General features: G+C 42.7%; 5 protein-coding genes across 7 annotated transcripts in view; 3 read left to right on the top strand and 2 right to left on the bottom strand.

Annotated features, from left to right (window-relative positions):
* The window catches only part of trmt112 (tRNA methyltransferase activator subunit 11-2), a 5355-nt gene extending 4871 nt beyond the window's left edge, over nt 1–484 (top strand). The window contains exon 4 of the mRNA XM_085789612.1: nt 38–484. Within this exon, the coding sequence (XP_085645738.1) occupies nt 38–139 (102 nt within the window). The 3' untranslated portion in view covers nt 140–484. The remainder of the gene's footprint in view (nt 1–37) is intronic.
* Nucleotides 485–2413: 1929 nt separating this feature from the next.
* Nucleotides 2414–11200, top strand: tgfb5 (transforming growth factor, beta 5). The gene is made up of 7 exons (XM_085789611.1): nt 2414–3926; nt 5452–5615; nt 6206–6338; nt 6461–6571; nt 7869–8049; nt 8461–8614; nt 10640–11200. The coding sequence occupies exons 1-7, from the start codon at nt 3569–3571 to the stop codon at nt 10796–10798; spliced, it is 1260 nt and encodes a 419-aa protein (XP_085645737.1). The 5' UTR covers nt 2414–3568; the 3' UTR covers nt 10799–11200.
* Nucleotides 11201–20727: 9527 nt separating this feature from the next.
* On the bottom strand, nt 20728–33190 carry kcnk4a (potassium channel, subfamily K, member 4a). 3 transcript variants are annotated; one of them, XM_085789607.1, is made up of 8 exons: nt 33050–33175; nt 29941–30096; nt 28154–28466; nt 26617–26734; nt 25359–25528; nt 23440–23626; nt 22842–22978; nt 20728–22411 (listed from the first exon to the last, which is right to left on the bottom strand). In XM_085789607.1, exons 3-8 carry the CDS (start codon nt 28340–28342, stop codon nt 21320–21322), a joined length of 1893 nt encoding a protein of 630 aa, XP_085645733.1. In that variant the 5' UTR covers nt 28343–28466; nt 29941–30096; nt 33050–33175; the 3' UTR covers nt 20728–21319. The 3 variants fall into 3 exon arrangements, with proteins under 3 accessions (XP_085645733.1, XP_085645736.1, XP_085645734.1); XM_085789610.1 differs by having other exon boundaries at nt 25368–25528; XM_085789608.1 differs by having other exon boundaries at nt 21209–22411; nt 29941–30088; nt 33043–33190.
* A 728-nt stretch (nt 33191–33918) lies between these two features.
* Nucleotides 33919–62462, bottom strand: LOC146979636 (uncharacterized). The gene is made up of 18 exons (XM_085789625.1): nt 62313–62462; nt 59519–59690; nt 59192–59388; nt 58610–58713; nt 58228–58292; nt 55182–55452; nt 52180–52373; nt 51328–51453; nt 51055–51183; nt 48958–49080; nt 47842–47977; nt 45849–47329; nt 43552–44361; nt 42022–42287; nt 41772–41871; nt 40591–41221; nt 37884–38018; nt 33919–36601 (listed from the first exon to the last, which is right to left on the bottom strand). Exons 2-17 carry the CDS (start codon nt 59678–59680, stop codon nt 37900–37902), a joined length of 4914 nt encoding a protein of 1637 aa, XP_085645751.1. The 5' UTR covers nt 59681–59690; nt 62313–62462; the 3' UTR covers nt 33919–36601; nt 37884–37899.
* A 5151-nt stretch (nt 62463–67613) lies between these two features.
* LOC146979635 (protein RD3) lies at nt 67614–69674 on the top strand. Its single transcript, XM_085789606.1, has 3 exons — nt 67614–67884; nt 68364–68671; nt 69277–69674. Exons 1-3 carry the CDS (start codon nt 67879–67881, stop codon nt 69644–69646), a joined length of 684 nt encoding a protein of 227 aa, XP_085645732.1. The 5' UTR covers nt 67614–67878; the 3' UTR covers nt 69647–69674.
* Nucleotides 69675–70619: the final 945 nt, after the last annotated feature.

Genomic DNA, 70619 nt, shown 5'->3' with positions numbered 1-70619 from the left:
GTCTGATAGGATCTAGTGACGTCTCTCTGTGTTTCAGGTGGAGGTGGTGGAGGGCTGCCTGAAGTGTCCCGAGTCGGGACGAGAGTTCCCCATCTCCAGAGGAATCCCCAACATGCTGCTGAACGAAGACGAGGTGTAAACAGCAGCTCAACGCTTCCCGCTACACGGCCTCTCCCCAAACTGTCACTCAGATGGGACTGTGGGTATTCAGAGAGAGAGAGAGAGAGAGAGAGAGAGAGAGAGAGGCAGGACTCTGGTTTGAGTCGGTGCCATGAGAAAATAGGCCACACTGTTTGGTTGATTGTAGTTATGACATTTTAAGTGGCTGATTCTGCCAATGGAGAGAAAAGATGTAAAGAGTTCAGGATGGAAACGTTTCCCTGTGACCAACCCCCGTCGTTTTATCTGTATTTATTTTTGTAACAGTTTAGGCTCTTTTCTTTTTTTTTTCAATAAAACTGTCCTGATTTCCGTGACGGCCAAATCTGTCTCAGGTTTTTGTGGAAAATATGGATCCAGTTTTATTACAGACGTGCTCAAATATAACCCCACTCGTGTGTGTGTGTGTGTGTGTGTGTGTGTGTGTGTGTGTGTGTGTGTGTGCGCTGAGGCTCTGAACCCCAGCTCGCCCTCTGTCAGGGTTGAAGAAAGTGCTGAGGGCCAGATGACGTGGCAGTGGCTTGTCTATATTTGGCCTTGAGGAAAGGAGGAATAAAAAGCAGACAGGCTAGAAGTTGTTTTTGAGGAAGTCTTTTTTTTTCATCTTTACAGCAGACACACACACACACACACACACACACCGCTGCACCTGGGCGGGCTCCTCTGATCTGAGAAGCCTCACGTTGTGCCGGCTCTTTTTTTAAAAATCGCTGTTGAGAGACAGAGTTTAGTCCACAGAGACAAACTAAGTGTCTTTCCAGCCGTGTCGTTTGTTTGCAGGCTGCGTTATCATTTTTAGAAACGCTGCCAGGACCGACGCTGAAGGCGGAGGGTGTTTGCTCCGACCAGAATCCTTGAGGCAGCCCGAGTCTCTCCTACCTTTCCCTTCTACTTACAGCAATTACAGGCCTGCGCCCGCAACTATAATAACGGTATAATGGGATGGCAGCAGAGCAGCAATAAAAGCCGCCCCTGACAGATTAACAGTCCTCTCCAAGTTCTGAACTGTAATTAACAATGAGACCAAAGAGGAACAGAGAGGAAAGAAAGGAGCTGGATTGAAAGCTTGAAGAGATAAAGATAAAAAGGGGGATGGTCGATTTAATAAAATCAGGATGATCCTTTAACCGTCTCACTGAAATTCTGCCTGAAGCTGCGTTTTGAAATCACTGGGTTGGACTAATGCATCTTCATGTTTAAACATTTTGATGCTCAAAGATTTAATTTGACATTTGGGGGAAAGTTCTGGCCCAGATCTAAACCGCACTCGTCTGCACTTGAATATGAAGCTATAAGTGGCGCTCGTGTTGTGGTCGGTGGAGATGGGAAAGATTTTCGTGTTAATGGCATGCGAGCGCCACCAACAACTCGAGACCCATCGCTGTGATCACGGAGGAGGGTGAGGAGGGTTAAAAATACGATGCAGCAGCAGCAGTTGCACAATGTTCACCGAGCAGCTTCAGACTAAAGCTCTGGCTCTTTGACAATCAGCTGAATTCACTGTATTGGTGTTAACTTTTACACTTCTGGGATGAAACTTCAATAGTTTTTGTTCATTCATCAGGTCAACATATTGGAGCTTTTCCAGTTTTCCAGTGTCTGCTACAACTTTAAAGTTGATGTGTTTGCTGAAAATTACAATTGCTGTTCTTCTTTCTACCTGGACATTTAATAAGAGAAGGAAACTCTGCAGTGACGTGACGTGCTTGTCCAGCCACAGTGAAGCTGTTCTGTACCTAGATGTGCAACAAATAGACACAACATACTTGACCTTGAACCCTTTTAAAGCCAAACTGATTGTAACATTGCACATTTGTTCTTTGTATCACTGGTTTTACATTAATTTAAAGAGCTTTAACAGGAACAACCAACCACGAGCTGCCGACTCGCTGCACAGACATCAAGAGTGGGGAAGTTAACGATCTTGTTGTCATTGTCCGTAATAAATTCATTAACTGTCCTGCAAAGATGCAGATTTGGTGCTTTAGGCCTGGTTGGCCCTCAGGAGATGTTTACCTGCAGACAGAGGGCGGTGCAGGCGTTTCTGTGAGGAAAAGAAACTGCCAAGTGTGTGTGTGTGTGTGTGAGAGAGAGAGAGAGAGGAAGATGGCTCTTTCCTACATAATCACACACTCCCTTCACTTTGGTGGCCACCCGCCCCACCTCCTCCTCCTCCTCCTCCTCCTCCTCCTCCTCCCTCCATCCAGTCCCTCCCTCTCAGACTCCTTCTGTCTGGAGCTCTGTGCATTTCTCCCACAGAGGAGCTGCAGAATAATGGAGTCGCATCATGCAGCAGCAGGTCTCAGTGTTTTCAGCAGCTCCTCCAGCTCAGCAGACATCAGGCTGCAGCTCGTTTAAACCCAGGATCTGTAATTTACTCTAAAGTTTTTTTTCCTTTCTTTTTTTTTTTTTTTTTAATTCCCAGCACAAGGACTTCTTTCATATATTTTTCTGCGTCATGTCTTTTTACGTCGTCTGACTTTTTCCGTGTTTTGATGTTTATGTGAGGGGGATTAACAGGCCCACCATGGTTTTTCCAACATAAATCAACAGTTGCTTTCCTACGTTTTGGTGCAGGCTGCTTTCTGTTTACCTATTACAGGGAATGGGAGGATCTCATTAGCTTTTTTTTTTAAAGGGCTGTAAGTACATTTTTTTGGAAGCGGGTATGTGCCATTTTTTTGCAGCACAGATGGGTCTTTCGGAGGTGAGCGCACAGCAACCCTGCTGCTTCAGATGAAGTGAGAGGCTCTTGGTTTTTCTCTGGAGGGTTTGCGACATGGGCTGAGCTCCTGCCATGACTCTTTTCTCCTGAAAGCTTTTGAATCACCAGAGGATGGACGACGGAGACGGATAAGAAGAAACCCCAAACTTCAGCAGACATACACTGTAGTTTTAATATTGCTAAGACGCACCGGCACGGAACCGGAGCGGGACTGAAGAAGAAGAGGCGGAGGCCAAATTTCCAGTCACTAAATTTGAGGTTTTTCCCAGAGGAGTCTGGTCGTTGAGTGATACCATTTACAGAGTCCTGATCCCACCGCAGCAGCCCATGTTAGATTTATTAACTTCAATGTTGACTGTAACGAACAGATGACGATGCGTCTTTATTTGTCCGGTGTGGGAATAAGCAGGCGCGTGTATGTTATAAAATTACCTTAGCAGAATAAATGTGAAGTCAGCAGATGTGGGTTTCCTCTCACACATTAGGCGGTTTTGACTAAAATACCCTGTTTGAAGTGGATATTGGATTCGTTTTTTTGTGTTTTCTTGGTTTCGGGCATCGGTTCAACCCTCAGGTTAAACTTTAAATCTCTTCACTCTGTATTTCGGCTGTGGGACTCGGCTGCAGCTGTAGTTACAGTCCACTGGTTCAGCTGGAGTCGCCTCCTCGTCTCCTCACCGGACCATGTGGCTCCCCCGCCTCGCGCTGCTGCTGCTGCTCCGGTTCTCCGGTGTGCTGCACGCGGACGCGCTCAACACGTGCCAGTCCATCAACCTGGACGCGCAGAAGTCGCGGCGCATCGAGGCGGTGCGCGGCCAGATCCTCAGCAAGCTGCGCATCCGCAGCCCGCCCGACGAGGCCGTGGCGCCGACCCCCGCCCCGGTGCCGCCGGAGGTCATGCTGCTCTACAACAGCACGCGGGAGCTGCTCAAGGAGCGCGCGCGTCTGGCCGAGTCCGCGTGCGAGCGCGAGAGCAGCGAGGAGGACTATTACGCCAAAGAGGTGCAGAGGATCGACATGATGCCGCCGCGCACCGACACAAGTGAGTCCGTGTGTGGGATGTGGCGGAGGGTCTGGGGGCGCGCGGCCCCCGGGGGCCCAACACCACCACCACCCTGCAAATTACTCAAAGTGCATAATTGGCCCCCAACCTCGCAGCTTCTGGTCCCTTAAAATTAAACACAGGTTTCTCTTCTTAGACGCAAGCACTGGGGGGAAGGTTGGAAAGACTCAGAACTATATTTTCTCCTTCTTGTCCCTTTAATCATCTTGTGGCCCCTCAGATAAAACCTTGAGGACCCGCTGTTGAGCTCAGGTTGGGAACCGCCGACATGTAGCGGTGATCTATTTATACAGACACAGGCTGTTTAAACACTGGTATCTTCTTACCTCAGGTGATAAATGAGCTGAGTTAGTCACAGACTTCACTAACACTGGTAGCTACGACCTCTCATGGTGCGTTCAAGTGCCCAGATCAAACTGAAGTAAGAGTAGCAATTTATTAAACACACACACACAAATTTAAAAACTCTATCAGTAGCAAAACTGGTCTGTTGAAAAAACAAACTTGGCTTAATTCTGCAGGTTAAACACTGATTTTGAATTTAATGTATCTGGTGCAGGTTGTTCAGTTTACTTGTTCAGTCTGTCACAATCTAACACATTTTATGAGGTTACCTTGGTCATTGCATTTGGGTCACACTGAACCTGTTGTCCCCTGTCAGCAGTGGTTTATAACATTATAATACAGGCTATGCAGCTATATAGAGATTGTTTGTGTTTATATCAACTTATGGCAACAATTACACTTTCTAAGTAGACATACTTTATATTATTTCAATATTTTACTATAACATTGTTATGTTTTTTGAGTAGCCTCCAGTGTCCACAAGAGGAGATTAAATAGTTGATGAATACATGATTGATTGATTGATTGATTTTATTGAATCTTTATGCACTGATTTTGGATGCTAAATAGTAGAACTTAAAATAAAGTTTTACCGTACATTTGATAAAATACTTTATCAGTAAGTGAACTCATATCTGAAGCTCTCAGAGCCAGAATATGGAGTAAAAAGCACAGTATCGTGGAGAACAGCCTCACAAGGTGGAAACTCTAAAATAACGAACCGGTACTTTAGAATTTAACTTAATTACAATATTTGCACTCAGACTGTACATCAACAGAAATGCTGCCTGTCATTGGGTGAGTGCTGCCGGGAGCTGCAGCAGCTACTGGCCATGAAAACAGAAGCAGCGCTGTTTGGGGGTAAAATGAGGGAGGGAGGGTGGAGAAATGAAGTTATCCTGCTTCCCCCGTCCTCCGACAGCCGCTGTAGGTTCAGTCTGAGTGAGGCAGGCGATGTTTCATACAGTAAAAACACATTAATGCAACAAGACGTACCCAGACCTATCATTCAGACAGTCATCAGCAGTAATTACGTCCGAGACAATGCATCATGTGTCAGTGTTTTAGCCAACAGTATAAATACAGCGCTGTCCAAAAGAGCCACGATGTTGCTGGATTAGTCACCCTGTGTTTTGTTTTTTTCTTTCCGTCCAACCAGACGCAGTGCAGCCGGTCGCTCCCAACCCCCACTACAGAGTGGTCCACTTTGACGTCAGCGGAGTCGACCTGACCAACAGCACCCTGGTCAAGGCCGAGTTCAGGATCTTCAGAGCTCCCAACCCGCAGGCCCGGGCCTCGGAGCAGAGAGTGGAGATCTACCAGGTAGAAAACACACAGTGTTTGAGCCCTGAAAGCGCCAGAGTAGTAACTATGTAATCAGCAACATCAGTGGGATGCTGCTTTACTTTGTCCCTTTTAAGCTTTAACGTCAGAATAAAACGTACAATTATGAAGCAGACAGTAAATCCATGCTTCTTCAAAGTCACAGCTCCATTTCTACTGTTTTATTACAACAAAGACCCAGAGGTTGTGTCCTGTCTTGTCAAAACCACAGGTAAATATTATGTTCAGGGCGTGATCATCAGGAACATCTTTTAAACTTAAAGTCGTTTCTCCATTCAGGGTTTTAGGCATCAGGCCACTGAGACTATTGCGACACTAAATCTTCACCAGTTTCAAATTGGATTTATAGTTCGGCTGGAGGGAGACACTTTATACTGCCTACATAAAAATGTGAACCCCAGGAAAGTGAGCTAACGTAATTTACACGGCTGATTAAAGTAATTATTGGTTTTTACAGTGACATGCTCAGCCCCGGCCTCCACGGTAGAAACCATAACATTATAATGGTGAGGACAATATGTTGTTTACGTTGTTCCATCACTGCTTTTCTGTGTTTTATTCTGTGTCAGCTGCTGAAGCAGGATGAAGAGAGCACCTCCACTCAGCGGTACATCGACTCCCGCACCGTTCAGCCGAGGGCGAAGGGATCCTGGATCTCTGTGGACGTCACAGAGACCGTGAAGGACTGGGTGTCAGACCCAGGTTGGCTCCAGCAGCAGCAGCAGCACCACACAGACATCTCCCATTAGGATATACATTATATACATGTCTATGAATATATTAGTTCCTCCTCACAAGTGTCTGTTTTCTTTTTCCGACTTCAGAGAATAACCTGGGCCTGAAGCTGGGCGTCCACTGTCCCTGCTGCACCTTCGTCCCGTCCACCAACAACATCGTTCCCAACAAGAGTGAAGAACTGGAGGCACTGTTTGCAGGTTTGTTTGTTTTTTTTTCGCAGTTTCCTTCACGTCCACTGCATATCATGTGGTCGTATCACTCATTTAGTATCTGTGTGTGTGTGTTGGGTGATTAGAGCAGCTTTTCATACACCTCAGAGTGAAGTGGAGTCGAACGGTTTCATCCAGTGGCCGTACAGATGAAAAATCCATCTTCATTAGTCTGGTTGTAAACTCCTATGTAATGGCATTAAAAGCTTTTTAAAAGATTTATCGGCACAGCAGTAATCCTGCGGGTCACTAAGTGTGAAGCTGAAGTGGAGCCTCTTTTGTACGGCGCCTCTGAAATGATTCATGAATCCCTCACAGACTATGATACAGAAACAATGGAGAAACTGTTCCTCCACGCACACTGCGATACTGCTGAATACCAGACAGTCTGTGCTGCTTCATTTAGGCCCTAAATTATGGCACCTTCCTTAGGATTTACACTCAGCTGAGCCAAGGCAGAGTTTTTTTTTCCAGACCTGGAAAAAAAATCAACTTTTCTGATACTGCTGGGAGACAAGCAGGGGCTTGTTGTGAACACTTGTGCTCCTGTAGCTCAGAAATCAAACACAATAACATCATTCGTAGCTTTGGAAACAACTGTATCACATCTAGAGTTCATCGATGAAGCCAGAAAACCCAATCTGAAGTGTAAAAACCATGGACAGAAGAAATAAAAGAACAGAATTTGTGGGTTTGTGGTTTTTATTAACATGGACCACCAAATTTTTCTGACACTCAGTTATTAAATCAGTGGTTCCCAACAGTTTTGTTGCCTCTACTGACATGGTTTTTAAAATTATCTTTACAAGGTGACAACGATCAGTGTTTCAATTGTTTTTGTTAATCAGTGTGTGAACTCTCAGTTGGGGGTCACGAACTTCACATTGAAAGCTACTGTATTAATTGTATTGTATTATTAGTGGTGAAAAAAGTTATCTGATCTTTGCTTTAGTAAAAGTAACAATATCACAAAGTAGAAAAACTGTAGTTCTACATTTAAAATGATACTTATCTAAATAAAAGAATAAATATACAAAATATGCCGGTACTATGATAGTAAATTAGTAATATGATAATAATTTGATAATAGTCATTATGCAGAGAGGCTGAATTCAGAATGAAACACCACATTTCATATCACTGGATAACGAATATTGGCCATATGAACCTAAATGTTGCAGCTGGTGAAGTGAAGAGTTAATATTAATGAGTTTCTTCTTTGTCGCTACTTGAACACAAACGCTTACTGTCCTGTCGTAACTTTCCACCTCTGCTCTCTCCGCAGGTCTGGACGACGAGCAGCTTCGTCGCATGAGAAAACCTGGTCAGGTCAAGGGCCAGGCGGACTTCAGCACCAAGACGCCACACCTCATCCTCACCCTGCTGCCCAGCGACAGAGTCGACAACCCGGCCAAGAAGAACCGCAAGAAGAGGGCAGCCGCCACAGACGCCACAACCTGCTCCCGGTAGGCCGCGAACCAGCCACATGTGTGTAGTTATGTGCGACTGAGTGACAGAACTCACACTGTTCCAGGATTTGTAGTTATATAACTCTGAAATGTAGTTGTGGTGGGCGTTGGATTTCAGTACCTTTTTATTTTTTTGACCCCAAAAACTCACTTTGCAGACTATTGTGTGGCAAAACAAACAATACTGAGTCTGTGTTTAGACTGCAGGCCAACTAGGCATGCAGTGTTTTATTTAGACTACCTCACGCTGCAGGGGAAAACGCTGGCAGCCTCGCATGGTCATTACCTTTTTGATGGCTGGTTTTTCAATGGTGATCCACGGCCATTTTCCCATGACCCAACTCTGGTTCAGGATGGGGAGCTGAAATGTGTTTGGTGTGTGTGTGTGTGTGTGTGTGTGTGTCTCAGTGGCTCGGACCAGGGCTGCTGCCTGCGCTCGCTCTACATCGACTTCAGGCGTGACCTCAACTGGAAGTGGATCCATGAGCCCAAAGGCTACAAGGCGAACTTCTGCGCCGGCAACTGTCCGTACATCTGGAGCGCCAACAACCACTACAACATGGTGAGGGGGTGTTTTTTATTACAGAAGATTATAGGGACGGAAATTACACCTGAACGTTTTATCGGTAGCAACATGTTAATGGTTTGTTTATTTTCTGATGTAAGTCCTTTTTTATTATCAGTTTATTAAGTCTCCATATGGCTGATTGTCTAGACATCTCTTAACATTTTTGTCTTCTTTTGTTTTGGAAAAATGGGTTTGTACAAAAGATTTTAAAAAATAAATTTAAAAAAAGGTTTGACATTTTGGAAAGGCACTTTGGTTTCTTGCCAGCAGCATTTGATTTTGTGTCTGTCTGGCCACTGCTACTGCACACGCCACCACAAAAATATTTGTTTTAACCGCTCAGACAGATAAATCAGATTACCCTTTTCTAATACGGTCAAACAAAAACAAATGTGCTCTGTTTTTCCTCAAGTTGTATTTTTGCTCCAACCTTGAGATTCATGACCTTTTTTTTTTGTCCCAGTAGTTTGAATGGAAACAGTGACAGACTTCTCAACATGAGACACCAGCAGCCAATTACATAACCAGAAATCATCTGTGTCTGATCAGCTACAAACAGCTGCTCAGCTCCAAACAAAAACAACTGCAGTCTCTGTAGTGAAAAGCTGTGGTCTGTGGTCCAAACTCCTGTCAACTTTAAGACTTCATTGTACAAAAACTCATTATTATGGATGATGTTCGCTCTTAATGGACCGCGGCTGATAAGGTCGATCCCAGTGTTATGAAGGTGCTCTCATATGTCACACAGGATCTTACGTAGGCTATCCATCTGGTTTTACTTTCTCATCCTTTATATCTTTCCTTGTAATATCGATCAATATGCATCTTTTTTTTTCAGTTTCTTTTTATAGAGAATGATTCTCACATGTCACAGTTTTACATCAACTACAAATTACATTTTCTATGTTCCTATTAATCTGGAGAGATATTCACATTAACTCACAACAACAAACAATAATTCAGCCATTTTCCCTCTTATATACAGTATGTACACATGCACTATATATATCCATATTTTTAGTCTGTCAGAGCATTAAAGGGATAGTTCAACATTTTGACAAATTGGCCCATTGCCATAATCCCGATAGTTTTAGGAGAAGGTTTGTTACATAACGTACCTAGGTTAATGGGATTTCTTGGTTTCCCTCATCAAACTCATCAAATACACAATTCAACAACTCCAACATGCTCTGGTGGACAAGTTGTGACCTGCACATTCACCACGCTATGAGATAATAACAGAACGTTACGAGACAGAGTTGTTTTCGAGTAAATTCATGCAAAACTACTGATGTGCGCGCCCGTTGGGGGCAGTTTTTCGGCAAGCAGTCGCTGCATTTCTGTTATTATCTCATAGCGTGGTGAATGTGCAGGTCACAACTTGTCCACCAGAGCGTTTTGGAGTTGTTGGATTGTGTATTTGATGAGTTTGATGAGGGAAACCAAGAAATCCCATTAGCCTCCGTAGCGTAGCTCTGAGCGGTTCACGGCTCTGCACCGCCGTTCTAAAAATAGCTTGCACCGACAATTAAAGGTAACGAACTATTAATTATGGCAATGAGCTAATTTGCCAAAATGTTGAACTATCCCTTTAAAATGAAAAGCTGTGATGCTGGAGCACCTCTACCACCTGGTAGAATGTGTATGATACGGTCCTCACCATAGCAGCCATGAGTTTGAGTTTGACCCATGGCCCTTTGCTGCATCTCATCCTCCGTCTCTGTCCATAACTCTCTCGTCTATTTCTCACTGTCACAAAAAAAATAATAGATCGACTGAAGATGTGTAGGATTTTCAGATTTATTCTGTGTTCTCACATCTGTACGGTCAAAATAAAGCTGAACCGCAGCTGGTTAGCTCAGTTTAGCACAAAGACAAAACACAAAAAGGGGAAAATCTGCCTCGACAATGACCCAAAACTGTAACTTTGGAAAATGTGCGTTCATTATTCAGAGCGAAGACGCTGAGTATCTGTTTTCAGAGTCGTCTAACTTCCCTTTGTTTCTGCTCCCTGCTCAGATCCTGCCCCTGTACAACAAGCTGAACCCTGAAGCCTCGGCCTCGCCCTGCTGCGTCCCTCAGGACCTGGAGCCCCTCACCATCATGTACTTCATCGGCCGCACGCCGCGCGTTGAGCAACTCTCCAACATGGTCGTCAAATCCTGCAAGTGCCGCTGAGGGAAGCGCGTTCAGAGGACGAGGTGAGGAGGAGGAGGAGGAGGAGGAGGAGGAGGAGGAGGAGGAGGAGGAGGAGGAGGAGGAGGATTACAGGACTGAGACTTCAAACTGCTTCGCTCAGGGTGAAAATAAAGGCGAGAGGACAGATGGATCCTTTGTTCATTAACCCTCCCTGTTCGATCGCCTGTAGCCGACCTTTGAGATGTTATTTTTTTACCGCTACCTGACCCAACAATATCAAGACTTCTCAAGCTGCCGTTCCTTTACAGCCACGAAACCTTGTCCATGTCGTTTACTCTCTGGAACTCTCCGTCTGATAAAGGACGCTGTAAATACGACAACATAGCTGAATTAAACCTGTACTTGGATATTAAATAAAAGGAGGGCGTGTTGTGTGATTTGGCCTCTGCTGCTTTAGAAACGATGACTTTCTATCAAGGGGGTTTTGATCCCCCCTCGGCAGGACGCGGGGCCTGTTTGCTTTAGGCCTGAAGGTGTTGATAGGAGCCGAGGCGGCGTGGAAAGTTTTGCAGACTCAGATCTTTAAGGGCGAGGGAGGCAGGGAGCAGATAGAAAAGAGAGAGTGAGAGAGAGAGAGAGAGGGAGGGAGAGAGGGAGAGAGGGGAGCTGTGTCCAGGCGGAGGCCCTGCCAGTTCTCTGCGGTCCGGGGCTGAAATCTGCCCGGCGTAAACAGGATGTGAAAGATTTCCAGACACCGACCCGACCACTCACGGAACGCTACATTTAAATGCTCCCCTCATCTCCTCTGTCTCTCTCTTTCTCTCCCTCTCCCTCTCTCCCTCTCTGCTGCTCGAGGTTCTGGGATTTGTGGTGGGAGGAGAGAGGGAGAAAAGAGAGGCTTTGAAAATGAGACGTGGGATGACAGGGCTGTATTTGGACCGGTTACAAGTTCGGAAGGTGGTATTTTGCAGCCTTAGCAAATTTGTAACTATTTGGGTCTGGCTCAAAAAAATTCAGTAATCACACTCTCGTGCTCATTTTCTGGACGTGTGTTCATTATCTTATTGTAAAAAGTGCTGTTGACTCATTGCTATTTCTATGCTGTGATTATATTGTGTCATACCTATGTTTACCATCAGTCTCACTGATTCACGCACACATTCACGCACACACGCACACACACACGCATGCTCGCTCTCTACACCCAAGTATCCACATTGACCACTTTTGATAGAACGTCTAAATGCTGAAAATAAAAAACATCCCCAGGGCTCATTTTAAATATAGGCTCTCTGGTATGCCAGTGGTTTCTGTGTGTGTGTGTGTGTGTGTGTGTGTGTGTGTGTGTGTGTGAGAGAGAGAGACAGACAGACAGACAGACAGACAGAGGGCAGTTGGGTGTGTTGTGTATATGTGTGTGTGGCTGGTGAGGTCATGTGTGATAGTACAGAAAATAATCAGTTTTTTGTTGTTTAATGTGAGTTTTGTGAGTGAATTTTCTGTGTGTGTGGCGACGTTGATGGTGAGATTTTATATATTGAGGATTTTTTGATTGACAGTGACGTCTTTGCTGAACAGGAAGCAGCCCACATGGTTGTCACGACAACATCCGACCATGGATGTGTTAACACATCCAGCGGTTTTCTTGCATTTACTCAAGTTATGACACGGCCTCAGAAAAAGCTCGGCTCTGATTGGCCATTGGACAAATGCTGGTTCAAATAACATTATGTAACTGGACAATGCAAACATTTAAGTTACCACCAAACTAAATATAAATGTTTAATGTAGAGCGCTAAATCACCCAGGACGCACAGAAAAACACATTTTCTCCTTCTGTCTCCGATGCTGCGTCGTCGGCGCAGATAGTTTTGGTTTGTCTTTGACATTTACGCCTCCACTCACATGGAATTTAAGTTATGGAGGCCCGACAGTCAGACAGAGGTGGTATTTATGTATTTTCAGCTCATTACTCATCGTCTGCTCATTTTATCTGTTGTCTCTTCGTCCCATCATCACGTCAGTCAAGAGACGCGGTTTGTGGCGGCTGTTGCAAGGAGAAGTTCATGATTCATGTTGATCAAAAAACAGTCAGTTTAATTGTTAGTTGTTACCTCGAGGCCTCATCTGTGCCTGTGGAGAGCTGAAATCACGACGTCAGGTCCAGGCTCGTCTCTGCATCACAGGGACAGCAGCTCAACGTCATCCCTCATTACTAATTACCATCGGATACATGAAGCGTTATTTGAAGCCTCTAATTTAAACATAGTTAAACAAAAACTGCTGCCATCTTTATTTATCAGTGTGGCAGTGGAGCTTGTGTTTATAACTTAGTTTCTATAAAATTCACGTTACTTGATGAGATAAAACATTTCATGGATGATAATTAGTGTTTTTAGTTTTTAGGTTTTTTTAGTTAATAGTTTCAAATGCTAGAGGGAATTTAAATAAAGTTTTCTTAAATCTGTAACAGTCTCACTTCAAGGTTTTTTGTTTGAATCGTTTCCCAGTCAGATCTGTTTCAGCGATCCACACATCTGGAACCAGCTGTGAAAATCTATATCTGTTCAACAGGCATTTTCTTTGTGCTTCAATGAAAAGTGTTCACACTTCCAAGGATAAACATTGTTTCTGCAGAGACACTTTTTTTTTCACTGCTGCAAACACAACAAACAAAATTCCTTTCACCCGTTTTGGCTCTGGAGATCTGGGCGGACAGAAACCTAAAACTATTTGGTCAGACCGACCACAGGGGGGTAAGAAACACAATGTGGAGGTTGTTGAAAAAAGAAAAAAGAAAAAATCGATGAACCCAGCCTTTAAACTGGCAGTCGCCATGACAACGCTGCCTCAGCAGTCATAGTTGGCAGGAAACCAGCTCACACACACACATACACACACACGTTAAAGAGCAGATGAGGATCCAAACAGCATCTGTTTTGGCCTGTGGTGTGAGTCATGGTTTTAAACGCTATAATACACTCCAGTTTAACATGGAAGCAGTGACGGGAAGCAACAAGACATTCGGTCATTACTGTAGCTACTTGATTACAGTTCTCAGGTTGAATGAGTTTTTACACTAATTTTCAGTCCAATTCTTTGTCTAATGACAGGTGTGGAAGCAGGTTATTCTGCAATATAAGACTGTAAAAACAAAATATTACACAATGATCACAAGAACTAAACATCTGCATTAACATCTGTATCAATAATAACTTAGCTTGCACAAATATGTTTTTATTATAGTGTCCGTATAACTGAGAAAATATCATAGCTCAATAAAGTAAAAGTTGGAGACCGTTTTCCTTTAGCGGACCAAGGAAAAAAGAAACGAGAAATACTCATAATAGTCATGAGGAAAAAGACAATATGATATAATTAATGCCCAAACTTATCAACCAAATAGTTTACAATTTGCTGCAATCAAGCAATAACAATTGCTTTATCCATCGTTTATTTGAATGCATCATTAGTAGGTATTTTTAGTATAACAGACAAAGAAAAATTTCCAGGAATTAAAAAGGAAATCATACATTTTCCATTTAAACCTGTTTGTTCTCATCATCTCATGCAAGGTTTAATTTTCTTTTAACATAATTCAACGTATCTCTTGTTTTGACCAAACACACAGCAGTAATAAGAGTAAACCACTCATATCAGGCATTTTTCTGCAGAAGAAAAGTTGCTTTTATTTTGATACTTTACTGTAAGTGCCTTCTCCTAACACTCTCTTATAAACAATCTGAATACTTTAAATACTTCTCCCACCACTTAGTGCAACAAGCTGATATTAACATTGTTGTGTTTCTGTGTGTAACATAACACACACACCTGTACTAACCTAGAGACTTATGATGACTTGCACATGTCTGGTTTTGTTTTCTCTTCATCTAAAGCACAGGAAACATTTTAAAGCTCTGTTGTGATTTCATTAAAATGTCTCTTCCCTGACAGTGAATTTGATTATAAAAAAAGACAAAAAAAAAAATAGAGATTATCTCACAGATATTACTGAAAACGTTGATAAGTAAAACCAAAACTATCTACATGATTAAACGCTTCAACAGGTACATTAAAGACGGTTTTTCCCTTTATGTCCTGACTCTGCTGCTGAAGATGCGTCCGTCTCCAGTGAAGAGTCAGTTTTTTTATTTGAGCTGCTTCTGCTGTTAAAATAGCTTAAAGAGATACAAACTGTTCTGCAGCCGTCGCTGTAAAAGTTGTTTTTTCTGAGCCACAGTGAGAATGCAGCCTCACTCTGTGTGTGTGAGAGAGAGAGAGAGAGAGAGAGAGAGTCTATCTGTGTGTCTGTCTTTTTGTGTGTGTGCGTGAGTGTCTGTCTCTCTGTCTGTCTGTCTGTTTTGTGTGTGTGTGTGTGTGTGTGTCTGTCTGTGTCTTTCTCTGTCTTTCTCTATGTCTGTCTGTCTTTCTCTATGTATGTCTGTCTATCTGTGTGTGTGTGTGTGTGTGTGTGTGTGTCTCTGTGTGTGTGTGTGTGTGTGTGTGTGTGTGTGTGTGTGTGTGTGTGTGTGTGTGTGTGTGTGTGTGTCGGGGTGCTCCTGCCTCCCCCCCCCCCCCCGGAGTAAAAACTCGCCCCAGCATCTGTTAGTCTTTTCCACTTAACTACCTCTTGCTATATCCAACCTGTACTTATCCCACGGTGGAGGGCAGAGCGCCTTCCTCCGTCTCACACTGGGTCCCACTGTCCTTGGGAGGGGAGTCTGCTCTGGGTATCGACCCCCGCTAACACACACACACACACACACACACACACGCCCCTCTGTGTGCACCGTTGACCCTGAGAGGGAATGTCTGCAGACCCTCATCTCGACCCGCCCAAACCCATACATATACATACATACATAGATCCGGCTTGTATGAGCTCCTTATAGAATAAATATGTCATGATTGATGCCTCTGGTTCCTGACGCACTCCCTCCCTCACTTCCCGCTCCGACCGTAAATGTAAGAGCCTTTGATACAGGTTGTAAAAAGCCAGTTCTCTCCCTCACACATGCACCTCATGCTCGGTGTCAAATATAACTCACATTACAGGTTTAAAAAAAAAAAAACTTTATTCCTCTCAGCTAGATGTTGAAATGGCTCCCAGTTATTCCTGGCAGCTAAATTAAAACGCTGCAGTCGGGGCAACAGGACACCGTAAACACAAAATAAAAGGTTATACAAGCTGCAGGGTAACAAGACGCAGGGAGTAAACAGAAGATACTGATCTGTGGCCTCAGCGTTATTGAAGCCATTCGAGCAGTCAGAGCTGGAGAGCGGAGCCGCTGCTGAGTTGAGGCCCCGGGGGGACGGAGGAGCTGCAGACCAAACCCACAGAGGCCTGGCCCTTCTCCCGGCGAACAGGCGAGGGCGACATTTCTGACATCTCACTCCCTAAAGTCACGTCAGGCTCATTCACTTGGACTCGGTGTAATAATGTGATAATAATTTGCTGTTTAGTGAAAGTGCTGAGTTGATCTGTGGCCATAGATTTTATCTTTCTGAGGTTTATGCTGTTGTTATTACATTATAATGAATGTTAAGACGATTAGTTGTCCCCAAGGCATCAACTAATAGGGATCCATATTAAACAAACAATAAACAATAATGAATGTCTTACAATTAGCCTATGCTTTTACATTGTCAGAAGTGTTCAAATTCCAGAATAAGTTTATTATTGCTCCACTGGTCTGTGTTATACTGGTTTCTGTCTTTGTTGTGTCTCATATTTACCAACATAGGTGGGGCATCAATGATCTCAATGTCAAAACAGAATAAAATCTCTAATGGTTTCAACAATACTGTTATTATTGTATGTTCTTTCTTTATTAGTGTATATTGGAAAACAAAATATTATTGTATCAATGGCATTAACGTAAAATGTAAAACAGAATGATGTATTGCATTGCATTATATCATACAAGTGTAACTAAAAAGTGGCTACTTAGTGTGTTTACTCCTAAACACCCTGTTAAGTTTGTGAAGTTCAAATTAGGTCTAAACTATTAATCAAAATGAAATCTCAATATGACAATGTGTGTATGACAATAATGACAATGTGTAACAGTAATCACAGTGTGCACCAGCTCAAGCTAACAAGCAATGTCTCGACTTTTACCTTGAAAAAAAGACGTTCTGAAACTTACAATTACATTTATTAACGTATTGTCAAACATATAAGCTCAGTATAAGTGTTAAATCAAAAATACTTGATGTACTGTTTTAAAATCCTGTCCTAAATTCAAATGTTACATCTGATGTTTTACTGCTTCTTGTAAAGAAAAAAAAGAAAAGAGAAAAGCCCTTGGACAGGATTGTGGTGTTTTATTTCTTTATTTTGCTTTTCAAGCACATTGTTATATTTTCTTTGTTAAATAGACAGTGGTGTGTTGTAATCCCATGTGAGATTGGCCACATGTTTGGTATAAAAGAGGAAATGAACTCATCAGTAGTGAAATAAACATTCAGACGTGAGTGGAAGTAATAAAACTGTAGAAATGCTGTTTTACAAGTGAAAACCCTTCATGTTTAAATAACAGCTCATAAATACAATTTCACTATGAAAAGTACAACCAATGTTTCCTGTAACTGTTACGCTTAAATGTGTTATATTATCATAACTCAAACCTTAGCGTGGAAGCATTTTACTGTTGTTGCTGGTTGAAGAGGAGCTGATATTTTATTATATTATATTATTAAGCAAGAATGTAACTAATGATTGTTTTCATTATATATTAATCTTCTAATGCTGTCATTGAGGCCACAGGTCTGCATCTTTACTTTCTGCTTTGTAAATTGAAATCAGTCAGGTTCAATTAAAGTAAATATAGCAGCTAAATTGATTTAAAAACTAACAGCACATCTTCACTTCATGTGTTCTGCATGCGAAAAGTCGAAATGTGAGAAGTAGCTTAAGTTATTACGTAAATAAATGTAGCCGATTAAAAAGGTACAAGGTTTACCTCTAGTGGAGATAAAGTTTAAAATGCATACAAATAAAAGAATATGATTAATTCTCACTTAGGACAAAGTAATGAACAATACTTGAGTAAATGTACTTTGTAAATGTACTAAGAGTGTGACACTTAGATTTACACTTTGGATAGTGCATGTGAGTATCATTTAGAACAAGGGTTTAGATTTAACACTAAAATGTTGAAAAAACTGACATTGAGTTAATATAGATTAACAAAGCAAACGTGTGTGTTGAATTAAGGCAGCAGACAGACATCTAGAAAACAGCTTCAGCTCTAAATGTTGTAAATGTGGGACTTACATTGTTCCTTATGTGAAATTTAATTAAAACCTTAAGGCCATGAATTCAATCTGAAACTGATCGGTGAGACACAATTCAAACGTCCTGACTCTCCACCTTCTTTTTTTTATTACTTACAAACAAGAATTGAAAGAAACACACAGAAAGAGGAGAAACACCCCTCGTATCGGTCACGGATCGGACTTCTTATATAATGACTTTATTGCTGATGGGCCGTGGTCAGCGCAGCAGGTCAGTGCCATGTGAATATCCTTCTTCTTCCAGCCCTCTGTCAACAAATTACAAAATATGTGGGAGCCTGAGTTTGAGTGTGGATTCAGTCAGTTACTTATTTTGGCGCTGGCGAAGGGCACAATGCCACGACAGCCTCATGTAGTAGCTCCTGGTCCTGAGTAAGCAGGAACTGGCTGTTTATCCCACAGCCACCAAGAGCCGGGTTCATTCAGGCCTTTCAGAGTTCAGGGACCAGGTCATTGCAACAGACTAACTTTACTTTACTCTAACTGGGGTTAGTATCCAAGAAATGGACATACAGTATGTTACCGTAATATGATAAGGAAAGAAAATGGCATCAAAAAACCTCTTTAAAATGCAGATTAAAGATCCAAAGAACTTTCTGAAAATGTCTCACCAAACTAACGGTTTCGCATTTACTGAATTTTGTTAGTTTTTCCAGCATGAACTCAATAATAAACAGACCAAAAATAAAATGCAGTGTGAAACTGGGTTGACATCACTTCATATTGCACAATTTAAAGGAATAGTTCAACATTTTGGCAAATTGGCCCATTGCCATAATCCCTATAGTTTTAGGAGTCGGTTCATTACCTTTAATTGTCGGTGCAAGCTATTTTTAGAACGGCGGAGCAGAGCCGCGAGCTGCTCAGAGCTACGCTACGGAGGCTAATGGGATTTGTTGGTTTCCCTCATCAAACTCATCAAATACACAATACAACAACTCCAAAACACTTTTGTGAACAAGTTGTGACCTGCACATTCACCAGAGATAATAACAGGACGTTACGAGACAGAGTCGTTTTCAAGGCAAATGCAGAGACTGCTTGCTGGAAAACTGCCCTTGATGGGAACGCAGATCAGCGGTTTTGCATTAATTTATCTCAAAAACAACTCTGTCTCGTAACGTTCTGTTATTATCTCATAGCGTGGTGAATGTGCAGGTCACAACTTGTCCACCAGAGCGTTGTGGAGTTGTTGGATTGTGCATTTAAAGGTAAAGGTACTTTATTTGTCACATATACAGCTAGTACAGTGAAATTCTTTCTCTGCATTTAACCCATCCCTGAGGAGCAGTGGGCAGCCGCGGTGCAGCGCCCGGGGACCAACTCCAGATTATGAGCCAGTGCCTTTGGTCAGGGGCACTGACTGGAGGATCAACCTAGCTGGCATGTTTTTAGTGGTGGGGGAAACCGGAGCACCCGGAGGAAACCCACGCAGACACGGGGAGAACATGCAAACTCCACACAGAAAGGCCCTGGGCGGCCCGGGATTCGAACCCAGGACCTTCTTGCTGTGAGGCAACAGTGCTAACCACTGTGCCACCGTGCCACCGTGATGAGTTTGGGAAACCAAGAAATCCCATGAGCCTCCGTAGCGTAGCTCTGAGCAGCTCGCGGCTCTGCTCCGCCGTTCTAAAAATAGCTTGCACCGACAATTAAAGGTAGCGAACCTATTGCTATGACTATTAGGGATTATGGCAATGGGCCAATTTGCCAAAATGTTGAACCTTTAAAGATGCCATCTGGCAATTTTTTAAGGCAAAAGACAAAAGGCACTGTGTGTATCCCTGAAGTCAATCAAACGTTCCTTGTAAAACATTTGAAAAGCTTATTTTTTTTCTTAAATGTGTATTGTGTTGTCCAAGTTGCATGTGAACACATCAGATGCTCCACATCCTCTAAAATAGTGGTTATAACTCCTCACAGACCCTTTAGGAGATTGGTTATAATGATATTTAGAAGACAAAAAACACAAATGCATCTGCACAGTAGGAGCCCTGACAGTGTGAAATAACAGTGTGTGTGTTGTGAGGACAGATAACAATCACTTTAATGTGTCACTGTAAGACTTTATATGAGGAAACTACCAGAGTTCAGCTTAGGACAAACAGCAGTTGAGAGGCGTGGACGCAAGTTGAAAAACCTGCACGGTGATTTGTGAGGCAAAGCAGTTGAGTCTTTAAAAATAATTTTAAAAAACAGTGTGAGCCAAGAGGAGGAGAGACTTGAGGCCATTTGATCGTACAGATGTTGAACACCACAAACTCAAAAATAACCTCGGCTCTGCTTTAACGGTTCTCCGACCACTTAGAGCCAAGGTGAGCACACAGAGATGCTGCAGCACAAACGTTTTAACACAAAGCAGTGGACTGTTTGTTTTTTTCTTACCCTTTTTAACACTTAAAAACATTCAAGAGCCATTTTAATGAAGCAGCAGATCAAATAACATTTAAGGGAAGTCGTTCATCACCTGTTTTATCCGTTAAACAACTGTTAATGTTGAGTTTTCAATAGTCAGGACTTGTTCTGTTTCCACACTGTGGTGCTGATGTACTGTTGTTGACACTAACACTTGAAGGCACTTATTATGAAGTATGTGGCGTTAGCTGTGTAAATTAAATCCTTTACTCTCTTTCCCTATTCTTTTTCCCTTTTCATTTTAAATTTCCTAAAAAGTGCATTATTCCTCTGACGTCAGCAGAAGTGGTTGTGTTTCGAGCAAAGGAGGAAACACCGTGGGAAACCCTGCACTCGATTTAAAGCTCTTAGGTCAATCGCCAAGAAGTGAGCCTCACAAAGCCGGCGTAACCCTGACATCCAGTGATGAATACGTCTGCCGAGAATCAACTGAGCTCAGCGGCAGAAGAACAAAGTGGATAATTATGTCTGCTGATGTTGGATAATGACGTGACTCACTGAGTCCTGGATCAACCTGTAAAGCTCCTGACCAGGTGCTGTCGGTGTCAAAGTGAAGTATAAATCCTTTTATTTCAAAAGCTGCTGGCAGCCGCGGTGATGGAGCGTTCATTAAGCCACGCACGCTTTGTTCACGTTGACGTCTCTGCAGTTGAAACTCATCTATTGTGCAGTCGACTTAAAGAGGAGTCACGTCCTGAGCAAAACGTCTAAGCAACAAAGCGACATCCGTGGGCGGCTCACCATAAATACCTGACTTGTTTGGTGAGGTTTAGGTTTGCTGTGTGTGTGTGTGTGTGTGTGTGTGTGAACGTCAAACAGCGTTGAGCTTTGTGAGCGTGGCGGTCGTCAGAGGGCGGGAGCCGAGTCTGTCTGCTGCTTCTCGGACTGCAGGTCTGAGAGCGAGGAGTCTGGAGGCGGCGGCGGCGTCGGGGGATTGGACGGTGGGAGTATGTCACTGTTGAGCCTCCTCACCTGCAGGGGGCTCCACCTGTGCGCCAGCTGCTTTTTCATGCTCTTCCTCTTGGGCTTCCTGGGCCGCCGCGGCCTCCGCTCCTCGCTCGCCGCCGCCTGACCGCGGTCGCTCAGCGTGTCCGAGGACTCGTCGATGTACGCCAGGTTCTCCCCGAAGAAGTCCAGCAGCTGGCAGCTGGCGGAGGAGGCGCTGTTGAGGGGCGGCGAGGGGAGGACGATGGTGGGGCGAGGGGGAGGGGGAGGGAAGAGCGTGGCGGCGGCGGCGGCGAGGGAAGAAGTGACATCAGAGGCGTGTGTGTATTTGTGGTTGCTGGTCGCTGCAGATCCACACTTCTCTGCTGGGATCAGTTTGTCTCTGTCCTGCGGGGCGGGGTCCTCGCCCGCGGCCCCCGCCCCGCCCCGCTCCACGCTGCTGACGGCGCAGCGCGGCGGGAAGCGGTGCAGCGCCAAGAAGGACGAGGAGATGGAGGAGCCGTCCGACCTGGAGTCGTAAGGAGACTCCGATCCGGAGAAAGACCCGGCCTGCCCGGCCGCGCCCGCCGAGTCCAGCTCCAAGGTGGAGCGGGCCGCGGGCAGCGAGAAGGAGCGGGCCAGCAGGTGCTGGAAGGACCGCCCCTCCACGTGCAGACCCTCCCTCAGCCCGGCCACGGCCACGCTGACCCGCGCCCGGGGCTGGGCCGGCGGCGGCGCCCGCTCCAGGGACGAGTGGGCCTCCAGCCGGCTCATGGAGCTGGAGAGGCCGGCCCAGCGGTTCGGCAGGTGGCCGTTCTCGGACCCTCCCCGGGCCAAGTACCGCAGAGTGTACTGGCCGCCGCGGCGCATGCGGCGACGCTCGCTGCGTTTCCAGCGCCGGCGCTGCAGGAGGAAAGGGTCGTTGAACTCCAGAGGGTTCGGGATCCGGAAGTCCATGGACATGTTCTGGATGTTCTGGGTCCAGTCGGTGGCGTGCGCCCGCAGCTCCTCCATCTGACGGAGAAACACATCAGAGAAGAACAAGAACAGAAGCAGCTTTTGTCTCTGACGTCACATCCGTGATGAGGTTAAAACATCAAGAATCTTGTGGGCTTTTAAAAAAGAAATACGAAACTCTATTGTAGACTATTATAAATTGATTTAAACCCAGAGAAAGGGGTTTAACGTTATTCTGGACTGGTTGTCTGGAGTCTAGACCGCAGCTCTGCTGTTGTATCACGTAAGATAAAGAAAAATTGTGATGAAATTAATGTATTCTGAAAGGTAATCGGGGCGGGACCTGATAAGCTTTATCCTTCTCCCGTTTTCCATTTCGGTCATATACTTGTATTGTGTAACTGCAATTGTGTGCGATGAAGTCTGATTCAATTAACATGTCCGAAATAAATAAAATAAATAAATCCCTGCGGTGTTCGTCGCTCACCTCAGCCCGGGTCCGTTTGGACAGAACCCGCAGCCAGTTGCCGATCATGGTGAGGATGGAGGCGAAGTAGGCGAGACCGAACACGATCCACAGCCACACGAGGGGCTTGAAGAACAACCCGCCCTCACGACTTCCACCTGGACACAGAGGAGAGGAGTGTGAGGGAGTTATCAATACAAAGATACAGAATTTAAAGGGGCAGTTCAACATTTTGGCAAATTGGCCCATTGCCATAATTCCCATAGCCATAGCAGTAGGTTCGTTACATTTAATTGTCGGTGCAAGCTATTTTTAGAACGGCGGAGCAGAGCCGTGAGCTGCTCAGAGCTACGCTACGGAGGCTAGTAGGATTTCTAGGTTTCCCTCATCAAACTCATCAAATACACAACCCAACAACTCCAAAATGCTCTGGTGGACAAGTTGTGACCTGCACATTCACCACGCTATGAGATAATAACAGGACGTTACGAGACAGAGTTGTTTTAGAGGGAAATGCAGCTCTGCTTGGCGAAAAACTGCTCTGGCACCTTATTCACGAAACACAGTACGAGAGTAGAAGTAACTTCTGATGAAGGAAAGTCTTTTTGTGTGTCAGTACCTGGTACGTAGTCTCCGAAGCCGACGGTGGTGAGAGTGATGACGACAAAGTAGAGCGACTCCAGAAACGTCCAGTCCTCCACTCTCTGAAAGACGACGGTTGGCACAGCGAGGAAGATGAGGCAGCCAATCAGGATGGAGAGCACCGCGGAGATCACACGCACAGTGGTCGGCCTGACCTTACGTTTCTATGGGAGAGAAATAAAACGAGGACAGAGGAAGTATTAATAATAAATAACGATAATGACGTAAAAACTTTCAAAACAGAATCAAAGAGGCCAAGAATAAATTTGATGAAACAACAACTGTGTCATGTCATGGCTGCACATTTTACATGTTTTACACTGGTGGTGCAATTTATTGCTGTATGTCATTTACTTACAACAAACAGTTTTTTATGCTTTCCTAAATTTCTAAAGTCTCATGTATCATGTGCTGGTCATTTTTATATTCCTTTATCAATATCTATCAGTCCACAATTTCATTAAATAAGCTTCTTTGACAAAATAATCACAAAATCACCTCACTGGCTTTTCCCGCTGCTTTGAATTTGAACAAACATTTGATAATTACAAGAAATTGAGAGGTATACATGAGCTTCTTGTGAGGCTGATTAAATATTTTTTGGTTGAAGTTTTAAAATAAATTATCACTTGCAAAAGTTCTATTCACAGCTACTCGTGGCTACTGAGGTTAGTGTTTTTCATTTACCGTACATTAATCACTAATTCTGTTGATAAGCTTCAGGACTACACAAAGCCAAACACGCATTTACACCATCAAGACTTAAAGGTTCAGTTGGTAGCAATTATTCAGTCATATTTGCTGGAACTGTCACTATATTCTGATGGTCAGACATTACAGTAAATGAGTAATTAAGGACAAAATCCAGCTCCTCTGGCTCCACCTACAGCCTGTAATCGTATTTGCCGAAATTGGCAGAGGTTCATAGAGGTGTATTGTCTTGAAATCACGGAGTTTACTTTCACTTTCATCAACTTACCAACTGAAGCTTTAAGAGCTTGACTCAGGCTGAACATTAAATGGATACATACTTCACCCAAAATCGATAATTCACCAATCATCTACTCACCGTCATGCCAAGGAAGGGTTTGGAGAACTTTCAGAGTTATCAAAACGCTTTCCAGGGGGGGTCCGGCTGGCAACGGATTTTCATATAATGGCGGCGGATAGAGTTCACTTTTGAATCGTCCAAAACACACACTATGAAACATCCACATACCTCCATACTGCTCGTCCGTACTGACCCAAGTGTCCTAAAGCCGCCACATGAAAAAACTGTTGTTGTAATTTGATTTCTGTTTTTAGCCTTGTTGTAGCAGTAGCTCCCAGTGGCTCTGTTGATGTTTGTGCACATGTACGAGATTTTCTGCGAGATGTTCGTTCGTCATTGTAAACCACTGGATGTATGATGTAAACACAGAAGAACATCTCGCAGAAAATCTCATGCATCTCGCGTAGCCACTGGGAGCTAATACTACAACAAGACTAAAAACAGAGATCAAATTAATTTTCATGTCGCAGCTTCAGGACACTTGGGTCAGTACGGACGAGCAGTATGGAGGTATGTGGATGTTTCATAGTGTGTGTTTTGGATGATTCAAAAGTGAGCGCTATCCGCCGCCATTATATGAAAATCTGTTGCCAGCCGGACCCCCGCTGGAACTCCAAAAGCGTTTTGATGACTCAGAAAGTTCTCCAAACCCTTCCTTGGTATGACGGTGAGTAGAAAATTGGTGAATTATTGATTTTGGGTGAAGTATCCCTTTAAGTGAGGAGAAATCTGACCATGAATCATCGACTGCTGAGAAGACAGTAAACTAAAAACAGGGTCCAGGCCTCGTTCACACTGTGACAGGTGTAAATCACACTGGGGTTTGGTTCCTGGGCAGGACAGACCATTCTCACCAGGAAGAGCGTCTCAATCTTGGCCACCGCCCTCCGCAGCATCGTGCCCAAGTGGTCACCCACTCCGGCCAGCAGGATGCCGAACATGGGGATACCCACCAGGGCGTAGCACACACAGAACAACTGACCGTACCACGTCCGCGGAGACAGGTTCCCGAAGCCTGTTCATCCGACACAAAAACAACACAAAGGCCTTTCAGCTAAATCAATTAACTTGAAGATAAAATTGTTGCAAGCATTGAAATCAAAAGAGCAACTTTATGTATATTGATCAAAAACATGATCATATAGATGTCTACCAGTTTCCTGTTCCTTTTATTTTTGCTTTGTTTTTAATTACCTTATATTTTATGTGTGATTTTCTTAATGTTTTGAAATAAGATTTGATCACAAAATTAAAGGGATAGTTCACCCAAAATTCAAACTTCACTCATTATCTACTCACCCTCATGTCGACTAAGGGCTGGGAGAAGTTTCAGAGTCCGCTGTGCCTTCACTAAGTTACGGGGGGGTCCGTGCAGCAGTATTTGTCCATATAATGGTTGTGAACGGTGCTCACTTTTCTTTGTCCAAAAAGACACACCAAAAAACATCCAAATACCTCCATAGTGCTCGTCTGTAATGTCCCTCTTGTATTGAAGCCCCGACATGAGAAATTGTTCCGCCGGTCAGTGCAAATCACGCAAGATTTGACACAGGAAGAGCAGTGAACTGAGACACTGGGAGCTTCCGCTACAAACAACCTTAAAATATAGACTTTTTAAATTTTTTTCGGAACAATTTCTCATGTCGGGGCTTCAATACAAGAGGGACGGTATCCAGGGGCGGTGTTTAGCTCAGTTGGTAGAGCACCTGCCCCATGTGTAGAGGCAATAGTCCTCGCTGCAGGCGGCCCCGGTTCAAGTCCCGCATCGGACGGCCCTATCCTGCGTGTCATTCCCCCCCTCTCTGCCTCCCATTTCCTGTCACACTCTGAACTGTCCTATCTAATAAAGGCATGAAAAGCCAAAAAATATACTTAAAAAAAAAAAAGAAATGTGGTATCCATTCGCAATCATTATATGGACAAATACTGCTACGCCGAGACCCCCTGTAACTCAGAGAAGGCACGGAGGACTCTGAAACTTCTCCCAGCCCCTAGTCGACATGAGGGTGAGTAGATAATGAGTGAAATTTGAATTTTGGGTGAACTATCCCTTAAAAAAAAACAATGTTATAAAGTGCCTTATGAAATGAACTAGTCACCTACCGATGGTGGTAATGATGGTACCACAGAAGAAGAAGGCCGATGCAAAGTCCCAGCGGCTGGTGAAGTTGGTGGGGAGGCTGCTCACGTCCAGGCCGGCGTCCACGGCCAACATCACGCGCTGCAGGAGGGGGGGAGGGGGCTTATTTAGTAAGTGGAGATTCCTGCTTTGACTTGTATCTGCTTGACTTTATTTGTTTATTTCTACTTCGTGTGTTACTCCTGTGTCCGTATTTCACAACACGTTGTATTTGACTCAACGTAAAATCTGACAAAAATGTAGCAAAAGAAAAACTTTTAGCTGCAGCAGTTTAGAGTCAAGATCAACTTTTCATCAGTTACCACAGCAGCAGCAGCAGCAGCAGCAGCAGCAGCAGCAGCAGCAGCGCCCCTATGAGCTGCTTGTTTCCAGACAAGGTTTTCATCCGTTTTTATTTTTCATTTCATCCATTATTTCTTATTTTATTGCCCTGTTTTATTAAACTGCTCTTAACTGTGTCTTACTACTTTTATCTTTTATGGCGTCATTTTCACTCTCATCCTGTGCTTTGTGTTGTTTATAGCTCATATTCATTATTTCTATCGGCTTACATCATCTTACATCCTACTGTGGTCCTCCTGGCCTCAGTTTATGTCGGCTGGGTCTCAGGTTGCCTGTGTTGCTTGGGCTCTCAGTCATTGTTTTGTGGGTTTCTGCACTTTGTGGTTCCTTGTTTTTAAAGGTGTTGTGTAAATAAAGGTATTAACTATGAGTTATTATTACGGTACTACATGTATGACATGTTAGATTCACCAGCAATATTATTTATTCAGAACAAACACCCCTTTTCTTCTTTTTGTATAATTTGAATTTTTCATTGCATGAGTCGTATCAGTTCCTGAGGGTGTAATTTATGGCTGATGATACTTATTAGTTCCAACAAATGTACCAAAATATTTGTATTAGTAAGAGTGACAGGATGTTCTTATCAACAAATGATGTCTGATAAACTTCCAAGTACAATCTTAATGGTCACTTTGTCAATGGGCTTTGTGGCAATTACCGGAAATGTGCTGCACAAGTAGGCACTTGACTATTTGCAAATACTGAGAGTGTGTTGGGTCAATGTGGAGGGATAATGTTCTGTAATAACTGGGACCAGTCTTAATTTTCCCCAGTAAGTCTGTTTGACAGACAACTTTGCTTTATAAAATAAAAATGCTCTCAAGTGTCTCTGTATAAATAAACGTTATTTGCATACTTACAGTAAGGTAATTTTCACTTGTTGCAAATCAAACATGACAAGGAACATGTTGGCATACATCGTATCTGACCAAACACGGTATGTCCCAGTGTTTTACTGGCGATGCAACATCTGTACCACGTCAGACTGATAATTACAGGGCTGTTTTTTGGGAAGCTACCATACTGTGCCTTAAAATGGACATGAGTGTGTGTTGTGTCTCCTGTCAAGTTTCACCTAAAAGGAAATTGTGTAATATTTCACACTTGTACCCAGTGTTTAAGTGTTTGAGTGGGATTACGTAATGAGATTTCTACCTTCACGAGGTTGTGGAAGTCCAGCTCGGTGACACAGGAGTTGTTATCCAGGAAGTTTTGCTTGGCTTTGAGCAGGTCTTCGTACGCCGAGTTCTCCTTGGGAAGCTCCAGGGTGCTGAAAACAAGCGCTCCCATCACCAGGTACAGCATGACCCCGGTCAGCAGGGCCAAGAGGGTGGTGTACCGCATTTTCTTACCCTTCGCCCCTCCAGGGTTAGAGGTCGAAGCTCGGGGGCCGGTATCTGATCGGGGGCTCAGCCAGGATACAGTGGGCCACAGCTGGCCATAAACAGGAAGTTCCTTTAGAGGGGTGCTGGATGAGAAAGGAAACGTGTAAACAGGCAGCAGAAGTGTTCCTGGAAGGCTGACAGATACGAACAACCTTTATTTATAAGTTTGTGCGTCAAACCAGACCCAAAGTGTTTGAGTGAGTTTATGTAAAGACAGTTAGTGACAGGAAAAGTGAGGAGTGAGAGGAGGAGGAGGAGGAGGAGGAGAAGAGCTGATATAGCATAAAATACTAACACTTAGCGATGCCCTCACTTTATATGGTCTGAACTGGTGGCAGGGCTGGAACAGGTTTGACTCAAGTCCACCTGCATTATGAGTCCACTGAAACACTCATCATTAATCTTGTCCACATAAAGTTATAGTTTCATGATGCGTTTTCACCAACCACACAATAAAATACAGAGTTACTGACAATGCAGTGAAGACAAGTGTTAGAGAACCAGTATCAACTGACAACATGACACATGGTAAACACAGGGGAGAACATCTACAGTCTTTGTTTGATGGAAAAATGCATTTGTGGGACCTGTTTGGAAAGAGAGCTGATCTTACTTACCTGTGAATTAAATGGAAAGCAATGTATGTATGTATTACACCCATCACTAGGCGGCAGCGCAAACTGATGACGTAGAAGAAGATCGCTACTAAATACTAGAAAAAAAAGCTCAGTTGTGTCCTGTACCGGCGGGTTGTTGTCTTCCTGTGATAAATTATTATTTTTTTGTGAAATACACAAGAATCCTGTCAAGATTTCTGGATATGAGTGTATATAGTTTAGCTAAAGCTCATTTGACGCTTCAGTTTCACTGTTTAAGTTACATAAGTTGATTTTGTTTTTCTATTATGGCCATAAACCCTGGTCGCCTTCAGACTGAGAAGAGGAGATATTAACGTGGTGGGAATGTCGCCTCATCTCATCTTGTTTCGGCAGAAAGTGAGAAATTTAAGGAATGTAGTGGTAACTGTGTTGTTGTGATAACACAACTCAAGTAGCACTACATCTGAAGGGTGCTTTACAGAGCTCAGGCATATTTTACTTGGACTTGTCAGAGCTGCAGAGGAACATTAAATACCTGAAACTGATCTTTGTGTAAAAAAAAAATGGATAAAGTGATCCTTTAAATTCACCAGGTAAACAGATATGTTCCTCTAGAGAGAGTTTCTCGTTTCCCTCTGACATGTGTGTTGCTTACTGAAACTGAGGCGTGTTTAATTTGGAGCGTCCCCAGAAACGCTCCAAATACAAAACCACAATTAAAAAAAAAAAAAGCCAACTTAAGCCCGTCAGGGAAGGAGACGTGTTTCTGTCTGTGACCCGACAAAGAGCTGAACAGATGATGCAGTGTGTTAATGAGTGCATCCAATGTGATCACTGCTTTATTGGAATATTGAAAGGGACTATTCTTCGCTTTCGATGCTTTCTGTGGCTTCTTTTATGACAGCCTTTGTGATGGATAAAGAAAGTTTCATAACCGAGCAGATGATAAAGACAGTACCTTGACTCACTGATGTCAGCAGCTCATCCCATGTTAAAGCTCCATAAGTCAGGTGACGGGGAATTCTTCTCCTACTGTTTCTCTCAGATTCCTCCTCTGCTTCCAGGAGCGTTCAGGAGAGGAGGATTGTGGGTCCCATTTCTCGCACCTACAAGACTTTTAAGGAAGGAGCGAAATACACATTTACTTCAGATTAAAAACATGCAGCAGGCGAAAGGTGTACATGTGTTAAACAAAACAGCTTTGAGTTGGCACCGTTCCCCGTGTCTCTCCAGGTTATGAGTGGCATTAAATGAATGTTCACATTGTTGGGAGTTAGTCATAATAACCAGGGAGGGAGTGACACACTGCAGGCCGCCCTGCCAGCGGACTCACCGAGCGATTAGACACTGCCAGGAGTCCAAACATACATCTTGACATTAATCGAAAACATGTTTATCGCTTATCTTCATTTGGCTTCTAATGTTTTCTTTGAACTGTGTTTACCTTTGACACACACACACACACACACACACACACACACACACAGAAATGGATTTAGGAGCTTCTTGTCCCGGGTCGGTCAGGCGGTCGGCCCCGGACCTTGACAATGTCCTGAGATTTCCCAGAGTCGGGCCGACTGTTAGCATTCTGTGCTAATGGACCGCTGGCGTTGGTTTGTGTGGACGGCCCCTCTCTCTGCCCCTGGCTTCAGCACCGACAGATACTATTAGTTATCACTGTCTAAACCTGCACTGGCATATTTTGATATTTTGCTAAGATATTGAGTGAGGGGCTTAGAAAGAGCAGAGCCGTACGTGGCTGACGGCCGGGGCTGTGATCTAATCTTAAGTTAAACAGTGGGGCAGGTGGGGGCAATAAATCATGAGGTGAGCTGTTTGAAAAGAAGCACGAGGCTGGAAGAAGATGCACGTGGGCTATTCTTGGGTTTTTACATTTAAGGCAGGTGAGTGGGAGACAAATACGACCAAACCAAGATGAACGATAGAAACTTAAAAATAGAAACGCTCTCAACACAACAAAACACCACATGTTCTGTTTGTGAGACTGATTTCTTTAACTGCGCTGCACGGTGGTGACGTGGGTGCAGTTTGTTTTTACATTGACCTGCTGAAGGCGGAGAGTCCATTATTTACTATATATGTCAGTTAAAGACATGAGAAGTAACAGAAGTAAAGTTTGTTTTTAATCAAAAATATAAATACATACAGAAATGGTTTTAGGGATCTTTAATATTGTTTTACCATCTATAACACATCTTTTTCTAATTGTATGAGAACTGCTTATTAATATTATCTTTGAACTGATAACAAGTCCCAGAGGAGGTCTACTACAGAAGATGATGTCATACTTCTCACCACAGTTACAAAACACAGTTCAACACAATGGATTTTCATTTTGCTCTGTATCTGTGACTCATGTCGTCAGCGACTTATAAACGCAGCATGAACGTCTCGTCCCCAAATCACAAACCAATCGTTTCTGTTATTGGAACAGTTTGTTCTAGAATCACAATTCTCATTTGATACGATTCAGAATCTGTATAAAATGTCCCAAAATCAATCTTAAAAAATAAAAAAGCGAAACAAATCTGCTGGCTGTCGGCCTCCATTTCCTTAGAATTTAAAAGGCAACATGTTTAACTTTGTTTTTTTTTTAAATAAAGAGGCACTTTTAATTTTGTTACTTAAGCAATATGTGATATTGCTTTTATGCAACAGTTTCAACAATTCCATCTAAGCATCGATACATGTTTAAAACTCAATAAATGTGAAAAAGGCACTTTAGTCATTCTGTCTTGCAAAGCAGACTGGAGTAGATCATGAGGATCCTTTGCACACCGATAGACTGAAGCAGAAATCATTATGAATCGAATCGTTTTGAATCGAAAATTGATTTTGAATCGAATCGTAGCCCCAAAAATCTGAATCTAATCTAATCGTGAGATAGTAAAAGATCCCCACCCTTAGTTTGTTCATTAAACGAGTGACACAGATCTAATTGACCTCAATAATCAGCAGCATCATTATGCACGATAACATGACGTCATTCATTTCTCTCAATTTCCTGGAAAACCCATAGCCCATACAATAAATCTATACATTAAGGGAATCAATATAGAGGAATCAGTATTTTAAACATATATAGATGTCTTAAGCTTAGGGGTAAAGGAAAAATGTAGTTGATTTTGGCTTTACTTTCATCACATACAGAACAAACAACACATACAACTGTGGATCTGTGAGGAAACTAACGACTAAAAGCCGATGTCATGCCTCCAGATAATGTCAATGAAAGGTTAAATGCTCACACTGTTACATTTTTGGTTCCTCGCTGTATTCGAGGCAACAAACAGAGGCCTGTGTGTGAACGTGACGACTCGCCGCAGGCAGGAGGAAAGATTTGTGTCTCACTGCCTTCATCTGAGCCGACGAGCCGACGAGCCTCCAGAGATGAACATGACAGTGTGCGGATGAGGATGTAGTATCTATCTACTAAAGAATTTACAGTGCTGGGAGGAAATAAAGCTCCTTTAGATGCAGCCACCCCCCCAAAGTTATTTGCCTCTTTTACAGTGAAGCCTCCAGACTGACGTCAGCGGGGGGATCACATGTTACAACTGCTATCCCTTGGTTTCACACTGGGAGAAACTGGATCCTCAGCAATAATGACAGGACTGTTTTGGGCAACAGAAGTAGCATAGAAAAAGATAAACTGGCTGAGATTTTCCTCTCAGGCTACAAGACCAAAAAAAGAATATTTCCCATCAGAGATGCATGAATTTTAAAATATAGATTTAAGCTACATAGCTTTCTAAATTTTGAACTTAAATTACTGTTTTCCATAGTGTCGGGGTTGAGAGATTTTATATGGACAGGAATGCTGGAGCTGGGGATTGATCCTCTCTCTGTGCAGCAGTCTGCTGCTACTACACTTGGTAACCCTTAATTATGAAAAAAAAAAGAGTTTTAGAGGAAAGGCCTGAGAGCCAAACTGGAAACCGAATCTAAATTACAAGCAGGAAGTGAAAATAAACACAATCTCTTCTCAAAACAAAGATATTAGACCTCTCTATAACCAGAAACATAAAACATTTTGCACGTCTTACCTTCTGGTTGGAGAAGTTTTGCTATCCAAGTTCGCCTCCTGCAGAAAACGCTGTATGTCACCGCTCAACACTCAGCGAGGAGATCTGCGTGTGTGTGTGGTGGAAGTGCATGTGTGTGTTTTCTCCTTGGAAGGTGTTTCCCCATTCTCGTGACCCTACATCACTCTGACAGAGGAGAGCAGACCGGCGGACCGGCGGAGGAGGAGGGAGGAGGACGAGGAGGAGGAGGAGAATGAGGAGGAAGGGATGAGGCCGAGGCGTGAGCGCCTGTGAAGTCCATTACAGCGCCGCGAGTGTGATTAAGTGCCGTCAGCGCAGAGGAAGAGCAGAGGGCCTGGAGTTTCCTGAGCTGGACGTGGGGGGGCTTGGCTCTCTAAACCCTTCGCCTTTCCAACTTCTGTCTTTTTGGGAAGTAAAAACAGACACTTGTTTCTTCAAAGTCAGAATTATGATCTACACAATTTTTCTTGCACTTGAGGAGGAATTGCATCATGAAATAAAACAGACTGTGAAGCTCTAGAGAGCCCGACTCCTCCATTCACCCTTTGATTCTTTGCTCCTTAAAAGCTTTCAGCACCTTCTCAGAGATGTGCTCATGACCGAGAGGCAAAGGGAGAGGACTTTGGTAATTTGCGGAAATGCTTATGTGATTTAACCAAGATATTCTTGTTAGGCACTTTGAGGCTCTCGTCGTTGGACCATGGCACTGATTTGTGTTTAATTGTACACCAGCAGTTAAAAAAACTCACACACAACTGACAGCAAACCGAACAGATCGACTGTGACAACACGAAGTACAAAAAACAACGGCTCCACTTCTCAAGACTCAAAGGCACTTGAAGGTAAATGAATCACAGGAGAGACAACAGTTAAATTAAAAGCAAGCCTTTTATTCTAGCCTCAAACACAACTCGGATACATTCACATCAAAGTGTCCAAAACAAGGCAACAAGATACACAGTGAGCTCCCTGCACAGAGTCCCACCTCACTGCCAAAAGACTACAGATCCCAGAGATATGAAGGCAGCTGGCAGGGAGCGTGTGCGTGTGTGTGTGTGTGTGTGTGTGTATATGTGTGTGTGTGTGTGTAAAATGGCAGATGAATGGTGACGGCATCGAGTCCTGGTAGTAACAGTCCACTCTGTTATGAACCAACTTAACGAGCCGAAAACAAAAAGCAAAAAGCCTTTAAAAAAAAAGAAAAGAAAGAAAAACACTCCACACTTGAAACGTGTGTTTGTGTGTGTGCGTGTGTGATATTAAATAATCTCAAACATCACATAAAGACGGCACAACAAGGTTTGAAAGGAAAGGTCTGTAATATCAATTACTCTTTAAAATGATAACTACAGGCTAATAAGTACATAGAAAGAAAAAATGGTTGTTTTATTTGCTCCTGTTTACACCGACTCCATCAGAACATTTCTTAAAGCAGGTTCAACATCCACTACGGGGACAAAACCACCAGTCGTAGCTCTCAAACCAACACGGGGATTCAGAAGTCCAACTTAAACTAATCAAACAGGTTCCTGGCTCCCTCTGTTACAGTTTCTAATCGTATTTAAATGTCCTGTGTTACCACCTCTCCACCAAACTGAACTCTGCCCAGAGGAACGTAAAGAGCTGATTTATGTGTTGTAAAGAGGTGACACTGCAGAACACGAAGGCCTGGCCAAACCAACATGAAAAAAGAAATGGAAATATCGTGCACTGATTTTATTTCATATCGATGGAATTAGTGAGATTCATGGATTATAAACTCAACCTGCAAATTCTTGCCACTGAGCGATGGTAAGACATCCAATGGATGCAAATTTGTGTTTTGAATAAACTATAAACTTACTGTCGGTCTCGGATCACCAACAACATTGATTTCACTTCAGTTACGTATTTAATTTGACAAACTAGACGACTGTAAACTGCAAAAGGGTGAAGACGTCAGGTTAACGAAGCAGCAGACGATTCTCTGCTCTGCTGTTGTGGCTGATTTACTGGTCAGTGTCGTCACTACGTCACCAAACATCCAGAACAGATATCTTCGGTTTGGTTGTGACCAGGCCTGAACTGAGACTGTTCAAGTTTCATATAGTTTCTATACAGAACGAGAACGAGGACTGTGGAGTTTCTCAACTCTTTCTCAACGGAAACTGCTTTGAAGGGGATTTCTTTGCAGCCAGTGGACTAGAGAAACAATTACAACCAGCAGACCCTTCAATGTGCCTATGTGCATGTGAGTGTAGTAGAATTAGACCAATCCTGATGCTAAGTAGTCAAACCTTGAAATCAACCAAAGTGGTCAATATCCTTTGCTATAGGGAATAATATAAACTGTACATTAAGTCCAAAATCATCTACAAAATCTACAGTGTACATACATGTGGCCTACTCTCTCTCGTCTATGGCACAGTAACAAAATGTGCAAAGAGACGAAATCTATCAAAAATGGTCAGCAAAATAAATTATATTTGATTAAATATAAGAAACAAGCTGAATTGGCCGCCTCTTGCTCTGCTGATAAAATGAAGTAAATACGTGTTAAGTTTGTGTTAAGTTCATCACAGAGCTAAAGACTAATGGGCACTCGTTAGTGTAAGACAGAGAAGCAAAGCAGCAAAGGGAGGAGAGAGGGAGCGCAGTGTGCATCACCATACATGGAGCGGAAACCAATGGAAGTTAGTCTGAGTCATACACATGTGCTGGGCTCTCTCCCTCTCTCTCACTCTCTCTCTCTCCCACACACACACACACACACCGACACACACACACACCGTATACAAACAGTAACATCAAGATGAGAACACACATGTTCATATTCACAGCTAACAACGTCTCACACACTCGTCCACAATGGTTTCACACATTTTTTTGTAAACAGTCGTCCGCTACTAACACACATTCAAGTGTCCATAAATAAGCCACCTCAAGAATTGAAAATAAAAAAACAAAAACAAAAAAAACAACAAAAAAAACATATCACATTTTCACATCAGGCCCATCTTGGCTTCACCCCTTTGGAAAACAAGTCAAACTTATCTAGACAAGTGCTTATTTAGAAAAACGTCAAGTAGGCACTGTTTCATTCAAAGAAGGTCGAGACTAGACCCATAAGTTAATTCTGACTTGCTAAAAAAACTAAACAGTCCCTTTGGAAAAGTGGTCGTTAACTTGAAGAAACATCAACAAACATCCCTAAATCACCACCTCTGCACCTAAATACACAGGTGGGGGTAAAGTCACTGCATCATGATGGATGGCAACGTTTCCACACAGCAGTTAAAGAGGATAAAACTAGTGACCGTTAAGACGTTTAAGATCCACAGGAGGTGTTTATTCTGCCAGTGTGGGACCTGTTACCTGCACACACGTGTTATAGAGGTCCACGGGCCACTACAGCACTTTTTTTTTTTTTAACACAGGTCCTGTTTTGGTTTGAAGGGTCTGAGCTGTTGCAGGTTGCTGCTGGTGAAGCTGGAGCGTCGTTGTGGAGCCGCCGCCGTCGTCCACCACCGCCGTCGTTCACTGTCAAATCACAGCGATGAGTTCAGTTCAGACCTGGAGACAACAACATGAAAGAGTAGCTGTAAGATTTATTTGTTTTTTTCTTGTTCATCTTTATAACCAATCTACGATTCATAACCAATGATTCATACAGTATACTACTACCCATCACTGCACTCTCCATCAAAATGTCGGCTGGCCATCTCTGACAGTAAGGAGACAACAGCATTGGTTTTTATTCATTTTCAAAGCCCTTTCACAGTTATTGCCTCCCTATTTATCATCTCTGTTATCTCTGAAATCACAAAACAGTGGTACCCGCTCACAGAACTGGTTGATGCTTCATATTCCATTTGTCAGAACTGAACTGGGTAAAATGTCGTTCTCCCACAATGCACCTCACACATGGAACAATCTACAGAAAATCTTAAAGTTAGAGTCTCTCCCATCAGTACAGTAGTTCAAATTCCTCGTCTCAAACCTGGTTTCACTGGGTTGTAAATGTTTTGTACCTGATCAAGATTGTTTGACTGTGTTAACTTTTCTTACTTGTAAACCTCTGTTCTCTTGCTGTAATTGTTGTCTGTATTCACCTCATCCGCCATCAACATCATCAACAACTCACTATGAAATCTTTTAATATTCTTTTAAGGTTTTATTCTGTATTTACCTGTGTTATTCTGTATCTATCTGTTGTGTGTTTTATGCTATGTTAAATTGTGTTTGTCTTAACTTATGTTTCTTTTATGCACACGTCTAAGAAAAATTTCCACTGCTTTTTGCAGGGGACAATAACGGTTTTCTGATTCTGATTCTCTCGACACCATTGTAAATGAGGACTTTCCTCAGTGGTCTTTGAGAATAAATACAGGTTGTAATAACAATAATAATAACATTTCAGAAGCTGTTTTGAAGTCACACTGGAACGTATGGTCTATGTCATCATCACTTTTCACAACTTATAAAATGTGTCCTGTCAGGACCTTTAACACTGTCACACTGCCGTCTGGATGCATAAAAACATGGAGCTGCTTGTTATAAATATCTATGTTAATATCTATGTTGTCTATATCAGTTCTTCTTTTTTTTTAAAGTATATTTTTTGGGCTTTTATTGCCTTTAATTGATAGTGCAGTCGAGAGAGAGACAGGAAATGGGGAGGCAGAGAGTGGGGGATGACACGCAGGAAAGGGCCGTCCGACGCGGGACTCGAACCGGGGCCGCCTGCAGCGAGGACTATAGCCTCTACACATGGGGCGCGTGCTCTACCAACTGAGCTAAACGCCGCCCCAATCTTTCAGTTCTTCTTAAAATCAGTTTTCTCAGTGGACGTTACCGGCAGCAGCTGTGCTTTAATCCGTCTCGTCCTCCTGCGGTGAGTCTTTCTGAGGAGCAGGTACGACCGTTGTCCCCAACAAACCTCTTCTCACGATGTAAGGACACGAGGGACCACTCGGGATGTCGGCAAACCCTGCAGGAGAAGACAGAAAGAGAGGGAGAGGAAACGAATGAGGATTAAAAGACAGTGATTGAAGCACAAAGTGTCAAAGCATCAAAATAATAGAGAGGAGGCAGAGAGAGGAACGTTGTGGGGTCAGAAAGTCAATATTGTTTTTGTTTGTTACAGTATCGTGCAGTGCCTGGGAAGCTTGGGAACATAAATGGCAATATGTCACGTTGCTTATTTTTGTTTTCCAACTGACCTTTTCACCGAAACTTTTGGCTTTTATGGGCGGGCTCAAACGGAGACCGCCACAGAAGCTCATTGTTTGCTTTGTTTATCAGAATACAAACCACCATGCCCCCTCTTTAAAAGACACGTTAGATTATAAGAAAGTAACAAAGATTTGATTTTACATAATGATTAAAGAACGATGACATTATTACAAGTATAAAAAATACAAATAAAATGGTATTACAGGTTAAGATGTGGAGGGGGAAAAGACCCCTGAGATGTGTTGAACCTTTACTGGCCAAATATATTCATTGAAGCTTTCAACTGAAAAAATAAATAAATAAATAATAACTCTACTACTACTACTACTACTACTACTACTACTACTACTACTACTACTACCACCACTACTACTTATACTTCAAATTACTTAACATAACAACTTTTTTCTCGTAAATTTATGACTTATCTCATAAAGTTGCCACTTTTTCCTGTAAATGTACAACTTTTTCTCATAAAATTGCCTCTTTATTCTCAGTTTTGTTGTTTACAGTTTTCTTGTACTTAAGCTCTCAGTAAAATTTCAATTCATATCAGATTCCAGTAACATCTAGCATTATTAATTTCTTGCTGCCGTCACCCTTCATATGCTTTGCAATGTGTAAGCTCACATATGAACAAAGACAAATAATATAGAAACTGCATCCAGTGTTGACAGAGGACGACAAAGACACCACTGGTCCGACTATCATGTGGAAACTGATTTACAACAACTCTGAAGTTATCTGAGGACACTTTGGAGGAACAAGAGATGTATCTTTTTTATATATTCCTTTAAGCAGAGTTAGAAAACACATGATCTAGAGACTGTAGGTGTGATGCCTCTCTTCACAGGACATGTGAGAGAAGCAGGACCACCGACGTGAAAAAGATTTAGTGCTTACTGTGCAGATGTGCAACTGAAAACTACTCGAGCCTGATGAACTATACAGTCATACAGTTATAAAGTTAAACGATGCTGCAGCGATAAACTCCACCACTAATCGTCTGGTAGCTGTGGACAAATGGATGAGCAATAATTTCTTACTGCTAATGAAGACAACAAGACAGACTTTTTAATGATTTCAGCCTCCAAGAACACTTCGATCACCCACTGCTGCTTTACTGGAGGTTCCTTACAGCGGTCGAAGGAAAATTGGGGATGCGGCTTTTGTTACCTACGGCCCTAAGCTCTGGAACACACGACCTTTAGATATCAGGGAAGCCAACTCAATAAATATCTTTAGATATCAGGAAAGCCAATTCAATAAATATCTTTAAAAGTATAAAAGTAATCTGTTCACCCTAGCCCAGTGGTTGCCAACCTTTTTTGGCTTGTGACCCCATTTTGACATCACACATTCCTGGCGAGCCCGCGATCATGTGCAGTCACGTGATCGCGGCCGTCAATCAAGATGCGCCAGCTCAGATATTTTCATATGCCGCATTTTATTTTAACTCGATTTATATTCGAGAAAGTGAAAGTATAGAATACAGTTGTTTAAGATTATGTGTGGTGTTTTTAATCAAAATTTTAGAAAGTAAATAATTAGATAAAAAAGTTTTTTTATCAGTAATTTATTTTTTTTGATCAGTTACTAGACATTTCAGGCGACCCCATTTGAATTCCAGGCGACTCCACGTGGGGTCCCGACCCCAAGGTTGAAAATCACTGCCTTTAAAGCAGAAGTAAGTGATATATTTGTGTTAATATAAGTCTTAAATAGTTATATCTTCCGACAGCAATCACTTACATAGAGTGTTTGGACTGAAACACGGGTCTGTCAGTCACTCTGCTCTGCTCTGAGCCGAGGAGAAAACATTTATCGTATCCTACAGTTTTTATCCAATGAGGAGAGAGAACGGCATGCAGGGCTGTGTGTGCAGCCAAGGAACGCCGTGAATGTGGTGACGTAGCGACGAGGACTGTTATGGTGCGTTCAAGGAAACTCGTATTTTTCCGACCGTGAAGTGACCCAGTTCGATCTGGTACGAGTTCACCGGTCGGAAGTTACGAGTGGCCGTTATAGTGACTTTCACCGGTAAAACAGGTCGGAAAAACACGAGTGGGTTGCCTGGAACGCTACAAAGTCGTAAGTTGTGACTTGAAGCTGTAATTTACGATTTCAAAAGCCTGCCTGGAACGCAGCATTAGCGAAAACGACCGGACCACTTACTTCTGCTTTAACTAGTTTATTTTTCTTTTTTAAATGTTCTTCTTCTTATGTTCTTTCAATGCTTCGTCTTTTATCGTGAAGCACTTTGAGCTGCAATAATTGTATGAAATGTGCCATGCCAATTAAGTTATTGTTGTTATTATTATTATTACCTTTCATGACAACCTCCGGCAGTCCGTAAGGTTCGTACTCTGTGTCGTCAAAGGCGGCCGACAGCTGCGTCCTGTTACGGCGGATTCTCTCCGCCAGGCGGGCGGGGTCGGCGGGAATGGGGAAGGAACCTGCAAACAGGACTTTGTCTCCTGCCGTCGCCCCGTCTGACGCTGGGGGAGCAGGAGACACAGGAGGGGACTCCACTAAATCTTCATCCAGCTCTCCCACCTCTTCCTCCGTCTGTGTGCACGCACAGTGGAGCTCAGGCTCGGGCGCCGCTGGAGCGCTGCGGGAACAAAATGTCTCCTCCGTTTGACTGCAGACACTTTTCATCTCTGTCCTGGCAGGTCGGTCCGAAGAATCATTGGTTGTGTTTATTTCATTAGTTGATCTGGAAGCGTTTGGTTTGGCCTCAGGGTTCCCTGGGCGACACTCGGTTGTTTTTGTTTTATTTGGCGCTGAGACTTTCTGGAGATCTTTGGTAACGTGTTGTTGCTGCTGCTGTTGTTGACTCGTTTTCTCTGACGACATTTGGCTGAGTTCAGTGTCTCTCTTGTCTCTGTGATGTGCTGGACAGGTGACCTCTGACCTCTGTGAAACGTTGATCTCCTGGTTTTCTTTTTCAGATTCCTGCACCAAGACAGAAAATACAGCGGTGAAAGGCCTTTCAATCTAACATGTGGACAAAATCAAAAGAGTAAATCAAAAACTGTTGAATTTTACCTAGTAACAAGCACACAGTCGCTTTGAATTCAGAAAAGATAACACTTAATTTTCCAGGTCTTCCAAGTCAGTTATTTGGACGTTTCTAGAAAAAATTAGACCTAATCTAGTGTTGGATCATCATCACCACTAATCATGTTATTAATCACAGGAAAACTTGGAACAGGTCTATTCAAAACAGAAATACACATTCAGTCATTATTCATTTACTTTCTGGAAACTGTCCACATATATTCATCTGGCCTGCACTGATTTAATCAAACGGCTCCCTCAGAGAAACTTCTAGGAAACGACAGACCTGTAAATCTGTACGTGTCCCTGGAAAAACAAATTCAGTCATCGCACCCTCTGAAAGGACGGCATTTACGCAGCTCTACTAAAATATTCCAGGAAAAAACGTTGATGTAAAAGAGCCAAAGATACAGAGAGGGTCCAGCGAGCGTGAAAGAAAAATCACCTTGTCGATCTTGGCAGCGTCCTGATTGTGTTCCTGAAGAGCTGCAGTCTTTTTGGAGAGATGGAAACTCTTTGGTTCAGGAAGGTTGCTGTGCTGCAGGCTGGTGGTTAAACAAGAAAAAAATAAGTTTATTTTCACAGGAAGACAACAGAGGCCTTTATATAGACATACATTAAACTACATGCACTTAACACTCTGTGAGTTACATCTACAGAGCATGTTTGACTACTCCTGTACAACAGTGTGTTACCTGGAGAACAACATGCGGCCCTGCAGTTTGTTGGAGGAAGTGGAGAGGAGGAGCTCATCTTCTCTGATCACTGTGATGTTACCAGAGCTCTCCTGAACGACCTGCGTGTGTCTGACAGCAGAGCTCTGGTCCTGGTCGTCTCCGTTGGGAGGTGAGCGGTCAGATGTTGGAGGAGGTTGGGAGGCGAGTCTCCACAGCAGGAGCTCCTCTGCCTGCTGCTGAGTCTTCTCAGAGAGAAGCCGAACCTTCGTCTGCAGTGCCACCACCTGGACACAACGGGAAGGACAGTGTGGACTGAGTGAGGACGACAAAGATTCTCTCAACAAAATGCACCAATGAAAGATATAACAGTGATAAACATGTCAGTCTTTACACATTATTCAGATAATATAACCTCAGTGTTGATTAACATACTGACAACATCTACACTGTAACCAATTTCCTGCCTTTCTGAAAAACTTACATGACACAATAATTGACTTTCACCTGTTCCCCAGCGGTTTGTTACTGACAAACTGCGATGGGAGTAAAACGCTCACACACAGAAAAGGTTTTTCTTATTGAGGAAGTTTAACTCTTTTAAAGCTTGGGTAGGCAGGATTTGTTTTAAAAACAAAACATTAACTTTTTTCATTCAGCTATCAGTGAGGAAAGGTCTGTGTGTGTTTGGGGCGATCACAGTGTTTCTCTATGTCTCTGAGTGTGATAACTGTTGTACAGAGCAGTCAGACCCCTGACACTTCGTTAGAAAAGCCGACTCCGTCCTTGCCGACCTATCACACCCTCTATTTGAGGAGTTCAGGAGTGCCAGGCTTTAAAGGGACTACGAGGAGTTTCGGAGAGCAAAGTGTTTTCACACTACATTTCCCATCAGCCTCCACGCGCACGGTGAAATTCTTGGACCGGCGCAAGATGGACGAAAGCGAAAGCATTTGCCAAGAATGTTTTCATTAATCAAGAACGAAAGTCGGAGGTTCGTAGACGATCAGATACCGTCTTAGTTCCGACCATAAACGATGCCAACTAGCGATCCGGCAGCTTTATTCCCATCCTGGGACAAAACAATATATTTATCAAAAACGTGTGGGTAATGTAGATTCATCCACATTAATATGAGACTCTTTTATAACCAAAAGCAAACTCCTCTGGGTCTCTGTAAGAGCTCCAGGGCTCAGGGCTCATTTATTTATGAGGCCGTTGCTGTCATAAACCAGCAGTAATAATAATGATGTATTGATCCATATCATCTTCAATTACACTTGTCACTTTGCAGATGTTTACATTTTGTATCCTGATTATCTTTTATGAAAGTTAAAATAGTGTAAATTCTGCCACTTGCACATTTCAGTCATTCTTGTAGTAGGCTGGTACTGCTCACTGTTTGCCCCCTATCGTATACCAGTTTTGTCTTTTGTTTTGTCCTTCAGGGACAATTAAGATTTACAACAATAAAGATTCAGCCTCACATTTCGTCTCTCTTCTTCAGTAAGAAGTAATGACATAAAGACATAGTTAGTACGGTGTCACTACCTGTTCCTCCAGGTGGCTGACATGAAGCTGAGATATTTCATCCAGCTCTTCTTCAGCGCCTGCTGTCCTTTTATCTTCCCTTTTTAAATCTCCTCCTTCACCTTCATCGTCCCTTCTCCTCCTCTCTTTCTGCAGTCGTGACTCGTGGCCCTCGGCAGTGATGTCACTCTGCTCGCTTGTTGGCCTCTGCTCCGTCAGGCAGGGCAGAACAGCGTTTCCTGCGTTTTGGCTTTGCTTGAATGGGTCCTCTTGGTTTCCACTGACGGTCTGTGATGCCAGGCTGCTGCTGCCGACAGTGAAACCTGCTATTTTTTGTTTCAGCTGCTGATTTTCCTGTTTCAGAGCGAGCAGTTCTGCAACCACGTCTGCTGCTGCCGCCGCTGCTCCATCTTGACCGCACTCGGCCTCCTCCAACAACACACAGGCAGAGTCGTGATTACTCTCAGTCTTGTCCGAGTCTACAGAGCCTGGACGCCCGAACAGTTCACTGTCTTCTTCACTGCTAACAGGTGTCTGTGTTTCAGCCTCAGGTGTCACAGTCTTTGGTTGATCTGCAGAGTCACAAACTGCCACAGTCATACAGTGCTTTTCCTCATTTGGTTGCAGCGCTGTGGTCTCTGCGGACCTTTCCTCCCTCTCCTTGACCTCTGTTTTGGCCTTAAGCGCATCCAGCTCTTGTTTGCATTGCTGCAGTTCCTCTGTCTGGCTGAGGAGGGCGCTCTCCTTCCCCTGCAGCTCAGCTAGCAGGCCCGAGATGTGCTGACTCTGCATTTCAAAGGCCATGGTTAGCTGCTGGGTTTGACGTGTCACCTGAGAATAAAAAAAAAAGAAAAAAGAAAGATTTTAAAAAAGCTGAGGAGAGAAAAAAACACTGGCAGTGAGTGAACCACGACACAGCGTCCTTCACTGCGTTTTAAGAAAAGCTACACAGCAAAGAGCAAAGGTTGCATTCCCTAAGGAAACTTCAGTGTTGACAATTATCTGTTCAATGAGTTACACAGAGCTGCTTCCCTTATTGAGTCAGTTATCACGTTGGTCTTTATCTCTCAATAATCTCAGCCTTAAAACCAAAGGTATGCTAGAAAAAAACTGTGAACTTAACACTTAAAGCAGAAGTAAGTGATATATTTGTGTTAATATAAGACTTAAATAGTTATATCTTCCGACAGCAATCACTTACATAGAGTGTTTGGACTGAAACACGGGTCTGTCAGTCACTCTGCTCTGCTCTGAGCCGAGGAGAAAACATTTATCGTATCCTACAGTTTTTATCCAATGAGGAGAGAGAACGGCATGCAGGGCTGTGTGTGCAGCCAAGGAACGCCGTGAATGTGGCGACGTAGGGACGAGGACTGTTATGGTGCGTTCAAGGAAACTCGTATTTTTCCGACCGTGAAGTGGTACCAGTTCGATCTGGTACGAGTTCACTGGTCGGAAGTTACGAGTGGCCGTTATAGTGACTTTCACCGGTAAAACAGGTCGGAAAAACACGAGTGGGTTGTCCGGAACGCTACAAAGTCGTAAGTCGTGACTTGAAGCTGTAATTTACGATTTCAAAAGCCTACCTGGAACGCAGCATTAGCGAAAACGACCGGACCACTTACTTCTGCTTTAACTAGAATCACAGCTCCACAGAAAGCTCGGGGCGTCTTACTGGTGCAGTGAGGTGCCAAGATTTTAATGTGTATTCATCAGAGCAGAGGGTTTACCTCATTAACACAGGGACAAACACATACTGTATACAATGTCTTAGCTAATTGTTTTTTTGTCTTGTATTTAAATTAGTCCTGGTCCCCTGGTTTCTGTTTCTTTACTGCTTTCTCAGCTTTGGTGATAATTATATATATTACTGTATACACTGTCATATATTACCTTTTCATGTGTTTATTGTCATTTTCTTTCCATCACTGTATTTATCTTATGTTTTTCAGTGTTATCTGTAAGACACACACCTCTCTGGAACATCTGAATGTAACTTTATGCATTGATGGAAAAGCTACAGAGAGGAATAAATCCCATTTAATCAGTGATATGTAAATATATAATGTTACCACAATGTCACTGTTGTATGGTCAATTAGTGACATACAGAATTAACAGTGACACATAATTACGATGACATGTTAGAGAACTGAGGATCGAATCCAGGCATTTTATGTTTGGACTTAATTATCTTTTTGTGAGTTGACTACGTATTATTAAATATGTAAAATTGATTTCTCTGTATCTTATCAACACAAACTGTTTTACCAAGGCTGGACAAACTGTATGTTTCAGTATCGTCCCACTATCATTTACCTGGATCTGCAGGGCCTCCAGTTTAACCTGGTACTGCTTCGCACGCTCCGTCTCCTTTGCCTTCTCCGTCTGCAGCCGCTCCACCTCTTTGGCCCAGCGCGAGTCAGAGAGCGTCTCTCTCTGGTCCGACATCGAAGACCCACCCAGATAGTGTTGTTTGGCTTCTTCAACCAGGTCGGAGGCCACCGGACCCGTTTGCCCGTCATCTGGCAGAGGTGAACCTTCAGGCTCGATCACCGTTCGATCTTCGTGAATGAGCTCTTCCTCTGTTGCCTGAGACACGATCGTGTTGAGCTGGTTGGTGGACCGGCAGAAGAGGAGGTGCTGCTCTGGAGAAGGGAGGGGTTTGTTGTCACAGTGGACGACGTTGGAGTTGAGCTCGTCGTCGTGGAGCGTCAGGTACGTCAGAGGGCTGTTGGCGGCCGAGAGTTTCTCCTCTTCCAGCGAATCGTCTCTCCTGCTGCGCTTTAGCTCTTCCAGCTCCGCTTCAAGTTCGGCCAGTTTTGTGCTCAGCTCCTTCTTCACATCGAGGTCAGTGTTTATTATCTGGTCCCTCCCCTCCTCCTCTCTCTCTCTCTCTTCTCGCTCTAACGCCAACTGGGCTTTCACCTCGGCTAGCTGCTTCTTCAGCTGGATGTTCAGCTCTATCATCTCACTCTCCCTGTCTTCAAGCGCTTTGTTTCTCTCCTCCTCCTGCTCCAGTCGCTCCTTCTTTTCCCTGCTCTTCATCTCCGTCTCCAGAGCAGCCATGGCCTTCCTCAACCTCTCCGTCTCAGCCCTCTCACTCTCCAGCTGCGCCCTCCACTCCCTGTCTTGCTCCTCCTTCTCCACAGACTGGCTGGCGCGTTTGCGGCTGAGCTGTTTGAGCCTGGTCCTGGCTTCTGCCTCCGCTCGTCTTTGGGTTTCAAGGTCCTCCAGTCGTTTCTGAAGTTCCTCGCGCACATCCTTTATCTCTGAACGCAACATGGCGTTTTCCCTCTGCAGGTCTTCAGAGGGCTTTGCCTGCTCAGGCTGGATGGAAGGTGTCTTTTCAGCAAAAAGCGTGCAATCATGACCATCCATAGAGGATTTGGTGGGAATGTCAGCAGTAGAGTGAGAGGAGCTAGAGAGGACATGATCGGATGTCGAGTGTGTCTTTGTCCCAGAGCTGTCACACTCAACCGCCTCATTTCTACTCTTGTTCTCTTCCTCCTTTCTTTTTCTTCTGTGTCCTCCCCTTTGTAAACTCTCAGAGTCCGTGGAGATATGGACAGCGATGTGTTCAGCGTCGATGCCCTCGCCCGGCTCCCTGTCAGAGGGGTAAGATGCCCTCCTCTCATCCACGCCCTCTTCCTTCTGCTCAGCTCGGCTGGTGGCAGTGGACCTCTTGGTGTGAGGTGACGGTCGAGGATGAAGAGGGTGAGACAGCTGAGGGGAGAAACTCTGACCGACAGGACAAAACTGCACAGGTTGTAGAGGAGCTGCTGGTGTGGCCTTTTCCTCTGGAGTTAAAAAGACAGAGATATAAACGGTAGAATTAAAGTTCAACAGACCACAACAGGAACTGAGAGATATGAAAAACTGTAAAGGACTTGTTTTTAATTATCAGAAGCTTTACTGGTTTTGATTTGATAACAATGATATACAACTGTCCACCAGGTGGCAGCAGTGGGATGAAGGCTGCAGAGCACATGACAACATCAGGCACTCAAGTCATTAATACTCTGCTCGCTAATTCTTTTTTCTTTATCGAATTATAATTTAATCATCCGGGTAGTGCTCCACCAGAAAGCTACGGTTTCGTCAACAATTATTCACCCTGTTGTCGTGTCTTCAACAACACACTGAATCCCTACCATCCTCTGACCTCCCTATGGAGAGTAGAGAGAGGAAAGTCTTTCTACCTGACGTCTGGTTCAATTATACGTCAAATTAGGATAATAATAATAATAATCAATAAACATCCCATGACTGATGTATTTGTACTCTGTCCCACCAGCGTCTCACTCCTCACCCTGTAGTTCTTTGAGGAGACGCAGGGCGTCGGCTTTCTCCTCTGCCAGTCTCCTCGCCTCTGCCTCCAGACCTTGCTCTCTCTTCTTGCTCTGCTCCAGACTCAGCGCCACACCCTCCGCCTCGCGCACGGCCTCCTGTTGTGAGAGTAAAGAAAATGCAAATTAGGTGGTTGAAACAGTCAAATGCTCCGCTGTAAGGACTGACTTCATTCAGGTTTGCACCAACAGGTTCAGATAAGTTGCAGAGATGGTAAATGTTACACAATATGTTTATCCATCAACTTTAAAGCATCTAAACCTGTATGACTACGGGTTGTGCAATATGTCATCACATTATTTATTATTTATTTTATGGTCATGTTGAGGATGACTGGGACGGACTGTGTTATGTTCCCGATTGTGACATTGCTTGAATGACTGTGAATGTGCTATGTGAACTGCAGACTAGTGGAGTCTACAGTAAACTTTCCTACGTGGACAAAGCATATAAAATGAAATGAATGAAAATACGATAAGATAAAAAAAAGTGTAACTCCGTCTATCATTTTAATAGTTGCTTCAGACATAATGTTTGAATTTGTTAAGCAAGACTTAGAGATAAGGAAAGACTGTTGAAGAACGTACTGAGAGCTACGTCAGACACAACAGCAACAAACCACATACAAATAAGCCACAGATAAAGGCGACATTATCATCGATGTTGAAAGCCTGTACATAGTACACGTAATCGTCTGGCACAAACAAACAACGCTGGAGTGTTGAGCTTCGTCTGCACTGTGGCTGTATTAAACTCTGCTCTGGTATTTCAATGTTAAGCTTCAACAGAAGTTCAGTACTTCAGTATTTTATCATGAGATACTGCATCTTCCTTAGCCAAGTCAAATTATATCTAATGCTTCACCTTTATTAAAGCATTATAATGATAAGAAGCCACACTTCACTTATCATTTATTCATAATTAATCAGATTGACATATGGCACATTGAGATGTTTCTTTTAAAAATTTACAGGGTTCCTTACATAGCCACCCAGCTAATGAATAATTGACACACTAGACTCAGGACCACCACTCGCATGTATGTGTGTATTGCATGTACAGTTTGTGTGTGTTTTACCGTCAGTTTGGCTTGTGTCTGTGCTTCTTTCTTCTCGCTATCCTGCAGCTGTTTCTCTGTCCACTTCAGCTTCTCTTTCAGCATGTCCAGCTCTTTGTCCAACGCTTGTTTCTGTAGAGACAGCTGATAACAGAGGATATCATGACTCAACAGCTGCTAGAAAGAAAAGGAGGGGGGGGATCAAATCAAAGACAATTACAAAGACAAGACATACGAGAAAGAAGATCAAGTTAGAAGGTAAAACAGCAAAGAAATTAAGACTGGGTGGCCGTTGTAGGTGTAGGAGTCAGGATCAGCACAGGGAGCAGGAAGCAGGAGAGCAACCAGTGATCAATACCGAGCATAAGCCGTGTCTAATGTATCGTCTTCCTCTCAGTGGAAACTAATAAGGACTTAACAAGCTGGTCGGCTTCCCACCAGCGCTCATATAAAATTCTGCACATTATTATCTTGTTATTGTTCACAAGAGCAGTGTGCTGGTGGCAATATTGTGAATTAGTGTGTGTACAATGCTGCAGATCCAATTTTAGCACTCACATTACATCAAGTAATCCAACAAATAGACTGTTACCGCCATGCTCATGCTGGAGATTCACTGCTATGACATTGATATAAGACTTGTTTATGTCACAGTCAAATGAAACAACCTCTATTAGTTAGCATTTCACACTATAATATCTATTGACCTGCTACTTTTCTTAGGAAGTATTTCGTTATTATTGAGAAAAGTAGTAGGAATGTTAATGCATTTCTTGTATCCATTCAGCAATGCTCATTAATTATATCTATAGTATATCCAAATCAAATCAGCAGATCGTCTTAAAATGACACGATTTTTGTGGATATTTCAAGTCTCCTCTCAGCTGTAACGACCAGCTGTTGACAATGCTTTCATACTGTAATTCCATCATCTACTTCATAGAGTCTGTAGAGGCATGGAGGCTCCATTCATGCATGTGTAAACTCTGAAAAGTGTAAAATATGTACAGTACTCCACAAAAGGCGTTGTAAATTCAACATTTGAGTTGTGGGAAATGTGAACTGTCTGCGATACGGTTCAACACAAACGGTACTGTTTACTCTCCGTCACCCTATCAGATAAAACCAGATAGCATCTGTGTGGTTTACAAAGGACTCACAGTACAGTGAGGTTTATAGAGGCACTGTGGGTAGAATAAAAAGGTCCTTGAGTTTTTACGGCATGCCTAAAAGTGTAGGTGTGAAAAACTTTTTTTTTTCTTTTGCTTTTTAGTTCATGTACTGTAAAGAAGCTTTACCCTGTGCTAAAATTAAAATCTACATCCTTGTTCTTTTGTTATATTGAATAAACACCACATTTCTGCTTCATGTAAAAAAAAAAACTAAACAAAAAGGTAAAAAAAAAAAAATAACAACACTATGTCTTTGACCACAAACACACTCTTTCTTCTCTACATTCATGCAACGTCACGCGTCCCTCCCTCCCTCCTCACCCTCATGCCCTCACGCCTCTCTCTCTCTCTCCACGAGAACTCGGACTGTTTCTCACACACAAGTTATGAGATTATTTCATGCTTCCATAACCAAAGCATTCTGCACCGTCAAACTCAGTCACACTGCCATTACCTTCGCTGCTCAACCTGTCCACTGGAGAGAAACCGAGAGGAGGGGAGGACGAAGCGGAGGGGAGGAGAGCGGGTGGGGGTGGGGAGGGAGGGAGAGGAGAGGAGAGGAGAAAAAAAAGGAAAAAAGAAAACAGAAAAGAAACACAGAGCAAGAGAGTGAAACAGAGAATGGGAGAAAACAACAAGGGCAAGAAGCAAGCGTGGGAGAAGAAGTGAGATAAGTTTATTGAACTTTGGTACAAATCATACAAGTCCCAGGAGAGAGAGAGAGCGGAGGAGAGGGGAGAGAAGGGACAGCAATAGAGAGAGCAGGAAAGAGAAACAGGAAATAGCTGAATAAACATTAAATGTACAGACTATAACTTTGATCCTCAGTTTCCACCGTTGATTAAAAAGACTTGCCAAATGTGTGTGTAGGAAAATGCATTTTACAGCTCTGATTTGACTTGTTCATGTTGTTTCACTGTGTTTAACTGTGTGCACAACTGTGTACCTTGTCGGCCTGGGCCTGCAGGGCGTTGTGCAGCGCCCTGGCCTGCTGCAGCTCCTGGTTGAGCTTGTTCACCTCCTGCTGATGCTGCTTCTCCAGACACTGCCTCTCCTTCTGAAGCTCCGTCAAATCCTACAGGCAACACACACACACACATATATACACACACAGACTTAATGTGAGCCACTATAATTCAACTGTAATGTGGAAATTTAATTTTCTCTCTCCCTCTAGTTGTTTCTCCAAGTGTCTCTGATCCATCTGCCTCTGCCTCACCCTTTGGTGTTGTTTCTCCATCTCCTTCGTGCGCTGTTGGTTTTGGAGTCGGCTGCTCTCGGCATTTTGCCTCTGACACTTCAGCTCCTCTTGTAGCTGCTTCAGCCTTTGTTCAGACCCCGACGCCTAACACAAACAAACACACTCACTTTATATACTGATAATAAGAAAACTGTCACCGTTATGTTTATATGTTTGGATGATCGTTTCTCATATTTTATCTCATGTTTCAGGGCATCCTCTAAAAAGGACAGTTTGCTTTCAATGGCCTTCCGTGTATAAATAAAGGTGTGAATGGACGAGTAAGCTATTTGTTTGTTCAAGTGAAACCCGTTTTATTGACTTTAAGTCATGTGTTTCCATAGATCTGTTTTATTAGTTTCACTTTGTTTTGTAATGCTTTGTATCTTGTAATACTAATTGTGCTTCTGCGTTTCAACATCAGGAAAGCATTAACATTTTCAGATCTAAGCTTCGCACACAAGGCAACGAGAGAACCAGCAGGCTCTCCCAGTTTCTCATCACTGTTGTACGTTGTTTGCCAAAAGGTTGGATTTGACAACTTATCAGCCAGGTTTTTTACAGCACCGAGCAGAACAAGGGCTCAACATCGTCATAGTTCCTGATAATAACAGATTATATAACAAGTAAAATATTCCAAACGTGTTTGTCGAGGAGAAATGTTTTGACATACCAGGACAACACCCATTTTTGACAAAAACAGCAGGGCTTAGGGGAAATATAAAGAAATATAAAACCTTCACTCTAGTATGAAACGCTTGTTTACAGAGGCAGCGGCTGTAGCACCAGCAGCAGTGTCAGTAGCAGGTGAAGAGTCGGTGTGATTTTTACCCGTTCACTCTCCTGGGTAATGCGTGTGTGTGCCTGGCTAAGCTCGTCACGAGCTTTCTGCAGGCTGAGCTCCCTGGCAGCGAGCTCCTTCTTGTTTTGCAGCACTTCATTCTGAGTCGACTTCAACGTGCCGGCCTTCAGAGACAGCTCCTCCTCCAGACAAGACACACGACTCCGCATTTCTGACAAAGATTCTAGTGTATGGACAAGACACACAGAGACAGACTGGTTAATGAGGAATCAGGAAGAAAAAGATACATTTCAACTAAACAAAATGAAACATGAAACATAAATAAATTCAGTTTGAAACCATCAGACTACTTGGGAATCAGTGAGTATTGATATGATCAGCAAAAAAAGTGCTCGATTTCTCACAGATGACCACCACTGGTCAGGAACACAACACCAACACACAGTTGGTGTCTTCATGAATGAGGTCGATCCATACACACTGGCTCGCTGACAACCACAGCTGCTCTCGATCTCTGTACCATTCACTTCCACCAGGCTGCTGATCTCCACAGTCAGGGAGGAAATCAATTTTCACTCTGTCCAATATGTTGCTGCTGAGTATCATTTTCCCATCTCTTCATTTCTAGACCACTGTTCAACTTTTAACTGAAGAGACAGACCATACTGGAGAATCACATGGCTAAACATAAGAAACAATCTACTGAAATGCATGTTTTTAAATTATTTTACCACTGTAAAAATGTATCAATATATATTTATAGATATAACAAACCATAATTTGTTGGATTAACAATCTAAAAGAAGCTATTATACGGTACATATTGTCTTTTTCTATTATTTGGACCTTTGCCACATAAATCTGAATAAAATCCTGGAACATACATGTTCAACTGAAGCGTAATAAAAACACAGCAGCAAAAACAAAGAAAAAAACCACACCTAAAATAAACACGGCACTTTCCCTCCCCTTCTGTGTCCGAGCAGCTAAAAAAAGCATTTATTATTCACAGTGAACTGTCCCCTTCCTCCTCTGAGCAAACACACACACACACACACACACACATGCACAGAGTGGAGCTGAGATAAAGAGCAGTGTTATATCACAACTATAAAGTGAACTAAGAGCCTCAGTCTCTACATCGTGAAGCTGGCCCAGGAGCAGGCAGAGGAGTCTCCGGCCGGGCCAGTGGTTTCTACACAGCCTCTTATGTAACAAGTGTTGTTGAGGTTACACAGCACAGAGTACATGAGACTCTGACTCAGGATGATCGCATTGCTTTACTCTGCTGAGGAGGCATCTGATCAGAGCTGAGAGCCAAATTAAAACGGATAACATCTCATTAATGTTTTCCACAGCAACATCTACACACCAGTCAATCTAAAACCGTTGAATAAATGTCAAAAACCATGAATAGCTATGTTATAAATAATTGTATCCAACACATATAAAAAGTGCAAAAATAAACAATGAATTGGCACTTCTAACAAGTGCTGAGCATTAACATGGGCATTGTACTTTATTTAGCACTTCATGTCCAACAAACATGGACATTACAAAAGCAACCAGTCTGCTCTGACCAGAGTTTGCTGGTCAGGACCTCACTCATTATTCAAGACCAGCTGTGCTCAAGCTTTTAGTGCTGTGATCCAAAAGCTCTGGAAAACCTGCGCTATTGACATAAGGTTGGTCATCGTGTTGTGTGTTGTAAACAGCAGCTGAAATATTTTTATAACCCTTTTTCCCAGGAGAGAGTTTTTATTGACATCTATAAAACTCTGTATTAGCTGAGCTGAGCTATGATGAACTTCTGACATTTATAGCGCCCAAAACAAAAAGAATCTGGATTTGCAAGATGACTTCCATTATTTAACAGATTAATGTCTCAATCAATCCTTTTGTTTATGAAGCATAGACACTCCAAAACCCAGTGTTTTTGTACTTACAGAAATGTTAGACCAAACAAAGCAGCAAATCTGCAGCAGCCATTACACTGACATGACAAGTCTGCTCAAAAATTGCTCAAAAATTACTCTAACTACTAAAGGGATACAACGGCTGGCAACGGATTTTCATATAATGGCGGCGGATAGAGTTCACTTTTAATCGTCCAAAACACACACTATGAAACATCCAGATACCTCCACACTGCTCGTCCGTACTGACCCAAGTGTCCTGAAGCCGCAACATGAAAAAGTCGTTCGGAAAAAATTAATTTTTTTTAGCCTTGTTGTAGCAGTAGCTCCCAGTGGCTGCGCAAGATTTCCTGCAAGATGTTTTTTCATGTTTACATCATACATCCATTGGTTTACAACAACGAACCGTAAAAAGAGAAAAAAGCAGTCGCTCAACTCGTAGCCTCTATGTAGAAAAATATAATTTTATTAAAATACAAAACGGCACCGACAACGACAAACCAACATCTCGCAGCAAATCTCGCGCATGCGCACAAACATCAACTGAGCCATTGGGAGCTACTACTACTACAACAAGGCTAAAAACAGAGATCATATTATTTTTCCGAACAACTTTTTCATGTTGCGGCTTCAGGACACTTGGGTCAGTACGGACAAGCAGTATGGAGGTATTTGGAAGTTTAATAGTGTGTGTTTTGGACGATTCAAAAGTGAGCTCTATCCGCCGCCATTACATGTAAATCCTTTGCCAGCCGGACCCTGGAACTCCAAAAGTGTTTTGATGACTCAGAAAGTTCTCCAAACTTCCTTGGCATGACGGTGAGTAGAAAATTGGTGAATTATCGATGTTGGGTGAAGTATCCCTTTTACTATATATAAAGAAAGTTTATCAAAATCAAAATTGATTAAATGCTGAGTTGTTGTCGGTCTCATCAACACTAAATAAAACCTATAACTTCTCTTCAGTTCATACTGTTGTCTAACGAGCTTCATTAATCTGCTTTAAGAGACAATGTGTCGGTCTGAGTTGTATGTGTGAATATTTTCAAAGTGCAAACAGGTGAAATCCAGTGTATGTCATGTAACCATGGTGATGGTTTGACATCCAGACTCACTGTCCGTCTCCGTCCTGTGGTCCCTCTCCTTCCCACAAGCCACCGGCTGCGACTGGCCTTGACTGATGACATCAGCGCACGGCGCCGTCTGGGGAGAGGACGGGGAATGTCTCCTGCCCGTTGGCCTGGAGTCGTCCCGTTCCCACGGAAACGCAGCCAAGGGAGTGGAGAAGCTCTCCGATTGGTCGGACGGGTGGCGGTGGGGTGTGCTCCTGTGTTGTTGCTGTCGTGGCAACGAGGCTGCGGGCCCGTCTGTGAACTGGAGCCGCTGCTGAAGACGAGAGAAGAAGCAGATAAAAGAGAAAAGAGGGTGTGAGCACGAACAGGAACATAAAACAAGAACATAAAAGCAGAATTTACAAACAACAGGACTCTCGATCCTTTTATTCAGAGAACAACTCAGCGTTCATGATACTGATGAACTATCGCGGAGTGGAGGAGAAACGATCTATAATAATTACACTCTCGCCTGAATCTGAGGAGGAGCGTGAGACGTGATAGGTCGGTAGATGTAAAGAGACACCCCAGGCAAAAACACAGTTTTTTCATGCACTGATCAATTTTGAGATTTTGGGCTATTTCTCTTCCCTAACATGTATTCCTTCATAAAAGTGAAAAGAAATGGTAGAAAGTCCACATTAAGGTGTTTTTATTTTACTTAATTTTGTCTCTTTCATCAGTAGATTTCTCCTAAATTCACCACAAGTTAACATGCTACTGTGACATACTGTGCTGTGCCTGTTGTCTGACCCATGTCATGCCAGGTATCATTGTAAAGCTCTCTCTCCCCTGAACAATGATGTGGGCTTCAAAAATTGTCATCTCCTCCATATCCGCAACAAATTGTAAAAGTTATCATTTACATAAACAATCTATGGAATTTTACAGTACAAGCTTTTTTTCTCAAAATGAGTTTTTCCTCAGACTCTGACCCTGAAATCTCCACTTCCACAGCACTTACTGTACAGACACCAAACCTTCCGGTTTTATTCATGTCTATATGCTGAAGGTTTTTACAGAGGGGGTTGGTGAAATATCATTAAAAGCCTGATTTATACAACATTTTATTCCTAAAAACATGGCAAAATTTGATTATTTTTTTTTAGGGCTGGTGACAGTATTTTCTCATTTACAAAGTGATTAAAAAAGAGATATCCAAAACCCCCTCTGTAAAAACCTCTGACTCTAATATGTCAACAAAATAAAACAAGAATTTTGAAAGGGGCTTTATCCATTGTTCAAATTTCGGTTTGATATTGCCTCATTTACACATTTAAACATAACATTTGACAAAACTTGTAATACGAAAAATATTCGTCTTAATGGAAGTGATAAACTTGGGAAGTTTCATGGTGATATCTGTTAGTTTAAATCTTTACCCTATTCACCTGTAGTGTCCCCCCTTAAAGGCAAATATCTTTCTCTCCAGTGAATAAACACTGTCCATGAGTCACAAGCTAAACAGTGCACAAGAAGAAATAAGTTAAGTAGTTATTAAAGCAGATATCAGTGGCACGGCCGTTTCGGCTAATGCTGTGTTCAAGGCAGGCTTTTGAAACCGTAAGTTACAGCTTCAAGTCACAACTACGACTTGGTAGCGTTCCAGGTAACCCGTAGCTCGTGTTTTTACCGTCCTGTTGTCTGTGAAAGTTCCCTATAACGGCCACTCGTAACTTCCGACCCGTGAACTCGTACCAGATCGAACTGGTATGACTTCACAGGAAGGAAAAACACAAAGTACGAGTTTCCTTGAACGCACCATGAGTTAGCAGCCCCCGCCCTTGTCAGGCATCAATTGGTCCTCGTGCTACGTCACCACATTCACGCGCATCCCTTGGCTGCACACACAGCCCTTCATGCCGTTCTCTCCCCTCATTGGATAACACTTGTATCCCACAAGGAAAATTTTCTCCTCGGGTTACAGCAGAGCAGAGTGACGGAGAGACTCGTGTTTAGGCTGAAATACTTCATGTAAGTGATTGCTGACGGAAAATAGGACTATTTAGGACTTATATTAACAAAAACATTCCACTGATATCTGCTTTAATATGAGTAAATAATAGTTAATAGTTATCATTGTAAACTCATGGTACTAATATCCCATTGTGGTGATGATGATACTCACCTGTATGTAATGCAAGGGATAACAACTCTTCTAAAATGATGCTGTTAGAGCGAAAATCTGGAAGTGTTGACATTTTCTGAGTTTAATTTTCATCTGAGATGTTGGTCATTGGCTCGGCGTGACACAGACATCGACACCCACTGGTTCATGTAACAGTAGCTCTGGACAACTGTGTGATTATTTGACCCTCTCCTTTGATCAGCATGGCTTCTTCACCTGTGTAACACCGTCTCCTCTGGTCATGGCATTCGTGGCATGGCACGACCTGGCTGGCTCCCTACCCATGTCAGATCAGACTTTAAGGTGCTTTCAGTGACGTACAAAGTACAGCTTGCTCCTTCACACCCGTCTGATCTCCTTAAACCTTGCATGCCATGACATCCCCGTGTTCCCAGAATTTAGGGCTCCTCTCCGTCCTCCAGAGTCGGATCCTCTGAAACAGCCTCTCTGCTGCTGACACCAGACTGTCTGACTCTGTTAAAACCCTCAACTCCAAATCATCTTTCTGTCTCAACTTTCAGTTTGCTCCCTCTGCTGCTACAACTTCAGCCTGTTGAGTTGTTAACAATCTACCACTGTCAAGTCAGGCTCAGTCTCAACAAACCAATTAAACCCCATAAATACAGTTTAGTCCACGTTGTCCAGCTAGTGACTTTTAGTGTAAACTCTCTGAAAACCGCTACATCAATCTGTTTGTTCACGCCCTCAAACACATGAACACCCAGGATGTGCCTCTCTCTTTCCTCTCCTAAAGACTTTTTGTTCCTTGCTGTTAAACAAGAAGTTGCTCTGATTAAGATCAATTAGTAAGCTAAGATATAATAAAATAAGAAAGGATGTTTGCCTCTGACATGAAGCAGTAGAGGACTTAAAGTTAGAAACAACATTGTCTTGCACAAGCCAGTACATGCTGGTACTTACTCGGATGTTAAGTGTCCGGCCCTGTCCTTCATCTCGCTGCCCCGGCCTCTCCTCCTTTCTGCTTCCTACAGGACAAAAGCACAACATACGGACTGGACTTAAAACCTAAAACCAATCGCCAACGCTGAACAGGAACAACAGCAGTGACCAACTTGAGTGGTTTACTGACAAGAGAGTAAAGAGAAATGTGACAGTCTCCAGAGAGTGAACAGTTTGGAGGACGTAGGGGCTGGAGGAGTTTATTTACAACCTCTCAGCTCTCTTGGGACTCTTGTGGTTTTCCATTAAATATTCCAAACTATATGGTCCCTTGATGACAAGATAGTGGCGAAAAACATCTGAGAGAAGACACATAGGAGTCATAAGGTTACAGCACTTGTACCATTTTGTTCCCAGGGTGAGGTTGAGTTCCAGCAGGGAGTAGAAAACAGAGTGGTGTCGGCCGCCCGGCTGCTGTTCTGCAGCTTCTCCAGCTCTGCCTCCAACCTGCCACAGAGATGCAGAGAGGATTCAGAAAAGAAATAACAACAGCCTAGTGGAAGATATGAATGATTTATATTTTAATATGGCACCATTTAACTTCATTAAAGAATAAGAACAGTTTCAATTCCTGTTTCAAGACTCACAAGTAGCCAAAGGACCAGGAAAGATAATAAGAGAATAAAATATCTGGCATTTTAATTGGTATCGATGAGCATTATTTCCCACACAAAAGCCTTTTTTTCATTAGACAACAACAAACCTCAGTTTCAACCACTGATGCTGCTTCTAAATTAGCTTTGGATTTACTGTACATCCTCAATCTAATCATTTCCAGGGAGTTCAAATAGATTTCCACATTAGTAAAAACAAGGCAATACATGAAGTGTTTATGCTGTACATAGCTTTATCATTCTGTTCTTTCAGCTGTTATCAAACCGTGATATCATAAAATTCGATTTATAATACAGGTGACAGCGCTAACCTTTTAACTTCCTGGTTGAGTTTGTTGTTGAGGGTCCGAGACGCGTCCAGCTGACCCTCTAAAGAACATACTTGGGCCTGCTTAGTCTGAAACTCTTGGCTTAAGCGCTCCTTGCCGACCACGGCCGCCTTGGCCTCATCACGGACGTTCTGCAGCTCTCTCTGCACAGACTGGAGCTCCCCACGCACCTCCTCATACTGGTCAGGTGAGCAAGAGGAGAGGGAACGCCACAATGTTAGAAAATACAAACACCGAAAACATAAATACTGCCGGATGTGGCAAAACTACACATTACATTGAATATTTATACAACGGGCGGCTTGTTACCTTCACAGTCTGTTTCTCGAGACTCGTATTGATGTTGTCCAACTGCAGCTGCTTCTGCTTGTTCTCTCTCGACAGTCGCTCATAATGGACCTGCAACTCCTTCACCTTTTGCAGGACGCGTCCAGACAGCCCCACTGTCCAGTCCTCCTCCGCCCAACTCATGTTTCTCTGCCTGGGCCTGATAGAAATGGGAAGATGACATCAAATACAAGATCAGATCCTCTTCAGCATTTTTTTTTTTGTTTGTTTTCCTGCGTGATGAGACACCCAGGAGAAAACGTTTGATTTCTATTTCTAAAAGGCCACTTGAGTTCAGAAAGCAGGGGATGGAGGATTGTGTTTTGGCATCCGCAAGACGGTGCATGTGGCAGCTGACTTGTCCTATTTCCGCTCAACAGATCCAGATTCAGCTGTGGGAGTCAGTAGCTTAAAATGAAGAAACCAGTTACACACACAGTCTAGAACGAAGAGGAAGTATATATACAGTATATTTATTTATAAAGGCCTGCTAAATAAAGTGCAGTTAGGTTGTGACAGAGGATTCAATCCACACCAACAATTATCCAAAGATGTTTCAATCATCTGTGTCTTGAATATGTTATGTTGCTAAGGCTTTGATCCCCCAGAGAGACGCTGGTTGTCTCCTCTGGGCAGCTGTGACTCAGTGTTTTCCAACACAAACTGCCTCCAGTGTTCCCGCAGCATTTCGAGTTGAAAATGAATCCCTTCTCCTTTAGACGACTGCAACAAAACCGTTTTCGCTTTAAATATAAAATCTTGGTTCAAAAACACATCGATCTTTTAACAGTTTTAGAGTTAAATCCACAAACACCGTACTAACCGACACATGTGCAAGCAACACGTATGTACTGGCACGCATTACGCTACGTTAGTGATTACAGTGAGAGTGGAATGAGGAAAACCCTGAATGAAACAGTCAGCCTGAACGCACCTGTAGTGATTAATTCTGGACACAGTTTTGACACGCAGCTCCAGCCCCGAGGCCATAAACTACTGTCAGAGACTTTCTGTCTCAGCTCACAGCTCATGTTGCTGCTGACCAAACCTGGAGAAGTTCATTTTGGACTAATTTTTAACACGCACTCCGGCCTCAAGGTGATTAACACCGTAACTCCAGTTTCTGTCATAGTTCACAGCTCGTCTCACTTTGTTTACCTGCAGCTGCAAACAAAACTGGCAGAAAGACTCAAATGAAACTACAGATGTAAAGGTGAAATACAGTCAGAGATCGTAAATATACTACATAATAACAGCTTTGTGGTATAACGTCTTCCAACTGGCTGACATACTGTAGTAAACCTTGCATTAATGAGAATGAAATACTGGTTCAAAAGCAGCATAGGGTTGTGACATACCTTTGTTTTCATTTTCTAATCCACTGATAATTTTCATTATTCATCTTCAGCTATAATTTAGTGTGAAAAAGAAATCCCAGTCACAACCCATGGAGACAACTTGAAATTGGTTATGTTGTCACAGTTACAGTCTAAAACCTACGCCAAATAATTCACAATAACGTAACAAAGAGAAAAGCAGCACATCCTCACATTAAAAAAGCATGAACCAAATCATTTTGGCATGTATCCCACAGATCTGACACTTAAATAATTAATGAAATACCAAAATGTTGCCTTTTTTTCTGTCATCAACTAATCCTTAAATCTCAAGCTTTGTTTATTTATAATAATAATCTAAAATACCCCAAAACTATACCTATACAAAGGCAGAACAAAGCCTTGCACCTGTTACAATCATCACCTTGAATGGCTCCACCGTCAACAATTATTTATCACAATGGAGACATGTTGGGTGTTTCCCTGATCCAGTGGTCTACTCTGGACAGATAAGACTGGAGGTCAGACGGCTTCAAACACACGAGTCGAAAATATTTAACCTCAGTTTCGCACAGTTCCTGACATTTGTTCAAAAATAAACATGACATCTTTAAGGTTGTTTAGACCCATTCCCAGTGGGTCCAACTGATAAAATGAACAAAAAACAAAACAAAGTCAGCAGACATTTTCTGGGGGGGGGGAGTACTTGTGAAATGTACATGTGCCATAACTATAGTTTAACAATGACTTGTATGTAAACCTCTGATGGTGGTTTGGTTGCAGCTGGAAACCTTTGTTTTTGTTTGCTCTAATTGTGAATGCCAATGTTTTTACTATTACTGAAATGTAAATAAATCACAGCTACATAACATGTCACATAAGTGAGTAAAGGTTGTATTATTTCTCTTATAATATGGACCTGCTGTACCTGAAAGAAATAAAGCTAAAGTCAAGTGTTGAAAATATGAGCTGCATTAGTTTCAGCCTCACTGACGTTAACACTCATTTGTCTCCTGTGTCTGTGCTGTGAAGCGGTTTGATTAAACCGGTTGAGCCAAACTAAAAGTCGCTGCTGGTTCATTAATATAAAGTTGAGGGGTTGTTGTGTGTTATAAGTGGTTATAGGAGCAGGGGGCTGGTGGATGTGGGGGCAGAGACCCAGAGGTTGGCCGCTGCTGCCGCTGCTGCTGATCACGATCACGAGGTTCAAAAACAACAAGTGAACTTCCAGAAAGAGGAGTAAGAAAAGTTTGACAGTCGGTGAAAACAGTGTCGGTGAAAACTGAGCCACAGCCGCGGCCAACACACACACACAACACACAACACAACACTCACCAACACAACAGCGTGTCTGGTCCATCAGCGGCTGGTGTCAGCTCACAACAACCGGAGCTAACCACGATGCTACCAGCTAACTTCACCCGCTCTCCGCTACTCACCTTCAGGCTGACGGCGCCACAAAGAGCCGCCGGCCGCCGGGCGGACTCAAACAGGCGGCGGAGGGGGACGCTGCTGCCGCTGCTCCGGTCCCGCTGGTCCAACGCAGCAACAACCACCACAACAACCACCACAACAACCACCACCAGTACCACGGTCCAGGTTTCCTCCAGCAGCGACGTCGCTTCGAGCAGAACAACCGACGTAGCAACGGACGTTAACTGACAGTTTTTTCATATCTGACACAAGATGCCGCGCGCGTCTCGTGCAGCTGACGAGCCAGCCGAACTGTGGCACGAGGCGGGGCGCGAGCTGAAGTCCTCGCGTCGGGCGGAGTGAACCTCTGATGACCTCTAGCGACAACTGCTGCTCACCCCAAATAAAGTTTACCCAGAGTTCAACTGGTCTGTTGGTTTATCAAACACGAGTCTTACATTCATTGATTGATTGATTGATTTCACAGTCACTTCAACGGCCAGCTGCTCAGTTGTCAGCTTGTATAACATTTTCCATAAGTATAGAGGCCACAGGGCTGTTCAATTACAAATTCAGTTGGGCCAGATTTTCAAACCAAGAAATGTGTCTGGGCCAGACATTTTCAACGGCTTGTGTGTTTTAAATTACACAAATGAATGTACTTCGAAGAATAAGTAATGTTTAACCATTGTTTCCCTTCAAAAAGTCGTTCACATTTGACACAGGCACGTCAAAAAGTACATAGAAACAATGAAAAAAGCTTTAACTGAACAGAAACTGAGGCAGTGGCAATACTTTTCTCCATTTTTTAACCCTTAAACAGGCAGGAGTGGAAAATAAGTTGCAAAAAATAATTTAATGTTATCACTCATCTCTTTAGGCCCTAAGAAAAATATTTCAAAATTCAAAATATATATATATTAAATATTTTGGATTTTATGAGTTGTATCTCCCGGGATACGTTGCCCTATTAAGGTATAAAAAGAGCCCAAATGATAAACATATTAATGCTCATTTTGATGAAGATAAGTTATACATTGTTATATTCCTTGGTCATTTACATTACACATAGACCTTTTAAAGTTGATTTTATTAATTTTTTCCAATCCAACTTTGTAATCTCATTAGAAAGCAGTCTCATAAAGAAGTGACACGCCACTGCTGCTACTCCATAAAAAAATCCTAGTGGAAACACTGTTTTATAGTGAAGACAGGCAACAAACTTTTGTATGTTTCTAAGTCTGCATAAGGGAGAAATTAAAAAATTATATTTTTGCATTTACCTTTAGAGAGACAGAATTTTATGTTTGTATTTCGCACTAATCTTAAATTAACTCATAATAACATTGTATTCTAACATTTTGCACATGGGAATGGCAGAAGATGGCAAAATACTTGCTTGTTTTGTGCACATAGTTAGGAAAAGACTGAAAAACAAAAAGACTTGTGGGCTGCCTGACTCAGGTGTTTTATGTTTGTGTCTTAGATAATGTCTTTTTCGCTGTAGTTTCAGCCTCAGCAAGGTAGGGATCTACTTGTTAAAAACAGAATTGTTATAATTGTTATAAGCTAAGAGATATGATTTTGAGTTGTGCATTTTGAGCCAAAAGTATAAAGGCCCCAAGTCAAAAGCTTTCAAAACTTCTATGTATAGGAAATAATAAAAACGAACTAGTGAGATTGATAAATCTGTGCAGGAGTGTTTTGCTTCACAAAGAAAGAATAAAAACACTCTCTCCAACTTTTGCAGTCCAATTGGCTTTATGCACAGTTCCACTACTTCCTGAAATAAGCCAGCTCCTTTATTTTCCTGTCTTACATTATTGGAACCCACTGATTAATACAGGTGTGTCTGACCATTGTTGTGAGGTCAGACACACCTGGATTAATCAGTGGGTCCAATAATGTAAGACAGGAAATAAACGAGCTGGCTTATGGAATTGTGCATAAAGTCCATTTGCAGTCAAATTGTTTTTCATCAACAAAAATTTGTCACACAGATCTTCATTGGGTACCCCCCCCACACACACACACACACACTTTACATTATACCGTGACTATTTCATATCGTGAGTCCTATGTCGTATTTCGTAAAGTATCGTGAATTGACTATTTGTTACACCCCTAACTACATACATACCACCAGTTATTATTTATTTTTAGCTATTTATAGTCTGTATTTATTGTTGTGTTGTGTGTGACTGGTTCTGTGACAGCGGTTGACCACATCCTTTCTTTTCCCATAAAATGACCTAGCCGAGATGCCCTGCTTGAAAATAAATATATTTATTTAAGTAAAATACAGTTATACTGTTGTAATGGGCAAAGCTGTGCATGATAATATCTGATACTGCAGTAATTATTAGCATGCCTTCCAGTTTGAAACAACATTTTGAATAATGAACATTGACCAAATTTCTACCCCTAATCTGGCAACGTATCTCATGGGATACATACATTTCAAAAGCTGCTAAGTAACACCACAAACACAGTTGGAACATTTTTTCTTCATGAGAATGTTTAGACAACTGTTCTAATTCATTTTAGGAATTTATACTGTTGTTTTATTGAAAATAAGTATGACTAATATATGATTAGTTCCACGGAAGGAAGCAGGTTCTCCACCACTGGCAGCCATGATGTTTTCAGATCAGGCTGACGAAACGATGAAAGATAGCCTGAACCAAATCATATCATCTAGATGCTAATACCAGACAAGACTTTTGATAAATGCAAACTTAATTAGTGAAAACCTCCCAGCACACCCCCTACAGGATGTTAAAGTGGGTGTATCTCCTGGTGCACGTTGGCTGTTTAAGGGTTTTAAACAAAAAAAAATAAACATCTGTGCATTAAAAAAAAGTGCTCAGTATTAGCAATAACTTGCTTCCCTAATGAATTGAAATAAACATTTTGGTCACCAAGGCACACCTCAAAGTGCATAAAGGCTCATTATTCAGGTTTTTCTGCATTTCTTATGGGACCCTGTGTCAGGCCACTTTTAAGATTGCTTTTGAGCCTCATGTGGCCCCCAGGCCACTATCTGAATAGGCCTGGTATAGGCCCTGTTAGAGATGCCACCCCCACTGGAGTTGTCATCCATTTTTAATTTATTATGTCTCCTCATCCTGGTTGTGAAACTACTGTGGGGAGAATCTGTTTTACCTGTTTCCCAGCTTTCTTTTGCAACAACATCAAGTAGTCCTGAGCTACAGTTACAGCTACAAATACTAAAGTAATATAGCCTAGTGATAGTGATATAGTGACACCTGCTGCTCCATCTGTGAAACCTGTTGAAACACACATGCATCTGTGTTAAATTTCTTCAATTAAAATATAATGTCTCCAGATTTTCTATAGCTACATACATTTTACATATTATAGTCCTACAGCTGGTTCCTTCCTGGTTATTTTAAGAGGTATTTTCATTCAAATCCTCTAAAAATGCCAAATCTTGAAAAACAAATATTTATGTTAATATTTAAGTAGGATAGGCTATACATTTAATTATTTACTATTATTAATTACTTGCTTATGCTGTTCTTGTTGTTTTGTTTATTTCCTGTATTTAGCTTTTTTGGTATTTCACATGTGGAAAAACTGAAGTAATTTTTGATTTGGAAGAGTTTCTGGAGCTATCAAAAAGAATTTGATTGTTTCTAAAAAACAAACAAACATATATTTAGATTATTATTATTATTATTATTATATATATTATTATATATTCTATATAATAATATCCAGTTATTTGAGAGAAAAAAAGTTTGGACAAAAAAGAGCAACGCACGTCATATTTATAGTTTTCTCATTTTGAGCACCATTATCTTAAAAACGTGTAGCTATATCCCTGGGTCCAACCACATAAATAATGAGATTTGACCAATTTGCAGCTTCCCTCCTGATTGGTGTGTATAGTTATTAAGCTACTTTTCTTCTATTAACCCCCTTTAGGCTGTGCATGCTGAATCTGGGTGACCTGATCTGCCTGTTAATCCACTGAGTGACGGTGCAGAAGAGATTCTGACTGTCTCTTCAGTGTTAGCACTGAATATGCAGAAAGGTCCATTTACATATTTAAATATGCATACAAGGAATTTTTATTTACAAATTTTAAAGCACTTACATATTGATGTGTAGCAAAATTAAGTATGAAAACATAATTTTATTTGTGAAATATATTTTGTATCAATACTATATCACTGTCTGTGAAGTAAAAGCATAAAAAGTACATTTGCCATTTTAACAGTTTGTAGTGTAAAAACACGTCTGTAAATGTGACAATACTTTGTAAAGTCTAAAGTTGATTACATCAGAGTACATCCTAAAATAGCCTTAAAAAGATGGTGTCTCAGTCATATGTAGCCCCATCTATACTTTTAGGAAAGCTTGAAAACATGTAATCTTAGCCGACCTGCAACTGCGTGCCTGTGTTTGTTTGATGTTGAAGGGACATTTTTTCTTTCTTTTCTTTCTTTTTTTTTTTTGGCTTTATCGTGTTTTTCTCCCTGATGATTGTGGCCACAAATAGAATAGTACTTCTGATAATACTTTTGATCAAATAAATTTGATCGCTGGTCACAGTAATACATGCTCCTTTCCTGTTGAGTTAGAGCAGCAACAGCATCCACTGCAGGCAACTGTAATTAGATTATAATAGTCATTACAACCAGTCATTCTTCCAGGTAGGCTCTGGATTTGAATGTAATCTGGGATTTGGTGGCTCAGTGCTGAGTGGTGTGGAAACCCAGGAACTGGCCTGCATTTACTCCACATACTACACTATGTGCATGCTAGTGAGACAGACAATTAACACTTATAGAGAGTTTATAAGAGTGCAAATGGAAGATAACATGGGTGGTTGTGTAATCTTACTGTAATACTTGGTCATAACAGCTCGAAATGTGCCTGAGGGACCGGGAGACCACCACTAGTACATACTTTTCAAGGATTGTGCTGGAAATGATGGCAGGAGTCTGACTGCCTGAAACCAGAGAGTGTGCTGGTTAAAGTATCATGATGGCCCAGTTAAGACTCTCTCTGTGGAAGTGGTTTGAAATAGTTTTCAGCAGTGAAGTGTCCAACCTACTTGTGTGTCCATGCTGAAACCTTCTTCACAGCTTTTGCAGTCATATGAAAATGAGATAAAGCACTTGCAAAGAAATCAAAAGGTGGTTAAAATGAAGTAAAAAATAGCTCAATTAACGTGCATGCGTGCAGTTATGTAAACACCCCACATGAATTCTGTCCATCACACACACAAACACACACACACACATGTCATGGGGTAAGCTCATCTCGTCACTCCTTCTTTATTAATACAGGATTATAGTTATTCTCAATCCCAAACGCTCACACACACACTCCACGCGATCCTCACAAAAGTGCACACTCTGTCTGCCAGGACCGTCAAAGGTAGCAAGGCAGTCAGGCAGTTGTGTACCACCAGCTGGAGTCGGAGGAGGTTCTTCCCTTTTTGAATGCCAGATGTGCATGGAGGCCGGCTTTTCATCTGGCTGCTAACAGAGTCTTCATTGGATAAAAGGTGGATTTCTGCTTGACAAGAATACACAGACGTTTTGTAAACCCAGCTTCATGGCGGTAAGGCAATAATTAACCTTGTGTTTGGTTAAAGTAAGAGAATAACAGGCATTAGTCTTCTTCAGAAAACATTTGTATTGACCAGTGATATGAGTTGCGTACATTCACAAGTGGACGTTAAGTCTATTAAGAGTCACAATTACTCAAACAGTCTTTACGTTGATGAAATAGATCTGGCACGAAGGTCACTTTGTAGGTTTCTGTAAGACAATATGATATCTTAATTTTTCTACATATTTGCAGTAGTTGTGAATGAGTTCTATGCATTTAAATGTAGAAAAATTATTGACAATTTTGGCAGTTTTTATGGTCTCCAGATGTTTCTATCCTTTCACTTTGTCTTTATCCTCCAATGTAGGTTTAAAATAACAAAAGCTTACATAATGGACTTGCTTAAAGTTTGGTATATCCACTTATAAGGGATTTTTCTACCTTAGACTATGATATAAATCCCAATCAATAATATCCTCCTTCCCCAGATGTTTCCTTGGTCCGCTGTTTTCTCCCTGGAGCCCAAAGTGCCTGGCCAGCGCACCACTGAGGAGTTGGTGACCAACACTCTGATGTTAGAGCTCGGGGCCATGGTGAAACGCACCGAACGTATCCGATTACAGAGGGCAACAGAGGGAAGGCGCCGCCGTCGCAGCTCGTCCTCCACAGCTGACTACAGCTGGCTGGCCACCGCCCCGACCCCACAGCCCTACGAGCTGACGCCCAACGACCTGCTGGAGCTGCAGGACCTCTGTGCCAAGATCCCTCCTGCACAGTGTGGCCCTGTGATCGTCAGGTGAGAAAGACATGGGGAGGCGTAGAGGGAGGAAGAAGCGCTGTTCTGTAGGTGCAGACTGACTGAAGTATCAGCCAGACTGAAAATGCACAAAGATTCAAGGAAATGAGAGATGGAGAGTCAGAGATGAACACATTTAACTATAACTCAGAAAGCAAGCTGATATATCCACCAGTTCTTTGATTATTACGAGACTAAATACACAACATCTTAAAAGGTGAATGCCTAAACAGGGTTCAAACACCTGCTCTATCCCATTCCCAACAAATTGATCCATAATAATGAAAATATTCAAGGGTTGAAACCTTTTTCTAATAACTTCTGCAGACAAATTCTCATTACATGATGTTTCCCTTTTAAATTATCCAACTTTTTAACTGGTTTAACAGGTTGGATGTGGTCCTGTCCACCTTCTAGCAAACTCAAGTGTGATCAGGTCTTATATCCTAGAGGGATTCTGGACGTCTTTAAAACACTGCAGTGCAACGGCCTCCTCCTAATGACCAGCTGATCTAGTTTAAATCCACATAAATATATTTGCTAACCCAGACTGGTTAGGTCTGCATCATCATCATCATCCCTGCTCCTTATTCCTCCCACTCTAGGTTCAGGAGGCTGGTGTCGCAGATGGAGCCCGAGGTTCAAGAGGTCCCTCGGCTGTTTCGCACCGTGCTACGTGAGTGTGTGGACGAGCAGAGTGGAAACGATGACGTTCAGACCGAGGACATGGTGATCGAGAAGCAGCAACGCAGCAAGAGCCTCTCTTTTGTCAGTTTCCGCTCAAAGTTTCGCACGGGCCAGTTCTTCAGGGGCAGCAGCATGAGAGGCTCCAGGGGCAATCTGCAGCAGCAGGTGGATTGGTCCGACGAGGAGGACGAGGACGGAGAGGCAGAGGAGGAGGCCATCAAGGCCAGGGCGAGGAAAGGAAGGAGCAGGAGCATGCCGGAAATCTCCCCCATCGAGCAAAGAGCCTGAGGGTGGGGGGGGGAGGAAGGAGAGAGGAGGGAAGGAAGGAGAGGAGGGAAGGAAGGAAGGGAGGGAAGGGAAGGAAGGAAGGGAGGGTTATAGAGGGAAAGCATAAAAATGGGGAGGAAAGAAAAACTGTAAATATCAACAGAGGGGGGAAGGTTCATAGGATTTCTCTTTCAAAAGGACAAGAGTCAAGAAAGAGAGAGGGATTCAAAGGAAATCTGGAAACCTGTCTACTTGCTGATGAACTTTAAGTCTTCAGGCCCAAAAGCATAATAATTGTTGTGGTGGTTTTAGGATGTCTGAAGCACAGAGGTTGACATTTTGTTTTGTTATGCTTCTAAGTCTCCAGTAAGGCCAGCTGCTCTTATACTATATATATACTCGTAGCCTATATAATATTTACCATGTTCACCATCTTATTTAGTGTGTTGGCATGCTAACATTTGCTAATTAATGCTAAACACACTGCATTGCTGAGGCTGATGAATGCCGTCAGCGTTTGTGTGTATTTAGTTAGATGATGGTGCTAAATGAAAAAGTTGGAAGCTCAACAAAGGAAATACAATTTGTTATGACTGCACGACGACCAAACGTCTAACCTTCACATGCTTCAGATATCTCTAAAGCCAAATGCTCTATGGACAACAGTTTCTGGTGAAGCGTAGACACGTCTCATGGACCGCCTCCTTTAAAACATATTATATAATCAGCAGGACAGCTGTCAGTAGTTGACAGGAAGTTCAGCTCAGGCCGCCACGCCTCTGGATGCTCAGCAGCCACGGTTTGGCTCTGGGTCACCAGCTCAGTTAGTGGCGGCTCTCCTAGTGTATCCGTTAAGCAGGGAATAGCTAGAAACATCTGTAATCTTATTTTTTATTATGAATAAGGTGAAATAAAATACATTGTACAATGAAATACAATGTTCTTGTCAATTCTAGGTGATTAAACATGTTTTTTTTTTCACAAATATGTCTAT

The sequence above is a fragment of the Trachurus japonicus genome, chromosome 10 (genome assembly GCF_045865225.1).
Source record: "Trachurus japonicus isolate A0001 chromosome 10, Traja_1.0".
Lineage (NCBI taxonomy): Eukaryota > Metazoa > Chordata > Actinopteri > Carangiformes > Carangidae > Trachurus > Trachurus japonicus.
This window is presented reverse-complemented; position numbering and strand designations above follow the sequence as displayed.

Bases quoted from the DNA above. Each gene is read 5' to 3' on its own strand.
- tgfb5 (XM_085789611.1), top strand. From the start codon at position 3,569: ATGTGGCTCCCCCGCCTCGCGCTGCTGCTGCTGCTCCGGTTCTCCGGT. The intron at 6,339-6,460 runs GTTGGCTCCAGC...TTCCGACTTCAG, and splicing joins GGACTGGGTGTCAGACCCAG to AGAATAACCTGGGCCTGAAG. The intron at 8,615-10,639 runs GTGAGGGGGTGT...CTCCCTGCTCAG, and splicing joins CCAACAACCACTACAACATG to ATCCTGCCCCTGTACAACAA.
- kcnk4a (XM_085789608.1), bottom strand. From the start codon at position 28,342: ATGCGGTACACCACCCTCTTGGCCCTGCTGACCGGGGTCATGCTGTAC. The intron at 26,735-28,153 runs GTAGAAATCTCA...CCCCTCCTGCAG, and splicing joins ACTTCCACAACCTCGTGAAG to CGCGTGATGTTGGCCGTGGA. The intron at 22,412-22,841 runs GTGAGCGACGAA...TTTCTCCGTCAG, and splicing joins CCAAACGGACCCGGGCTGAG to ATGGAGGAGCTGCGGGCGCA.
- LOC146979636 (XM_085789625.1), bottom strand. From the start codon at position 59,680: ATGAGTTGGGCGGAGGAGGACTGGACAGTGGGGCTGTCTGGACGCGTC. The intron at 59,389-59,518 runs GTAACAAGCCGC...TCACCTGACCAG, and splicing joins TCGAGAAACAGACTGTGAAG to TATGAGGAGGTGCGTGGGGA. The intron at 41,872-42,021 runs GTAACACACTGT...TTTAACCACCAG, and splicing joins GGCCGCATGTTGTTCTCCAG to CCTGCAGCACAGCAACCTTC.
- LOC146979635 (XM_085789606.1), top strand. The intron at 68,672-69,276 runs GTGAGAAAGACA...CTCCCACTCTAG, and splicing joins TGTGGCCCTGTGATCGTCAG to GTTCAGGAGGCTGGTGTCGC.